Raw genomic sequence first — 71,134 nt, 5'->3', positions numbered from 1 at the left:
CACCTCCTAGCCTTCTCATCTCCTCCCCTCCCCTGAACCCCCTCTAGCTTACAGGCTTCCCTCCTGTAGCTACTCATTCTCCTTATAACCCTACTTTTTGCTGTTTCCTCTCTGTGTTCCTCTCTCTCTCTCTCTCTCTCTCTCTCTCTCTCTCTCTCTCTCTCTCTCTCTCTCTCTCTCGTGTGTGTGTGTGTGTGTGTGTGTGTGTGTGTGCATGTGCGTGTGTGTGCGTGTGTGCGTGTGCGTGTGCGCGTGTGCGTGTGCGTGTGCGTGTGTGTGCACTCTGTTCCTGCTTCTCTCTCTGTTTTCTCTATTCTCTATCCCCTGTTACTCCCCTCTCTCTCACTGACAGCCCCGGCCATGTCCAGTCTACTTTCTCTCTCTGTTCTGGACTCTTTCACACGCCTCTGGCTGCTCTCTCTCTCAGAGCTACAATAAAAAACCTTCCCCTTAACTATATACCACGGAGCAGTCATCCCCACCTCTCGGCCAAGGCCCTTTTTAGGAATTCTCACCCTTGCACCTTGAACTCAGGAGCTTTCTCTCTGGCTCTCAAAAGCAAGCTCTACTTCCCCGCATCGTGTGAGTTCTAAGTGCTTCCCTGTTGTCTTTTTGGGTGGGCCTTTCCCAGCCTCAGGCAGCGTCCGTTGACAATGCGCAAATATCCAACCCTCTCCTCTTCACGAGTATCTCTAATGTCTTTCTCCATAGCTCTCCTTTCCTCAACGACACTGCCCATAGCGTCGTCGGCTTCCCTAGACTCCCAGGCATGTCTTAGTCAGTCAAGGCTTCCTTCCCAGTGGCAAGTCAGCCCTGGGTCTCACCGCGTTTTCCTTCCTTTCTCCTGGTGATCCCTGGTCATCGTTGCCTAATCGGAATTGTCTGGCGTGCCAGTCCTTTGGTCTGTTTTGTTTTTAAGCTGTTTCAGATAGGAGTGTAAACCTAGTCTCTTACGCCACCCTGACCTTCTGGTTAATGGTCCTGACACTGACATTGGTTGAGAAGTGTCAGGGTTGACTCTGAGCTGGAGCTATGAGGATTTTTGGTTTGTGTGGTTTGGTTGGGTTTGATCCTCCTTCTCAACAGTTGAGACACTTGGCCACAAGTTCCAGAGGGATGAGCCCCACTGTGCTCTGAAGCTGTCAGGCACTGAGTGCTAACAGTAATCAGAGGAGACTAGCAGAATGGCGGCCATGGGAAGCCAGGTCTACCACATCTCATAGTGGCACTAAAAGCATGCTCTCAAGGGCTGCCCAGTTCTTCCTCCCCAGCATCAGGATGGAGTCAGCTGAGAGTTGTAACCTCACCACCTCCACTAACACGAAAAACAACTTTTTTTTAAAGCCGTAACCATTTGCCAGCCTCTGAGTTACCTGCTAAGAATTTGGAGCTAGGAGAGGTAATGAAGCTTGTCCAGCGATGGCTGTAAAGAGGGGGAACTGGGAGGAGTAGAGACACTTAACCTCCAGAGTCCTGTGGCTGGCGGCTAAGAATGAGCCCTGGGAACCTTCTCAGCTTCTACTTCTCCTCCTTTACTTCAGTCTGGAAATCAGATTTCAAATCTGGCTTGCGTTTACCTCTGGCCCTGAAACCTTACCCTGAGTCTACTAGATGTGGGGGACAGCATGGTAGGCGGGATATACATAGACTTTGTAAACAGATAGACCCAAGTTCAAATTCTGTTTTGTTGGTGGTGGTTTTCTTGTTTGTTTTTGCTTTTTTCTCTTTTGAGACAGGGTTTTTCTGTGTAGCCCTGGTTGTCCTAGAACTCGCTCTGTAGACCAGGCTGGCCTCGAACTCACAGAGATCTGCCTGCCTTTGCTTCCCAAGTGCTGGGATCAAATCCTCCTGTCTAACTGTATGGCTTGGAGCAAATCACTTAGTTCTTACTGATCTACAAAAATCAATCCCATAGATTGGAGTAGTGGCATTGCTTCGTGGGATTGATGAGTTTAAGTGAGATAATAGTTAAAGTTTTTACTTCCACATGAGTGTTCAACACTTGGTAGGAAGATCTCAAATGTCCAATTAGAAGAAGTTTGGGAGCTGGAAATGTGGCTCAAGTGATAGAATGCTGGTCTAACACACATGAAACCCCAAGTTCAGTCCCCAGTACTGTATAAACCAAGAGGGATGACACATGCCAGTAATCTAAGCTTTGGGAGCTGGAGACTGAGGGATCAGGAGTTCAAGATCATTCCTCAACTACGTATCAGTTGGAGGCCATCCAGAGCTATTTAAGACCCCATCTCAAAGGGGGAGGGAAAGAGGGGACTAGAGATGGACACAGAGAGATGGTTCAGCAGTTGAAAACACTGGCTGCTCTTCCAGAGGCCCAGTGTTTGACTTCCAGCACTCACGAGGCAGTTCATGACCATCTGTAACTCCATTTCTAGGGACCAAATGGCCTTTTCTGGCCTTCTTGGGCACCAGGCACACATGTAGTGCACAAACACACATGTAAGCAAAATCCTCACACACATAAAATAATAGAAGGAGGAGGAGGGAAGAGGAAGGAGGAGGGAGAAGGAAGGAGGAGGGAGGAGGAGGGAGGAGGAAGGAGGAGGGAGGAGGAAGGAGGAGGAAAGAGGAGGGAGGAGGAAGAAGAGGAGGAGGGAGAAGAGAGAGAGGAGCGACTGGAAAGCATTATTTTTGTTCTGAGAAGAGTGATGTTTTGGAAATATCTCAAAGAATGGGATATTTCCTGAACTCAAGAGAAACTATTTTGTCAGAATGCATCTTTAGGGATTGTGGCAGAGCCCAGTTGGCCTGGGGCAAAAGAAACATCCACCATCAGCCTCTTCTAACCTCTCCTTCAGGAGAAGGGGACAGTCAGCTTCAGCCTTCTCTCGCCTCCGCCACCATCTCACCTGAGGGAAGGAAAACCAGAAAGCACAAGGGAAGTTGAGCCAGGAGCTGAGCCTCCCCCAGGACTAAGACTCATCTGTAACAAGAACTAACACCTCCCCCTGCCCACACCTCCCCCTGCCCCACACCTTCCCCTGCCCAAACCTCCCCCTGCCCACACCTCCCTCCCCCTGCCCACACCTCCCCCTGCCCACACCTCCCCCTGCCCACACCTCCCCCTGCCCACACCTCACAGCCACACTCTCCAGACCTCTTTTATTACACCACATTCCTTTCATCAACTACACTTTACAACTTTCAACAACAGCAAATCCTCACACACACTAAAGGTCAAAGAAGTTTGGAGAAACACGGGTATTGGAACCAGAATCAGATTATGACAGAATGCTGAAGGCGTCAGACTGGGAATTTAAAACACTGTTAATTAAGAGACTCAGGGCTGTCATGGAAAAGTAGACATCATAGAAGAACAAACAGGCAATGTAAGCAGAGTGATGGAAACGCTAAGATAGAAGTTAAAGAAAGTGCAAGCCAAGCATGGTAGAACACGCCTGTAATCACAAGCACCAGGGAGGTAGAGGCAGAGGATCATGAGTTCAAGGCCAGCAAGGTCTATGTAGAGAATTCTAGGACAGCCTTTGTTATATAAGCAAGATCTTCCCTCAAAAATAAATTAAAAAATTAGACGGTGGTGGTGCACACCTTTAATCCCAGGACTCAAGAGACAGAGGCAGGAAGATCTCTGTGAGTTTGAGGCCAGCCTGGTCTACAAAGCAAGTTCCAGGACACCCAGGGCTACACAGAGAAACCCAGTCTTGAAAAACAAACAAAACAAAACAAATAATGTAATGAGAAATTTAAAAAGTACTATTTAGATACATGCCTTTGAGGAGAAGCTGCATTTTGGGGAGACGCTGCTTTGAGTAGACGTGGGAGAGTTAAAGCCCCGAGTACACTTGAGCTCCTGAGGAACAAATTGAGAGGGGAGGAGAGGAGAAGGGATTAAGATGGAGAGAAAAGGAGCATGCATCCCATCCGACCATCTGGATAGCAGTATCTCTAGAACATTCTAAAACCTTTGTAGTCTACTCTTAAGAATGGTTGAGAGCCGAAAAACAAAACCAACCAACCAAACAAACAAAACCATAAAACAAAAAAAAGCCAAAAGAATGCTTGGGGGAAGTTGGATTTGGTGGTGCACACCTTTAATCCCAGCTCTCAGGAGGCAGAGGCAGGTGGATCTCTGAGTTCAAGGCCAGCCCAGTTTACAAATATAGTTCCAGGACAGCCAAGGCTACACAGAGAGATCTTGCCTGGAAAAAACAAATGAAAAAGGGTGCTTGGGGGAGTGATATTTCTGTATGAAATCCAAGATCTAATTTCATCACATTTGGGTCATCGTGGTCCAGAACACAATGAGCATGCTCTGCTAGAGCGAGACTATGTGGGGATAAAGTTGAGCCTCTTGGGAATTGGCAGGCTTCTCTTGGGAGAAGCAGGGTCTTCTCTCATGTTAATATAAGTCACATGGTTTTGAGAGACGCCATTCCCATGAATCTGTTCGAGAAGCCTTCTCTAGAGGCATATAGTACAAACCCAAACAACTGAATGCAGCCACCTTGGACCCTGAGGCATGAAGGGAAATTTCACTTCCATCTAAAGGGACAGTGAAAGCTCCTTAATAATCCCCTCTAGCTAATATTTAGGCTTTGATATTTTTTTGTTATTGTTCTGAGACAGGGTTTCTCTGTGTAGTCCTGGCTGTCCTGGAACTCACTCTGTAGACCAGGCTGGCCTCAAACTCACAGAAATCCACCTGCCTCTGCCTCCCCAGTGCTGGGATTAAAGGCGTAGACCACTATGCCCAGTCTATTTTTATTATAATTAAAAAAAAAATTAAAGTTAAGTCTTATGTTTAAGGTTTTAAAGGCCTAGAGTTCTGCAATTCTTCAGTTCTCTGACTTTAAGAATCCAAGGGTTAGCCGGGTGTGGTGGCACACACCTTTAATCCCAGCACTCAGGAGGCAGAGGCCAGAGGATCTCTGTGAGTGTGAGGCCAGCCTGGTTTACAGAGTTCTAGTGAGTTCTAGGACAGGCAGAGCTACATAGTGAGACTCTATCACAAAAGAAAAAAAAAAAAAAGAATCCAAGAGTATACAAGACATCCAACTACTGTCATTCATTGCGTCGGCCACATCCTGGCATTGTGCCTGGCACTTTACATGTTTCAGTCTTACTTAAGCCTATGAGATGCACACTATTATCCATGTGTCAGTTCCAGAGGCAGGAATGAAGTGAGGGATCCACACGTAGCATCTTGCCCTCTAACTGTGACATTCCAAACAAGCATCCTCCTCAGGCTGAGTCCTTTAATTTTTAAAAAAATATGTGTGTGTGTGTGTGTGTGTGTGTGTGTGTGTGTGTGTGTGTGTGTGCTGGTGGAGGTCAGAGGACACATGGCAGCTGTGCTGGCTGTGTTGTTCTGTCATAGGTTGTGCTGTGTTGAATGTCTGTCTCCCTTAACTGGGAATTCTTCTAGTACATAGATAAAACTGGAGTCAACCTGTAGACCTAGCTCTCAGTCCCTGGACCCGAAAGTTAGGCAAGCTCACATGACATGTTTATTGTATGGATAATCAGTTGGCTAATGAGCTGCAGGGAGTGAGCTCTGGTGTCTTCCTAACTCATCATCCTGGGCCTGCATCAGGAGGGGTTTGGCAAAGTGGGCATGTTCCTAAAGTCACCCAAAGCAGGTAAAGTCAGCCAGAGTTTATCCTCACATGAGCCTGGAGCCAAGAGCAAGACAGACTTGAGTCCCACGTCTTGAGCAGATGGTAACTGGAATCCAAATGTGGAGCCTGAGGGGAGTTCATAAGGGAGGCTACAGAGTAAGAAAATGTACCCAAAGGCCCCAGGTGTGAGTGACTCATCTTTACAAGTAGCCATTAAAAAAAAAAAAGAAGAAGAAGAAGAAGAGAGGAGGTCAGGGGTCAGGACCTACGTGTGCAAAAGTCAGGTGTCCTCAGCCCTGTGCCTGAGAGCCTCACTTCAGTGGCCCAGCTGACACCCTTCATGAAAGCTCTTCTCCAGGCCTGGCCTTTACCCTGGTTCCCAGGTGTGGGCTGCTGGGGACAGTCCACAGACACAGCTGCATCTGCCTCTGAGTATCTTCAAGCACAAAGTCCAGGAGTTCCTGCTTGCCCAGCCACGGGCAGATACCCCAATCTTCTCAGTGGGGCAAGCTCTACGGCCCAGTCACCCACTCCAGCAACAGCTCTCTCCACAGAGACAGACCTCACACTGCTGCTGTGTCTCGCCCGTTCTCCACCCAACTTCCACATGACTGTTCTAAACCGTAAAGCTGTTTACACACACACACACACACACACACACACACACACACACACACACACACGCCGCCCAGTTCCTCCAATGGCTACCCACTGTCAGTTCCTCAGCCTGGCATGCAAGGCCTTTCACCAGCTACCCTTGCTGACTCAGCCTCCCCTCCTTCTGCACTCTTGAACCTCACCTGTGTTCCATCCACCGCAAACACCAGCTCACACCTTTGTCTTCATCTTCTCTGTCCTTCAAGTCCCTACTCATTCTTCCATGAGCCTTCCTTTGGTCACACCCTGGTTTTATAAACCCGTATACACAGCATGATGGTGGCAATAATGATGTTGTATTAGAGTTGTTTGGTCATGCTGTTTCTCTAGTGAGGACACATTGTCCTGCTAGCTGTACTCTGTGTCTGGCTCTTAGTCCCTCTTAGTCCTATGTGTCTGATGGAGGAAGGGAGGAATGAATGAAAAGCAGTCAGGGGTACCAGGTGACTAGAGGCAGGAGCGGAGTTGGGGCTTGGAGTGGGCAAGGCAGCCTGATGAAAGAAAAGAACAGACAAAGCATGAAGACAGGCGGAGCGGAGCAAGCCGGCTCCAGGAGGGAGGCGAGGAAGCTGCCCTGAGTGGCAGCCTCAGCTCTCTGCAGGGGTCCATCCTGTACCTGAGCTCTGTGCTCTAAAATCCCCGCAATCCTAGTCATTTCCTCGTGTTTGTTGTTTCTGCTACCCTGGGAGGAAGTGATCCTTGACCCGGTCCTTGGGAAGAGCCACTCAGACCTCACCCAAGACAATTGTCTTCTGGGTGGGTTGCCGATGGAAAGTGGGCTGCACAATTTGCTCCCACCCTGAGCCCCAGAACCCCAGGGTATGGGAGTCCCACAGGGAGGCTTGAGCCAGGCCAGAAGCGGGCAGGGATAAGAGGGACCAGGAAGCCTTGAGGACCTGAGGCTGGACCAGCGGGCCCTGAAGCAGATGTTTGACTCCCAGGGTGAGTTTCCTGTCCCAAGCTTCGTGTTCTTAGTCACAGTCCAGGTAACAAAGCATTCCACGCTCAGGGAAGCTGAAGGAACAGGACTGAAAGCCCTAGGGTGGGCAGAGAGAGACCTACTACCTAGTTGCACCATAGTCACGTGGCCTAAGAGAGGCCTGGCACCTGGTGGAATCCAGAAACAGCTGGAATAGAGGAAAAGCAGGCCTCATCCTAGTGAACGACATCCACAACGACAGCTGCGGGGTCTCACCCGAGAACTGTCGGCCCAGCAAATGGACGGTTTGGACCAGGGACTGGTGGTGTTTGAAGATGGCCCAGGCAGCACTGTCCTATTGACAGATCACACTCTCTGCCTAGTAGATCACGTTTAGCTGCACCCTAGCCCCCCAGCAGGGCATTCCCCCTGAGATCCAGCCCCAGTGCCTCGCTGCAGCCTTGCCCCCCACTGCCCGGTGAAGCAGCTCCTTGTTCCACAGAACGCTTTCAGACTGCCTTCCCTTTTTGTTTGTTTGTTTGATTTGTTTTCTTTTTTAAAGATTTATTTATTTTTGCCAGGCGGTGGTGGTGCACACCTTTAGTCCCAGCAGTAGGGAGGCAGAGGCAGGTGGATCTCTGTGAGTTTGAGGCCAACCTGGTCTACAGAGTGAGTTCCAGGACAGGCTCCAAAGTTACACAGAGAAAGCCTGTCTCAAAAAAAAAATTGTTTATATTTATTTTCTGTGCATTGGTGTTTTGCCTCCATGTATGTCTGTGTGAGGATGCCAGATTCCCTGGAACTGGAGTTACAGACAGTTGTGAGCTGCCATGTGGGTGCTGGGAATTGAACCCAGGTCCTCTGGAAGAGCAGCCAGTGCTCTTAACCACTGAGCCATCTCTCCAGCGCTGTTTTTATTTTCTTTTTGTTTGTTTTTTTCGAGACAGGGTTTCTCTGCATAACAGTTTTGGCAGCCCTGGAACTTGTTTTGTAGACCAGGCTGGCCTCAACTCACTGAAATCCACCTGCCTCTGCCTCCCAAGTGCTGGGATTAAAGTCGTGGGCCACCACCGCTGCCCGGCTCTGTTTTTGTTTTCTTAAGGTTTCTCTCTGTAGCCCTGGCTGTTCTGGAATTCACCCTGTAGACCAGGTTGGCCTCAAACTCAGAGATCTGCCTTCCTCTGCCTCTGAGTGCTGGGATTAAAGGTGTGCACCACCACCGCCCGGCTTCAGGTTCCCTTCTTACCAATGCATCATGTAAGTAGTCTCTCTGCCTCCTGCCCTTCCTCACCTGAGAACTTCCACAGGTTCGAGGCCCAGCTACAGCGTTGCCTTCTCAGGGCACCCTTCCCCATCATCCTACCAGGCAGAACTCATCACTGTGAGTCTCCAAGCACTTCCTGTCACCCTGATCATACAGCATCTGCCACTCTGCCTGTACTTATTTAACAACACCAGTGCCAGACAGTTGGCACAAACTGCTTTGCATACACCTCCCTAGAACACCTTGAGATGGATGATAATAGTGACGAGTGGTGATGACGGAGAGGAGGGCAGTAACTAATCACTAGGTAAAGAGTCTGCCAGACACCCTTCTCCCCCCCTGCCCCCCAACTCTCACAACATTCCTTTGATATTGGACTTTTTTATATTCATATAAGGACACTGAGACCCACAGGGATGAATTATTTGCCCTAGGTCACAAAGCAGGTAGGAAAGCCAGGATCTAACCCAGGCCACGACCCAGGCACACACTGGATTTCCATTTTTTTATAGATGGAAACACTGAAGTACATAGAGACCTTTAGCTCAAACTCAACATTTTCATTTCAGAACCTCTGATCCTGGGGCTGCACACTCCCACATGGCCCCCACTTAAACCCTTGCTAAGTTACTTTGGACCAACCCCCAATTCCTTGCCTATCCAGGCTCCCTTCCACCCTCTTCCCACAAACCCCAGGGACTTGCCGCCTCCTCCTCTTCCATGCCTGCTTCTCCTCTGACTTCACTCCCTACTACTTATCCTGCCCCACCTTGATTCCCTGGAAGCGAGGTCAGCCGGGCCTGGCGGAGGTCACTGCTTCTCAGGCGGGCAGGGATCCAGAAACACTGAAGCTTTTCCCCGAGTTCCCTAGCTTGCATTCCATCCTGAGCCCGGCCTCCCCAGGCCTCAGTTTCTCCACTGGAAAGGTGGAGAATGGCCCTGCTCTGGTACCTGCCAGGGCTGCGAGAGATCCTGATGATGACAGCTGGGAGTGGGTGGGGTGCATGCTGAGGGCCCCACTCTAACTGCCTCATTCTTGGGCAATGGCTTAGAAAGTAGGGGGTCCTGAGTCAGCCTTTATCTAACCTTGCTGGTGTCCTCCTGGACCTCGTCGAGTGAACAGGGATGCCATGCAGTTAAAGGTACTGAGCAGGATCTCCATTAACAACTAGTGTGATAAGTATCCAGGGAGGCCTTGCCTCCCTCTGTGGAACGCAGGGCCATCATGGGGCAGTTTGTCGGAGACTCTTGTCTGGTCTCCATGGTGGATTCCCGGTCCAGCCATCACGCCGTGCCCACTGAGAATGACACCAATAACTCTACTTCATCACCCAGTGGGTGACAGCAGGCTTCCGAATGTCGTTGTGCCAAAGATGCTCTTGAATCCTGAGGTGGTACAGAGCCCCTCCCCTACCTCGGCTCTGTTTTTTGTCTGTTCGGGTTTTGAGGTGGTGTGTCAAGAAGCCATGCGGGTGTTGAACTCAGTACATAGCTGAGGATGACCCTGGATTCCTGGATTCCTGCTTTCACCTCCTGAGTGCGGGCTCAGAGGCATGTGCGGGCTCAGAGGCGTGCGTGACCAGCTTCTTCACTTTCTCCCCATCAGCCCATCTACACAGAGCCAGATGAGCTTTCCTGATAAGTCTGAGTTCATCGCCGGCTCTGCTGCTCCTTCCCAGGGGAGCTCAGGCAAACCACTTCTCTTTTCCGGGTTTCACTTTGTTCAGCTGTAAAGTGGGCAGGATGCTCCCAGCCATTGAGGGGCTCCTATGAGGACCAGTGTCAGGCAGAGGAAGTACATCTCAGACGCTAAAACTCTCATCCCTTCTTCTCCAGATGAAGACACTGAGGTTCCATCTTTAGGTTTTGGTGAATTTTTTTTCATCTGCCTGTCTGTCATTTCTCTCTCTCTCTCTCTCTCTCTCTCTCTCTCTCTCTCTCTCTCTCTCTGTCTGTCTCTGTGTGTGTGTGTGTGTACATAGGTGTGCCTGTGACACACATGCGGCATTTACAGGACAATGTTCAGGAATTAGTTCCTTCTACTATGTTGGGTCTGGGGACTCAGGTCTTCAGTCTTGACTGGAAATGCCATCTAGCTGGCCTCAGTCCCATGGCTTGTTCCACAGTCAGGAAGAAGCAGGTGGAGTTCAGGAGTCCTGCTTGCACTCAGGAAGGCAGCCCCCAGGGCCTGAAGTGCTTGTCACCTTGTTTTTGTGGTGTCAGGGTTCCTCTCATACGAGGGACATCTGCCACCCAGCCCCATCTTCGGCAGAGTCCATGAGTTTCTGAGGACAAGGCTTATGCCAGGGCTCTACCTTGTATGCCTCTTGTTACACCCTCTTTAGTAATGGCCAGCCAGGCCCGGCTGCAGCCCGGGTCCTCCAGACTGGGTGAGAGGGAGCAATCACAGCAAGAGAGGTGTGGCAGGTAAGGCCACAAGCCTTGTTCTCACCGGAAAGGCCACAGACACAGGACAGGAAATCAGTGGGCTTGTCCCTATAGCTGGCACAATGAAGACAGTGACCTTAGACCCACTGCCAGCAGCTTTGCTGTTGTCACTGATCGCAGATTTCCCTGTCTGTCTCTGGGTGTCACATGCTTGGTCTTGCTGTCTCTAAGTAAAAACCGAGTACTCTTGCTTGGCAAGCCTTCTACCACAGAGCTGCATCACCAACTCACTAGCCTGTGTCTGGCTCAGAGTCACTTTGAATCTTCTCTCTTTTAAGAATAAGATTCGGGCTGGAGAGATGGCTCAGAGGTTAAGAGCACTGGCTCCTCTTTCAGAGGACCAGGGTTCAGTTCCCAGCATCCATATGGCAGTTCACAACTGTGACTCCAGTTCCAGCAGATCTGACACCTTCACTCCAGTACACATAAAATAAAGTTAAATAAATTATTTTTTTTAAAAGAAGAAGAAGATGCCATTTCTCATGGACCCATCTGTCAAAGACTTAAAACACAAAGGACCCTTAGTATTGATGAGGATTGTAAAAGAGCGATGTCCCTCTTAGGGTTTCTGTGGCTTTGATAAAACACCAAGTGTGAGGAACAGATGAAGAAGTCTTGAATGAATATGTGTTGTTGACAGGAGCTCGGCCATGACAAGGACCCCAGTGCTTCAGACTCATGGGAGTGGCAAAGCCTTCCCTAGATGAGGCTCAGAGGGATGGCAGTGCCTTCCTCTGGCCCAAGTATGAGTGCTTATGGACAGTTGACCAGTGTGTATGAAAAACATTAGCCACAGCTTCCTCCCCCGGGACAACTGCAGCCTGAGACAGTACCCTATACAGACCTCCTACCGAAACCCACCTTCTACTTAGGCTGTATAAAAGAAACCTGCCTCCTCCATTCAGAAGCATAAAATACAGGTGTCGAGTTTCTGGGCTGTTGCTGCTGGTAGTAGTGATGTGATTCTTTTTTTTTGGGTTGTTTTGGTGCCTGTCCTGGATCTTGCTCTGTAGACCAGGCTGGCCTCGAACTCACAGAGATCTGCCTGGCTCTGCCTCCCGAAGGGCTGGGATTAAAAAGCCACAACTGCCCAGCTTTTTTTTAAATTTTTTTTTTTAATTTTATGTGCATTGGTGTTTTGCCCACATGAATGTCTGTGTGTGGGTGTCAGATCTTGGAGTTACAGACAGTTGTAAGCTGCCATGTGGGTGCTGGGACTTGAAGCTGGGTCCTCTGGAAGAGCAGCCAGTGCTCTTAAGCACTGAGTCATCTCTCCAGCCCGGTGATGTGATTCTAACAGAGTACACCATCCACCCCATCCCAGATGTTCTGTCTGTGTATCTGTCTTTTCTTCACTCCCTCATCACCCCAGTCAGGTTTCCAGGACCAACCCATGCAGGACAGGATGACCATGACCAAAAGCAACTTGGGAAGAAAAGAGTTTATTTATTCTTACAACTCTCAGGTCATACTCTGTCACTGAGGGAAGTCAGGGCAGGAACTCAAGGCAGGATCTGAATGCAGGAACTGAAGCAGAGGCCAATGGAAGAACACTGCTTGCTGGCTTTGCTCCCCACGGCATGCTCAGTCTGCTTCCTTCTATATCCTAGGACCACCTGTCCAGGGTTGGTACCACTCACGGTGGGCTGGGCCTTTCCATACTAATCATTAATCAAGAAAATGCTGGAAGGTCATGGTGATCACCCCTTTAATTCCAGCACTCTGGAGAGTTTCAAGGCCAGTCTGGTCTACAGACAGAGTGAGTCCCCAGAACAACAAGGGCTACAAAGAGAGACCCTGTCTCAAAAAAAAAAAAGAAGAAGAAAGAAAGAAAGCGCTACAGACTTGCCCATAGGCCAGTCTTTATGAAGCCATTTTCTCAGTCTTCCCAGATAACCCCAGCTCATTTCAAGTTGACAAACAATAACAAGAAAACAGCACAGGCAGGTAGTAGCAAACTGAAGACATGAAACCTACTGTCTTCACTCTCAAATTCACCACACAGCAGTCAGATCTGCAGGAATGCTCATACTTCAGCAGGCGGAACAACCAGATGTAAAACAAATAATTTTTGAGACCAGGTTTCACACTGGAGCCCTGGCCTACCTCAAGCATTCCACAATCCTCTTGCCTCATCCTCTTGAGTATTATTAGTATTACAGGTATAAGCCACCACACCCTGAAAAATGTATCATTCTTAAAGCATAATATGTCAAAATCTTAAAAATTAAATTGTACCTTTTCACCTTGCAATTCCTCTCCTACAAAAATTTATACTGGGATCTTTACATTTTCATTTATAGAATTATTTATAATTGCCTCAAGATGAAAACTACCTAAAGTACTCCAATGGAGCCTCAATCCAATCAACAATAGACTGTCAGTTATTAAAACTGTATTGGACCTGATGCAGAGGCACATGGCACCTGGGAGCTAGGGGCCAGAGGGCCAGGAGTCCAAGGTCATCCTTAGCTACACAGAGTTTAGGGCCAGCCTGGGCAATATAAGAAATTGTCTTTAAAATAAGTGTGTGTGTGTGTGTGTGTGTGTGTGTGTGTGTGTGTGTGTGTACTGTTGGGAAATTTCTACCTGCAGAGACATGTTCATTACCGGTCAAGTGACAGCAATTTAAACCCAGAATGATCTACAATGATATAACTGGCCAATAAGCCAATAAGCTTGTTACATTGGGGCTTGTCTTCCTAGCACACAGCTGCCAGGCTAGAGGGAAGCCGGGCTATCCTGCAACAGACTGAGGAGGATACAACACTTGTGGAAAGATGGACCCAACCATGTGTCTCCAAACACAGCTGCATGAGTGACCTCAGCTGACGTCACATGCAATGGCTCAGTGCGTCCCAAAGACCCACACAGATCCTTGCTGTTGAAAAGCCACTAAGTTTGGAGGTGCTTCCTCTCCTGCCGTGTGGTTGAAGCACGCTGCTGTTCTCATGTCTAGTTTTCAGAGTGCATACCGACCTCCCTGAAATAGCTTCTGTGTGAGTCCCCACCCTTGTGAGCTCCAGGAGGCAGAGCTCTGAGCAACCCCAGCTGACTGAACCTACCCTGGCTGGTGATTGTACAGCTTCCACAAACACCAGCACAAACATAATAAATATTCATATATATGTAGTGTGTGTGTGTGTCTTCATTCTCCTGTGAGGAAAAAAAATTACTCAATGGCTACTCGTTCCTATTGAAAAAACAGAAAAATTATTTCAAAAGAATAAAACAAGCCGGGCAGTGGTGGCGCACGCCTTTAATCCCAGCACTCGGGAGGCAGAGCCAGGCGGATCTCCGTGAGTTCGAGGCCAGCCTGGGCTACCAAGTGAGTCCCAGGAAAGGCGCAAAGCTACACAGAGAAACCCTGTCTCGAAAAACCAAAAAAAAAAAAAAAAAAAAAAAAAAAAGAATAAAACAAAAACTATCCCTAGTTTTACTACCCATAAGTAACTTCAGTTGACATTTAGCTTGTATCTATAGAAATCTAACTATGAGACACATGAACAGCTTCACTCTGTAACCCAGGCTGGTTTCAAACTAAGGATAATCCTCCTGCCTCAGTCTCCCAAATTATGAGATTAAAGGAGAGTCACTACACCTGAATTATTTACATTTTATGTTGTTGTTTTCTCAAGACAGGGTTTTTCTGTGTAGCCCTGACTTGGAACTCACTCTGTGGAACAGGCTGGCCTGGAACTCAAAGAGATCTGCCTGCCTCTGGTTCCTGAGTGCTGGAACTAAAGGTGTGCACCACCACTGCCTGGCTTGGATTATTTACATTTGGAATCACGACAGACTTACAGTTTTGTGACCTGCTTTTCCCTCTCCAGAATATCTTGGCTTCCTTTCCATGGCAACCAATTGATACCAATTGAACATTTTAAGCCAGCACACATGTGCCTGCGTGGCATGAGTCACCAGGTCCCCACACAGAGAGGGCCTCTGTCTGCTTTGTTTATGGTTGGTACAGGGGGTTACCTGTGGCGACGACACTTTCATGCTGAAGAGTCTGAGGGACAATGACCAGCCTGAAGTCACCCAGCAAACTTGTCCCAGTGCCCAGATTCAAGCAAACCTCCCTCCTCTTGAGTCCCCAGCCACACCATTCACCCTGTCATAGGCACTAGACTGTCCTGGATCTGCAACACTCATTTCAAACTCCCATAAAGATGGGATCTCACTCTCCCTCTTATAGAGTATGAGTCAGCTCCAGCATCAGGGTGAGTCACCCAGCTCTTCCTGAGGAACATGCCTCTGACTGCCAGGAGACATCCAGGTGGGGGTCTCTGGGGACAGCCAGGAAAGATGGACACAGGTGACCTGCTCCTTGAGGGGTGAGCTGTGTGTTTCTTTTGAGTCTAAAATGGTGCATGGAAGATTCTAGAAGTGAAGAAGCCCATGTTTCACGCCTCCTGCCTCACCATTGCCTCCAGCAGCACTTAACGTCCCTACTACAGTTTCCTCAGTCTGTCTTGCCTTCTCTGTAAAGGTGGGGGGAGGGGCAGCTTTGTGGGAAGGTGTCTTGTTGGTTACATCAGCATGAAACACATGCCCAGTCCCCACCTCTGTTCTCCATGCACGCTAGCCAAGCTTGGCTGTCCGTTTTCCCATCAGTTCTGAGCTTCTCAGGGTGTCTTCCTCACTACTCCTCATTCCCAATCTTTATGGAGGGCCTACTACGTGCTAGGCCCAGGGCGAGACATAGAACCCACCTCAGAGCTTGACAACTGAAGAGTATTCAGGGCCCATTTCAGAGAGAGAAAACTATAGTCCCCAGGGAGGGAGTAACAGGCCTAGGACAACACCTCCGGCGGTAACAGACTTCCCACTCCTAGCAAGCACCCTGCCCTTCCTGGAGGCTTGAGGAACAGAGGTGTTGCGGCCACATCTAAGCCTCTCTCCAACTTCAGAGGCCCCTAGAAACAAACACATACAGAAATTGTAAGAGACAGAAGCCTGCAACCCAGGGGTAAACAGGGCTTTAAGGATGTAAAAACCTGGATATAATGGCTACCATTCTCCAAGTACTTGGATGGCTATGGACTATGTATCAGCCAACAGCCACTTCCTCACTCCGTATTCACAATCAATTCTTCCGGTGGAGATATTCTCATGACGTGTTTGGGGGACTCAGGTCAGGTCACACACCCAAGGCATAGCATGAAGCAGGTCTGTCTCTCTGAATCCTGTACTGTGTCTTCTCGACACTGTGTCACCTCCTCCATTTATGTTTGGTTCTGTCTCTCATTAAGCATTTATAGTTTATTTCCGGTGCCAACTAACTGCTGGACAGAGGGAAGCTGGGAATGATAGAGGGCTTGCCCTGGAGAGGTAGTTATCTCAAGGGAAGATAAGGTTCAAATAATTGCAATCTAGGTGATTAGAACCAGGCTAGGCTGTTGCTTGGCCAGTACTGGGTCAGGGGCCTAGCTAGACAAGTGCTGCTGGTCCAATCTTTATTTGTTTTAAAGATTTGTGTGTGAGTGTGGGAGTTACAGCAAGTAGAGGTCAAAGGGCAACTTTTCTGCAGTCCATTCTCTCCTTCTACCTTGTTTTTAAATTTTATGTCTCTTTGTGTATGTATATGTGTGAGTTTCTGTGAGTCTGTGTGTGTGTGTGTGTGTGTGTGTGTGTGTGTGTGTGTGTGTGTGTGTGTGTGGTGTGTGATGTGTGTGTGTACATAATGGATTTTGTTACTCTCTCTCCCTCTAACTTCCTTCCAGCTTGGTTTTGAGGCAAGGTCTCTCTTGTTCCCGCCACTGTTTTTGCCAATGAGAGCTCCCGTCTCTGCTGGGTTTACCTACGCAACCTCTGGCTTTTTATACACGTTCTTTTTTTTGTTTGTTGTTTTGTTTTTCGAGACAAGGTTTCTCTGTGTAGCTTTGCGCCTTTCCTGGATCTCACTCTGTAGACCTCGAACTCATAGAGATCCGCCTGCGTCTGCCTCTTGAGTGCTGGGATTAAAGGCATGCACCACCACTGCCCGGCTTTTTACTTTTTTTTTTTTTTTTCCTGAGACACGGTTTCTCTGTGTAGTTTTGGAGCCTGTCCTTGATCTCGCTCTGTAGACCAGGCTGGCCTCGAACTCACAGAGATCTGCCAGGCTCTGCCTCTCAAGTGCTGGGATTAAAGGCATGCGCCACCGCTGTCTGGCTTTTATACACATTCTAGGGTTCGAACTCAAGCAAAGGTTTGTACAGCAAGCACTTTTATCCAGTGAACCATCTCGCTGGCCCCATGTTTTTAAAATCTAAGTACTAAAAACTCATGTTTACTATCTATATGATTTGGGCAAATTACTGTGTATAGCTTTTCTTTTCTCCTTTGGAAAATGGAGAGAGAGAAAAAAACATTCATCTCATAACATTAATCATCCTGAGGAGATTAAATCAATTGGATTGTTGCATTGTTTCATTTAACAGACTTACAAAAAGTAAGAGGTAATGGTTTACTCAAAGGTTGAGGCAGGAGGATTGTGAGTTTGACACAATGCAGCTCTGTCTGAAAAACAAACTAACAAATGAAAAAGACTCAAAATAAAACAGAAATATGTTAAGAGACTCAGTGTGTAGCAGCTGTTGGTTTGGGGGCTTGGGATCCTGGAAGACACACACCATCAGGGGATATTTCGCTAGAGCCATGTAAAGATTTTAAGTAAAAACAGACAGAAGCCTGTATGCATTCTGACAAATGCAGAAATTAGAAACACACACAGCTCAATGTTTTCACAAATGGGGCACACCTGTGCAACCAGCAGCCCCATGAAGAACATTATCAACAGGGTCAGGAATCGGGTGTGGTGAGACAAGCCCTCCCCTCCCAAGTAAAGTTCAAGGCAGGGATGGGCAAGGGTGCCCCCAAACCCAGTTGTGCTGGGAATCAAATCCAGGCTTGGCTAACACTCTACCACTGAGGTGCAGTCCCAGTTCTTAATGTCATATTTTTGAGAAATCAAAACTAATATATAAAAAAAGAAAAATCCATGATGACAAAGTATCAAAATTTTCAATAAAGATGGGATTAGTTACTGCGAGATGCTGAGTCATGCGAAAGCTTGGGGCAAAGAGAAAAACACCAGGACTGCTGATTTGTTTTCCAGCTGCCTCACCCTGATTACCCAGCAGCCCCCTCACAGCGGAGCCCCTCCCTTCCAGGCAGAACTGTTCTCCAGGCTTCTGAGCTCACGAATGGTTTGCATGTTATGTGCCTGTGTGCACACACCTTTGCATATGGCCCTTCATGTGATGCCTGTGAGAATCAGCCATGTTGTCATATGCCATGGAAATATGCTTAAAGCAGGGAGTGACTTTTTTTGAGAGACAAAGGTCCATGGCAAGTGGGAAGATGCCTGAGAAATGGCTCTGATGGGGGGCGGGGGAAGGAGTGGAGAGGAAGTGAGGGAGGCCCATAGTCTTTTGGAAGGACAGAAGCCACAGAGTTGGCTGGACCAGGTAATCAGGGTGAGGAGTCTGGTGGATGTCAGGTAGCTGACTAGGGCAGTTTGGAAGTACCCGTCTTTGGGGTACTTGGAGGACAGGGGGTGCAGCAATGAGTCTAGATTTAAGCATGGTGAGCGTGCGCACCTGTGGGACACCTAGAACACTGTCCTGGAGGCAGCTAGAAAGCTGAATCTAGAGCTCAGCAGTCAGTGGAGGAGGGATAGTTCCTTCAGCACTCCCCACATCAATGAATAGAGGGGCACACAGAAAGGATAAGGAAGGGATGACCAATGAGCTGGGAGCAGGTGGTTGGAGCAGGTGTGCAAATCAGAATGAAATATTAAACACACAGAAGTGTGTCCTGCTTGGCCCAGCATGCCCTTGAAGAGCCCTATACCATGTTTACCTCCAGCACAGGAGGATTTGAGTTGCAAAACAGCCTTCAGATTAGGGAATCCCCACCCCAGGCCCTGCCTGTGCCCCTTGCATCAGCCGCCACTGATTCAGCAAAGCCTTTTCGCCCTACCAGGGACACTTGCCTTTAAAGGCAACAGAGCCTTTTCCGGGCTGTCTTACTCACTCTTACTCCGTAGCCGCTAGGACCCGCCCCACAAAGCACCGCCCCATTTCTAAGGCTCCCGGCCCACAGGCGTGCTGGCAGACACGCACCAGGCTGGCACCCGCCCGCACCGTCCTGTGCACCTGGCACCTTCCCGCCAGTCCCGGGAGCTCTTTTTCTTCCAGACTGGCTGATGCTGGAGCAGCTTGGAAGCAACCCAGAAAAGGCTGCGTTCCTTTAAGGGCTGAAGTCAGCCTCCAGGGAACAAAGCTGCTAGTGTAGACACAGACTAGAGAGTCTCACCAGGTTGGGGGTGGGGGTGGGGGAGGCGCTGCAGGACCCCACCTTCTTCTCACAGCCCCTTTAGGAGCCTCAGGGGAGGGTTTGGGGATGCCGAGATGTCAACGGGTTCTTTCTCTCTGAAACCCTCTGTGGCTCCCCACTGTCCACCCAATAATTAAAACTCTAGCCTCTACCTAGATGGCATCTAGGGGTCTTTGCAACTACCTCTTCAGCCTCTTCTCCCTGCCCACCCCACCCCCCAATTCCTAGGTGCCAATCACACTACCAGGAGCCACTTCTGACTTCTGCCCACATCCCTCCCTCTGTGGCACACTTTTCTAGCTAAGGCTTTACATCTCATGGGCTTTTTCTGGTGCTCTCTCCCTAGACGGGGTTAAATTCTGTTTCCAAGGACTCGGTCTCCAAGATAATAGTCCACCTAAGAATCTAACCTCTGATCCAGTGTCCATAGCTCCTAGTGAATTTGCCTCTCAACAGTAGCCTCCAGGGGCCATAAAACATTTACAGAGGAGGACAGAGAAGTGGAATTCCAAGCAGACAATGGGATCTGTGTCTGGGCAGGTATGGGGGAATGAGGAAAAGAAAAGCTGCTTTCCTGGCTACTCTGCTTTTCCTTGAGTGCCATGGGACCACGGGACTGGGCTGAAATGCTGACACAAACAATTAGTGCAGTTTGAGTAGGGTCTGGTAGCTCAAGCTTTTAATCCCAGTACTTGGTAGGCAAGTGGATCTCTGTGAATTTGAAGCCATTCTGGTCTCCATAGTGAGTTCCAGGACAGCCAGTGCTCTGTCTCAAAACAAAACAAAACAAACAAACAAAAAACCCCCAAAGAATTACTGCAACTGCTTTGACAGACCCTTATCCACCCCGGAGCAGACTGTTAGGCCCATTTTAGAAATGTGGGTTTTGAAGCTGAGGAAAGAGATGCACTCAGAGGTTGGCAAGTAAGTTGCAAAGCTGGGACTCCAAAGTCTGAAACTTGTGGTTCAGGGTACTGTCTAGAGACTCTCTTTCTGAAATCATTCTGTCTGCTGCCTTTGTACCTGCTCTTCCCCAAGAATGGCCTTCCCATCTAGCTACCTATTGAACTATTTATTCCACCTTCCAAACTCTGCTCTACATCACCTCCCCCTTGCCAAAGAACTACTTCCTTCCCACCCCCCAGTCTCTCTGGAGACTTCCCTGTATTCTCCCTTAGCAATGTTTTACATTGCCTTTCTCGCTGTCCCTCCAGCTTGGGGACTCTCTGAAGCTAGCAATAGGTTCTCATGCCTCTGTCCCTGGGAAATTGACTAGCACAGGACCATCGCAGAGGGAAAAAAGGTGGCTGGTTGATGAGTGTGACATGTTGTGGCTAAGAGATAGACACGTGCTTTTATGATGGGTGAGGTGGAGTTTGTGAACTGGTGCCCTAAGGAAGGGCCGGGATGACCAGGCTTGGGCCTTGCTCCAGCCCTGACATCAGATGTACTGAGGCAAAGTAACAGGGTCCAGAGTTGGAGGAAGCAAGAGCAGAGCAGGCCTTGCAGACAGCAGGGGAAGAGAGAGGGCGAGGTAGTGTGCACCGTGAGAGGAGGTAGGAGACCCCCGACTTACCAGGCCCACATGCTTTCCCTTTCAGAGACCCATGCTCAACCAGGGTGCCCCCTAGGCCAGCAACTGATACACAGCTCAGCTTTCTGTCTCTAACAGAAACTACCTTCTCCCAGATCCCTCCCTCAGCTGAACCTAGATGGGAAACTGGGACTGGAGGGCCTTCCCTCCACGGCCTCTAGAAAAGAAAATAGAGTGAACTCCGATAACCACAGTATCACCACTACAGAGACTGTGAAATGCCATACTCAGGAGTTCACCATTAATTCTGATAGCACAGGGTTTGATACGAATTCCATTTTATCCGAAAAAAAAAAATGGCTCACTGGCCTGGAGCTTGCTTGCCCAGGATCAGTTAGAGCCAGTTTATAGGTGAGCTGGTTCAATGACAGGGTGTTCTGCATCCTTAACCATTTAGGCACCCAGCCTCTCCAGTCTTCCTACTTAGGGGTCACCATAGAGTCGGATATAGAGGGAGGCAGTGATTTTATAGCCTAGAGAAGCGGCGGGCATGGTTTCTAGGAGCAAAAGAGGAGATGAGGCTTGGGAACAGAACTAGAGCGTGGAGAGGGGGACCCCTACCTCGGAGCCAGACCTCCCATGGTCTGTGTAATAAACTTAATACCACTTTACACGTAACAGACGCGACTGTAAACACGCTCCAAATATTAACTCGCTTAATCTTCCTAACAACCCAAGAGGTTGTACTATTATTATCCCCAGTTTACCAAAGTTATCCGGCAGCCGAATGAGGAAGCCGGAGTCCCAGCGATGGCAACACATCCCGGCACCAAGCGCTACCATTTTGCTAGCGGCCGCTGAGACTCAGAGAGGTGTGCGCACCAGCCCAGAGCCACACAGCGAGCGCCCCCATTCGGGTGCCCCGCGTCCAGGACCGCGGAGTTGAGCATCCAGAGCTAGGCTGCGGTCAGGGAGCCCTCCGCCCCTCCCGAAAGAACCACGCCCCCGGAGCCCCGCCCCGGACGTGCTGCTCAGGCCCCGCCCCCTCCCGGCCCACCTACTCCTCCCCCCCCCCCTGCGGCGCCGACCAATGGCGGCGTTCCTATAAAAAGGCTTGCTCCGCGCGCTCTCCGGCAAGGAGCTGAGAATCACTCGTGGAGTCCCGGTCTAGGCTACCGGGTCCCAAGGGCGCCAAGGCGTGGAGATCCGGCGGGAGACGCAGAATCAGAGCACGCCCGTTCCCCTGCTCGCAGCCGGCACAGCTAGAGCCACGATCGCCGCGCGGCCATGGAGCCCAGCAGCAAGGTACGAGTAGCGGGGCTGTGCGCCCCGGGCGGGGACGTGCCGCCGAGCGCAGGACCGGAGCCCGTCCGAGGCCCCGCTTCCTCACGCGGCCGCCGCGCGCTTCACGCGGCCGGGGCGGGGGCCGCGGATCAGGGGGCCCAGGAGCCGCACGTCGCGCACGACCTCGGCGGCTCCTCCCGCGCGGGGGAGGGGGCCGGAGCGCGGCGCCCATTGGCTAAGAGGGCCGAGCCCCCGGCCAGGCCCCGGCAGGGCGCGGAGGAGGCGGGACCCGCCCGAAGCCCGCGCCGCGCCCGGAACCCGGGCCTTGGGGGTGGCCAGGAGGAGAAGGCACTTCCTCCAGGCCTGGGTCGGGGGGACAACATGCTGCGCTGTCCTCCAGGGATGTGGGGCCTTTTCCCCAGGCTAGCCACCGTCTAGATGGGATTTCTCATCACATGTGAACAGGCTTGCCCTGCAGGGGGCCGATTTACAGAACTCCGGGGTGTGCGACATTGTTTCTTTCCTGTCGCGCCTTTGCTTTGTGTAGAGTTTGTTCTAGTCGCTTTTTAAAAATTTAAAACATTTCATTTTTCCCGTCTTAGTATAGAGAGACACAAGGATGCGCACCTTCACGCGCCCCCCCCCCCCCCATTCCCCTTTTAAAGCTAAGAACAGCGCGAACATGGGTTAAATCCCGGGCTGCCCTTTCCGTGGGCAGTGGAGATGTGTGGTGGACCCAGTAGTGTGAGACCGGGCTTCCCCATGCCTGTTGAGCTCCTGCGACTTGTTCCTTGGCCCACGGGCTTGAGCAGAGTGAGACGTAGAGGAAGCCCCAGTTAGCTCCCTATGGCCCTACTGACAGTCTCGGCAGAGCCACGATGATCGGGTGTAACTAAGTAAAAATACAAAAATACACACACAAAAGGAGAGAAAAAGAAAGAAAGAAAAGAAAAACTGAGGCCCGGAGTCTTTCAGAGGCTCCGAACTTCGGTTTCTCCACGTAGAGAGAACTTTTCTCTCCCACTTGTTCAAAAGAAAGCAGTCTTACTCCCTATATTGTCAGGCCTGGGTCGGTCTGTCCGCTTTTCTTCCTTGGATTTTGTTTTTGGAGACAGTCTTACTATGCAGCCTTGGCTATCCTAGAACTCTTTATGTAGATGAGGCTGGCCTCAAACCTAGAGAGCCGCCTGCTTTTGCCTCCCCGGTACCACCACACTAAATATTTCTTGAGTGGATAAGGTGAATATTCTGAATGCAGAAGAGTGAAGAAGAAAATCGACCGCCATTGGCTCATGGCTAAACTGCTTTTTTTCATGTCGTTCTGTTCTTCCTTCACCAGAAGCACACAGACGGGAAGTAAGTTTCCTAAAGTCGCACAGATCCTAAGGTCTGGACTGTCTTCAATGTCCGTTTTCACTAGTGTTTCTTGAATTGTGAGCAGCAGGGAGAGTTTGCTTAACTTCTAAGGCAGCCCTTGTGGTATCTGGAGCAAATGCTTTTACTCCAACGTGCCTCTCAAACTTCTCCCTACCGACTCCACCTGTAAACCTTGAAATACCTACTTCCCGTGGTTTAATATCTGTACTGATGAGAATTCAGGTACTTGAACTGTTACACCAATAGATTTTGTGCTTAAATAAAACAGTGTTGAAAGAACAAAAGAGCAGTTGTAAATACTTTGGGGTTTCGCGACAGGATCTCTACATAGCTCTGGCTGTCCTGGAACTCACTATGTAGACCAGTGGACCAGACTGGCCTTGAACTCACAGAGATGAGATCCGCCTGCCTCTCCCAGTGCTGGGATTAAAGGCGTGCATTACCACGCCCGGTTTAGGTGTTTTTAATTATCTTGTGTACATTTTGGAAAAAAGCCCTTCCCTTTGGAGACTGCTGATTTCTCAATCAGAGCTATAGCCTTTCATGCTGTATATTAAAACGGAATCCTGGAGAGCTGTTTTAAATGTCCAGCATGTCTCTGGTGTACTCGTGAAGTTCTGAGCTTCGCTGAGTAGGAAGCAGGGAGGGGCCAGCAAGAGTTCACCCCCGCCTCTCACTTCACCTTTAGTGGCCATCCTGGCTAGGCTAGCCCATAGGCTAGTCCCCGCTGCCCTTTGCTTGACTGGTCAGTCTCTTCACTCAACAGAAGACTAAAAAGTCACAGGCTTCTTCAGGATCCAGTGGTAGAAAAAAACGTAATTATCTGAGGCTCACCGTGAGGTTTTGAATCCTCATTTAACTTAGTTGCCTCAACTGCAGAATGACAGCAGTTTGAATCATTAGATGGTTAGAATTCAGTGGTGGGGGAGCCTAAAGATGGCTGAACAGGTAAAGGCACTTTACCGCCAGGCTTGACGATCTTAGTTCATCCCAGGGATTCCCATGGTAGAGGACAGAACTGATTCCTGCAAGTTGTTCTCTGACCTCCATATGCACACTGGCACGTGTCTCTTCCCACCCTACACAAATAAGTAAGTAGATGTAACTTTAAAGTTAAAAAGCCAGGCAGGCATGCAAGTGATCTCTGAGCTTGACGCTGACCTTGTCTGTATGGTGAGTTCTCTCGGCTAGTAGCTAAGGCCACAGTAAGACCCTACCCCTAAATAAATAAACAAATAAATAGAGTTTGGGGATATGTGTGCAGGTCTCTATAGATGCTCCATAAGCTGTCCTTGTTTCCTTGAATTCCCATGACATGCTGGGCCCTGAGTAACCTTCAGTAACCTTCAGCCTCAGCTGAAGCATGTGCTTTTGGGGCACTCGGATGCTGGGCTGTGTTAGTCGGGGAAGTCATTAAAGCCCTCACTATTCTGGAATCTGGGGGAGGGGGCAGAGGGCGCCGGGGGTGGGGGATTGGGGGATTGAGGGAGTAGGGGGAGGTGGTGTGTGCTAAGGGTGCCAGGCCCAGAGCTGAGCCATCTAGTGTGGCTGCCTGCCCTGCCTTGGGCTTCTGTTTCAGCTCTCTGCCAAGCGTTTGGGTAGTTAGGAAAGCACCTCTCAGTGCTGGGGGCATGCGCAGCTCAGTGGTAGAGCCTTTGCTCTACCACTGTGTGAGGCCCTGGGTTCCATCCCTGTGATGTGAAGGGAATGGACACAACTGCTTTCTTGTCCCCTTTCTCTTGAGAGCCTCACAACTGCACCATGGAGGAAATGGGAGTCCACCATGACCTTAAAGTTTCAGAGAAGAGTGACGTCAAGGTCATGTGCTGAGCCTCCCCCCCGCCCCCCCCAAAAAAAAAACCAACCAGGCTGCTAACCTTTGCAGGTAGCATGAAGATGAAGGAAACTCATCCAGAAGAGACCTTCTGGCCCTGGTTTAGCCTTCCCTTTTACAGAGGGGAAACTGAGGCCAGTAGAGTCCAAGACAAGACTGAAGATGTGAGGTGTTCTATGGGGTTGGTAGATTCCCCCTCTGATCCCTGTTCTGTGTCAGCTCCCACCCGTCCCACGTGTGCAGAAGTCCTCGGGCTTCAGACTTCACAGCCATTTCTGGGTACTGTAGGAGTCTGAGGTTGCTTTAGATATAAGTGAACATCTGGAAGCTTCTGTGAAGGAAGTCGCTTTCCTGGAGCCTCGGTTTCTTTCTCTGGTAATTGTGAGTAAGACCGTCCCCATGTCCTCGCAGGGTGGTGGCTATTATAAGTGGAAAGACCTTTTTTCTTGGCCAGCTTAGATATACAAACAATGTAAACAGCCCCAAGATGATCCTTGTCCAGTGTTGAGTCACCCTCTGGTTCCGCCTTACCTTCCCCTCGCTGGGTCAGCCCCAAATCCCCCACTAATCAGCTTGTGACTTCAGAGAGCGCAGCTTTACCCTGTGCCTCCTGGTCATAGGGTGTCAGGGCCTGGAGATCTACTCCAACACCAAGGGTACAAGGATCAAGCCCCCCCACCCCCCAACAGACTGGAAGAGCTATGAGGCCTGGAACAAAGGGGAAAGTGTGCAGCTTTGGCTTGGGGCCTGCAGCCTCACCCCTCACCCCTCTCCTGGGTACAGAGGTGACAAAGCCGTTCAGTCTAGCAGCCACTGTCCTAGCATGGCTGAGGCCAGGAAAGCTCCTGGCGGACGGACTCAAGGGCTCAGAGAGGTTGTGTCCACGCTGGCCTAGCCCAAAACAAATCTCCAATTGTTACCTCCCTCCCAGGCAGGGGTGAAGTGGAGCCCGAGGCTCTGTCTTTCAGCCATTCATTGAGCCTGGCAGTAGTTTATGCATAAACTCGAGATTTTGCAGTAGGGAGCCAGGGGCTCCTGGGTTGCACGCTTACCCCAAGCTGATGAAGGCTTGGCATTTGCTGGATAGAACATCTGTCCAAATTGCTTAATCCACAACTCATGTCCCTGTCCTGAAATTGGGAGTGTCCAGGGAAGAGTCCCTCAGAAACTGCTTTACTACCTTGTTGTATGTCCCCAGCCTTTGCTCACCTTTGTGGATCAGCTACACTGAAGTTTGTTAGATGCAGGCCACCTTGTGCAGCAGGCTTGAGGAGTGCTAGATCTCTGGTCTGTTTTCACAGCAGCGTGTGTGGGGGTGGGGGAGGCAAGCCTCTGGAAGGCCCTCTGCCGGAGGGGGTGGGGCTTCTTGGGATGGGGAGTCTAGCTAAAGGAAAGAAAGAAACAGTGCCTCTTCGCTTTCCTTGGGCGTCAAGTTGCGGCTGTCCTCCCGACCTAAGCCATGGCTTCCTGCTCAGCTCTCTTGGTATGGGGCTCTGAGTGGCCCTCCAGTATGCAAGAGTGACTCTTCAGGGTCCTAACCCATATCCATGATGCCCTAGGTTCACCTCACCTCCCTACCACAGCTTTGGGTACTGCCTCTGGTGGCCATGTCAGTCACGTGGCTGGCATGGTGTGGCGGTCCTCAGTACCAGCTCCATGGATAGTAGTGTTATCTTATGAGAGCATTTCTTTCAGTTGGACACTGGCTTAGTGGCCTGTTAGGCAACTTTGCCCTCAGTATTGTGGGCTGCATCGTTGTGCTAGCACTGTACTGTGTGGCCATAGTGACCATCTTCAACCTCACCCAGACACTTGGTCTCTGGTCTTAGGACCACCATTATCTTCTCCATAACGAGCTCCTCAAACCCTACCAGCCAGAGTATGATTCCAGGACCTCTTCACTCCAGAGCCATTAGTATGTCATTCCCACGGGCAGTTCCTCTCAGTACCAGATCTTGTGAGTTAGTTTGCTCTGTTGGCTCATCCACCTCATGTCAGTCAACTGGACCCATGTCTTGCCTGACCAGGGAGGTCACCCCACCATAATGCCACTAAACATTTACTTGTAAGAGCTGGCCTGTTCATGCAGCTGGGAGCAGTGGCTCCCAGCTATGTAAGACCCTCCTCCAGCTAGAGAGCTGCATGGGGGATTACCACTCTCCCCAGTACTTCTGAAGGCAGTGTGCTGGGCCTGCTAGGCCCTGGCTCTGGCGCCGTGTCCAGTAAAATTCCCAGATGTGACGGGAAAATGAAATTGGATTTTAAAAAGCACAGAATGGAGCAAACCAAAGAGAGCCATGAAAGTAAAAGGACAAGAGCCTCTCTTCTCCCACTTTTCACAATTACTGTTCACTCCCAGTCTCCACCACCCCTTTTGTGTGTGTGTAGATGCTCGCCCTATCACCCTTGAGTGTGATATTGGTGATGGTTCACACTTGTGTGTGGTGCAGCACATCCCAATCACCAGCCCAAGGTAAATACCTCTGCATCCTGTACCATTAAGGCACTGACTTTACATCTAGCAGCCCAAGGGACTTTGGGGTTAAGGTCTACACAGTCGATGACCTCACACAGATCATTCACTGTCTTCCTCACACAGTGTAATTGTACCTGGGGCTTTTGTTTTGGTTTTTCTTTTTCTAAGAAGCCACCCTGGGGCTCTTTTCAGACACATACAGATGTTTTGCATTCTTTCCAACAGCTGCATAATATTCCATTGCAGACATGCTTCACTGTGATTGAGAAGCACTCCCCTGCACTTTTTTATACTGCTCACCACCTGATGCATTATAAATTCCTTTCCTGCTCTGGCTGTCAAGTAAAATATCAAGTTGCATAGATAGGGATTTGCTTCAGTTTCTAACCCAATCCCATTCACTCAGGTAGCACAGGGAACTTTTTAGGGAAACCTCACAGAGAATGGCAGCTGTAGGGGAAAGGATTTTCAAAAGGTCCCCAAAGTGGAAGAGTTGGGACTTAAACTTGCTGAGAGTGACAGTGACCTTTTTCTATGCTCAGTCTTAATCAAATTAATTTTATTGGGGTTGGAGAGATGGCTAAGTGTTTAAGAGCACTGGCTGCCCTTACACTGGCAGGGTTCAATTCCTAGCACCCACATGGCAGCTCATACCTTTCTGGAACTCCAGTTCCAGGGGATCTGACACCCTCACACAGACATACATGCAGGCAAAACACCAGTGAGCATACATAAAAATAAATTACATATTACAATTAATTTTATCTCCACTGAATCGGTGCTAGCGCACCACTAAATGCACCTTAGGGGTGTCAGCTTCTTAGGGGTCCCTTTGTTCACTACAGGTTCCTTCCTGTAGCAAGTATTTGTTTGCTCCTTGTAGGAACAAAACCCTTTTCAGCTACTGAAGGAGGGGTGTGTGTGTGAATTTTGCCTGAAAGGCTTTGAAAATCCTGAACAGTTCAGGCTTTGACTCTACATCCAGCACTCAAGGACATACGTTTCAGAAAGACAAATCTATAAAGACAGGATAGTAAATATTGTTGGCTTTGTGGGCCCCAAGATCTGTCTGCCTCTGCTTGCCTCGACTACAGCAGGGCCACTGTAGCACAGAAGTCACAAATGGATACTCAAATGGGTGTGGTTCTGATAGTGGTCATGGAAATTCTGATTTAATGTAACGTCCATGTACTCCCCCTCCCTCGACCCCACCCTTTAGAAATGTGAAGCCATTCTAAGCTGATAGGTGAGATCTGGTTCCTTAACCCAGCGGTGATGTCAGCCAACCTTGGCTTAGAGTAAACTCCAGTCAAGATGGCCAAAAGGTTCCCAGACCTTGGCTTCTGGCTTCAGAATTGACGAGGCCTAGAGAGTTGCTGGAATGGAATTTGACCTACATAGAAAGCACCAGGTAGAAACCTTGCTTCCTTCAGGAACCAGTACCGGGAAGTAGAGGAGAGAACCTGACCAGGAAGGACAGAGCGTGTGGTACCAGAAGCTCCCCTGCCCACCCCCCACTGGAAACTTCAGAGAAGTTCCTGAACCCCAGGGTAGGAGCTTTTCCCTCTGAGGCTTCCATTCTTTGGTAAAGTAGGAGCAGTCTCTTCTAGAGTGGAGAGAGTAGGTTCGTGGTGGTCAAGCCAGGATGTGAGCAGCCCCTGGCAGGGTGCCTGGCACCTTACGAGTGCTGCTGGTAAGTGCCAGTCTCCCCCGTAAAGACCGAATGAGCACTGCCTACCGCCTGTCTCCAGGGCCACCAGAGTGCCTAGGAGGCAGCCATGCAAGTCTTAACATCACTAGAAGGCTTTAAGGAACTAAGAGGAAGGGGGGGGCAAGGTCACTTGAAGGTCAGCGTTCTAGGATTAGACCATCACTGTTAAGATTTGGGAGGCCTGAAGGAGGAGTCACAGTAAGACAACAGGCTAGGAGTGCAGAGAACTCAAGCCCTGCCCCTGGCCTTGGTGTTTACTAACAAACCAGGTTCCCTGTTCCAACCTCACCTTCCTTATCTGTCAAGTGAAGGTGGTGCATGGGTCTACAGTATCTCAGGGTTTTTTTTTAATACCCAGAACTTTGCTCAAATGCATTATTAGAATATATATATATATATATGTATATATATTTATATTTATATATAAAGCAAATAAGTAAAGGGGACTGAACCTCCTCCCTGCCCCATAGGGCTAAGAAGCTGAGTGGTTCATGCTCCAGCACACTGGAAGACCATGTATAGGAAGCAGCGGAGTAAAATAGAGTGACACCTAAGGACTCTCCTCCCACAAGGAACACCCTGCCTCTGCCTCCTAGTGATGATGCCACGTGCCCTCTGGCCCTCTGCCAATATTGATGGAGAGTCTGATACAAGACGAGCCAGGTTGGAAGGGCACACGGGTGGTGTTAAAAGGCCAGCGATCAAAGGCTATACACTGTGGTCTGGACTATTCGTCATCCCAGCTACTGGGAATAAAGGTCCCTGAAGCTAACACTTCACCAGTTGCTTCCTGGGATAGGGAGGAGGGGGTCGTGGAAGACCCTCTGTGTGTTGGTGCCTGAGCTCAGGTGAACTGCGAGCCCATGGAGCACCTAAAGGATTCTGCCACCTGACTCAAAGGGTCTCCTGTATCTCTGTGGGCATGCCTCAGAGAGAGGGCTTGGGGAGGGCATCAGCCATTTCCACTTCTCAGACAGAGCTCTGATGTTCCAGCATTCGATCGGGTTTGATTCTGACGAAACATGCATGGAATGGGTTTTATATAAAATAGTAAATTGAGGGGTGGGTTTTTATGAATGTTCTTTGCCCTTTCCCACCCCCTTGCATTCTGCTGCAGGGACAGCAAAGCCAGGTTTCCTTCTCAGAGTCCCCAGTTGATGGGTATGTTAAGCTAGAGGCTGGAGAGTACACACCAAGGGGAAGACCTGAAAGGATGCAGAATGTTCTAAAAGGTAGCCTCATTCTCAGGTGTGGTTTGCATCCCTTCTCTCAGACACCACCATCACAGCCTGGTACAGATAAACACATGTTGAGTGAGTGGATTACAATTTCATCTGCAAGCTCATGGGAGCAGATGGACAATGGTGGCCCAGTTGAGGGTGGCTTCCGGTTCTGACCTCATTCAGCAAACACTTGTTGATTGAGATTTCCTGGGCCCTAGAAAACCAAGGCTCAGAGGTAGGGCCTGCCTCAACTCCTAACAGGATAAAATGAAGTGGTAGACTGTATCCAAGCCTTATTCCCCTTAATTCTAAGTCAGCAGTGATCAAACAGGGTGTGGAAAGTGAGGCAGGGGGAGGGAGGGAGGGTCTGGGACAGGTGGCAGATCTCAGGGCCAGGTGCCTACCAAGAGGCAGGAGCGCCGTTCCTCCCCTTCAGCCTGTCCTGAGCCTTGTTAAACACGCGTTCTCTTAACCTGGCTATATCAGCTGTCCCTGTTTCTACCACCACACATACTGTTCTGTCTACCTGGGATGTAGCCCTGCCAATGCTTTCCCACTTGGCAGATTGGGTGCTTGCCCTTCAAGCTGATTCCAGTGTCACCTACTGGGAACTGAGTTTTGATTGCCCATGGGGAGACTTTAGAAGTGTGTCCCTCCAGGACTGCCTCAAAGCACCTCTACTGAAATCCAGATGCCTCAGGTGGTCATTGAGTCTGCCTCGCCCCACGGTGCTCACTTGCCTACTAGCCATCTCTTTGACATCAGGCATGGGCCTACTGGGTCCTGAGTCTCAGTTCTTGCACATGGCAACTGGACCTAGTCACTAAGTGTTTTAATAAGTTCTAATGAGGCAGCCTGCCTAGGTAAATATAACCCATGCTTGGTAGGCAGGTCTTCTACAAGGAGTTAGACCTTGACCTGCCAGTGGCAAAGTCCCTTAGAGGGGTATTTGTGTGTCCCCCTGTCCCACCCCCCACTGTCATAGTACCCACCTCACCTAATGTCCATTGCAGCAGCTTCTACTCATGATCTACCTGCATCATTTTTGACAAATCTATATTATTTTTCTCTTACTATTTTTTTTTTTTTTTTTTTTTTTTTTTTTTGGTTTTTCGAGACAGGGTTTCTCTGTAGCTTTGCGCCTTTCCTGGAACTCACTTGGTAGCCCAGGCTGGCCTCGAACTCACAGAGATCTGCCTGCCTCTGCCTCCCGAGTGCTGGGATTAAAGGCATGTGCCACCACTGCCCGGCTCTCTTACTATTTTTTATTAAATAATAAAAACACTTCATTATAAGTAATATGAAATCATGGGCTTATAAGTGTTCACTCACAGTGTTTAGAACTCAAGAGCCTGCACAAGGGTATAAAATGAAGTACCATTTTTACCTTGCCTCTGGCCAGCCACCCAGGACTCCCAGTGTTTATTATTATCTAGACTGAGCTGGCCTTGAACTCAGATCAGCTTGCCTCTGTTTCCCAAGTGTTGGGATTAAAGGTGTGGCCCACCATATTCAACTCCCCCACCTCCCCCCACCCCCGGAGCTGAAGACCGAACTCAGGGCCTTGTACTTGCTAGGCAAGTGCTCTACCACTGAGCTAAATCCCCAACCTCATATTCAACTTTATTATCCTTTATATACATACTTTTTAAAGTGGTTATTCATATTCCTCACTCCAATTTTTTTTCATACCAAAGGTGGCATTCAATGTGAATGCTACCGAAGCTGGCTTTTATACTTGTAATTGTAATTTGGAGAGTGTCCCAAATCAATACATCTGATATATTCTTTAATATTACATTATATTGCTATGCTGTGGATTATTAAATCATAAGTATGTTCTAATTTCATTTCTGTTCTAGCATGTGCTAGAAAAATGAATGAATATTTGCATACCCTAAGTATCACACCTGAGAACACCCCTGAGCATGTCCCTCACCAGACCGCCCAGTACATGGTGGGGCCCAGCTGTCACCACTGAGCCCTGCCACTGATGTTTATCATAGCCTCTGAAGTCCTAGTGGTCACCTCATGACCCTTGGCTTGGCTATGGCTCACCAGAAGCTTGTCATGTGCTCACTGCCCACTCAACCAGCAGCCATGGGGGCTGGAAGCTCCCTAGAGAGCTGGGAGACAGGAGATTTGAGGGACCACGCCTTTCGCTTCAGTCCACAGAGGTTGGGAATTGGAGGGAAGCCGTAAAGGATGAGTTTGCAAGGTCAGCCAAGGAGAAACGGGCAGACAGGCCATTAGAAGGCAGGCCCCCACATTCTGCGCTGCACACTGGGGCAAATACAGACCTTCCTCTTTCTCAGCCTCTGATGTGACAACTGTCGCTTTGGCAGTCCTTGTCCTGCAGGCTTCTGGAAAATGAGAAGACCTAGAAAACATGCCTGCTTAAGAGCTACGCCCAGCTCTATCTAACAATCTAGAAGTTGGCGCTGCTTCTGGGTACTGTGGGGAAACAGACCCAGAGACCCACACAAGCCAAGCCCAGTTCAGCTGGAGTCTCTCGTGACTCAGGATCCCAGGCTTCCCTCCTGGACCTGCAGCGCCCAGCTCAGCCCGGTGCAGGTGTCCTGCGCCTGCAGATGCCTGTCTGCTCTCTCTCTCTCTCTCTCTCTCTTCTCTCTCTCTCTCTCTCTCTCTCCTCTGGGTAAGCAGGCCCTTTCACCTGCCTGCCTCTTCCCTTCCTGCCGCCTCCAGCCCTTTGCCCCTCAGGAATCAGCACTTACTCACCTTGGGTTACGTCCTGTTTGAACCGCATTACTGGCTGGTGTTTCATCTGGGCACAAGTAACCCTCAAAGTTTGGGGGTGAGGGTGGGGCATTGGTGTGAGGAGCACCAAATCGTATCTCCAGGGCCCTGAGTTCCAAGCTGCTGCAGACCCCTGAGGAGATGGAGAACTTTGGGCTCTTGCTCTGAGCTTTCAGAGCTTTGTTTCCAGCCCCCGGGAATGTTGAACAATGTGATTGTTCCCATTTTGCAGATGGGCACGTAGAAGGTAGGGATGCAGTGAGGCTGGGAGACGCAGCCTGCTGGAGTCTCTATGGGCTGGACTCAGGCCACTGCCCTTTCAAATCCAGAGCCGTTCTTCTTCCCTGTCTGCACTGTCCTTTCATTTAGTTTGGCCTCCCTGGCGCAAGAGGGAAGGTTGGGTTTTGGTCCTCCCAGAGGCTAGAGCCACCTGAAGTGCAGGCATCACTCTGCCTGGGGAATGAGACCTTGAAAAATGGCCTCTCTCGAACTACATAGAGAGGACCTGTTTCCCTTATCCTCAGAGAAAAGTCTAGAAATCAACTGGGCAGGTTTGGGCACCCGAGGCCAGGAAGTAGTCAGGTTTCCTGGGAGAAGGATAGGTGTGTTGCCAGAAGTTGGGCGAGTCACCTGAACACGAGACCCTGCCAGCGTTGGCTTTGCTCTGTAGTACTCTGGGCCCAGACCTGCTGGTAACCCTGTGATTTCTTCCTCTGCAGAAGGTGACTGGCCGCCTCATGCTGGCCGTTGGAGGGGCAGTGCTCGGATCCCTGCAGTTTGGCTATAACACTGGCGTCATCAATGCCCCCCAGAAGGTAAGTGCTATGCCATCCCACCCATACATACCACCACCCCACCCCACCCACATACTCTTGGTACCTCCTGGGTGTCTATCCTTGACATCAACTGGAATTCTAGAATTGCAGGGCCACTGGATGCTGGGATCTTGGTAGGCCATCTTGACTAGTTTCCCAGCCAATACAGCCATTTACAATGATCAGTTTAGCCGAGTTTTGTTTACATGGTATTTGGGGCTCCTGAGGGTGCCACACCTGTGGGCAGGCAGGCAGGCGGAGCCAGTAGTCAGAGTTGAGTAACCGTCCCCAGTGCCACTGAGGTAGTCAGCTGGCGTCCAGAGCAGTTTTATGCTCTCACACCCCATCCACACACAGCACAGTCCAGTTCCAGATTGAAACTGCTTCCTCTCCCTGGAGTTTCCATGTCAATTTACACACGCATGGCATCTTGCCCAGAGGCACCGCAGGAGTTAGAAGGCTGACTTCCTTCTCATTGCACATCCCAAATCTGCCCGCACTTGGCTCTCTGGGTGTCTAGACTGGAAAAGGACTCCGACAATCACCTACTTGTTCTGGAGAAGAGGAGGAGAAGGGGTTAGGAACAGAAATGGAGGTTGTCACAGTCCCTCCTCTACACTAGGTGTTTTACATGTGTTTATAAGGTTGGGTGGTGGTTTCTATTTTATAGACCCGGAAAATGAGGCCCGGGCCTCATTAAATGACCCATGGGCCCAAGGTCATATACTAGTGAATGGTGGCATCAGAAGCCAAGCTCTTTGTTTCCATAGCCTCGAGCCACCTTCCTAACTCACGCTTGCCTGTTGTTTAACAGTTCGAACTTTGACAGGGATCATGAAATGAAAGTAGACAGCGCTCCTGTCAGGACCATTCTCGCTAGCCGGGCTGATGAGGCTAGACAATGAGTGTGAGTGGTTCCCAGGACCAGGAGCCCAGCTGGAGCACCAGACTGTAGGAATTAGAGCTGGGCTTCTTCCAAGGAGGTGGAACTTAGCTATAGGGCCCACGCCTGATGCTGGGGAGCAGGTCACTAGGAAGGCTTGGCTGCTGAGTCATGCTGAGCTGCAGCAGCACTGATGGGATTTTTCCCGGATCTGACATGGCGACTGAGCCCATGCTTAGAACAAAGCCAAACCCTGTTTTTACTAAGTGCACAGAACAGCTCCCACCGAGGTGTGTGCTTTGGGAGCGGGCTCTTTTTCTGGGAATCTGTGCAGATGGAAAGCCTGTGAGACAAGATAGGAGGAAGTAGGGAGATAAGTTTGCACATTGAGGTTCCCTATACACCCCCAGATTCTGAAGTAATTGGTCTGTGATGCTGAGGAAGCTCCGTAACTGTTTCTGATGGGTAGCCGAAGTTGAGAAGTACTGTGTTAAGCAATGTCTTAACTGTGGTCACAGTGAGTTGGTGACCTAACTAGGACTCTAAAGGCAGGACAGAGGAGGAGGTTTTTTTCCGACAGACAGGGTGGAGTAAGCAAGGGAGGCAGTAAGATGGATGCCCAGAGAGCTACTTCTTCTGTGAAGGGTGAATATTTTGGCATGTCAAGAAGGTGGGCTGAGGGAAGAAGCCAGAACTGGACCACTATCGTCCTTGCATGAATGACTTGGACCTGCAGCATAGTCGGTCCCCAGCTTGGCATGGCCCGGCCAGGTGGAGGGTACGTATCATGAGGACCTTGAAGCCTGTGGAGGAGGACAGGCCTGATCCGATCTGCATCTTTGGAAATATTCAGGCACCTGGAGTGGTGGGATAGATTTGAGAGCTAGCTGGAGTCAGAGACACTTCATGGATTAGTGGTCTGAGAACAAATGCTGAGTGCTGGAGAGAGGGTCAGAGTAAAAGGTGCCTGCCACCAAGCCTGAGTTCCTACAAGTTGTCCTCTGGTCGCCGTGTGTCAGAGTACACACGTACCCTGCCCCCCACAAATAAGTACGATTTTTTTTTTTTTATATATCTAGGAAGGAGAGATAAGATTTTGTCAATCAATTCAGTCTGAGGATACAAGGAAGAGGGGTTCAAAAATGGCTTTTATATTTCTGGTTCAGGGCAGGAGCTAGTAGGTATGAGGTGGCAGGAATCAGTTTGTCGTCGGCCTTTGGAGATGGGTAGAGGTGCTCACGCATCTGAGTTGACTTCTTGGACACAAGGCTGGAGAGTGACTGACTGATCGTCACTGCTATCCGGATAGGAATGGGAGAGGATCTGTGAAGTACAGAGAGCAAAGGGTTAGCTCTTGAGGACATTCCCAGTGACAGATGGAGAAGAGCTGACATCTAAAGCCAGGCGGGCATGCAGGGCATGGTGGTGCACACCTAGAATCCAATCAGGCTCAAGAGACTTGAGAAGACTTGGTAGAAAAGAGAGAAAAAGTCGGAGTGGCCGGAGGACTCACTTGAGATTGGTGTTTGTGTTGGGATTTTGTTTTTATTCCAGATTTCCTTTATAGACATGGTGTAAGGCATCAGTAGAGGAGAGGGAAAAGCTGAGGAGGTAAGTGCAGGGAGACTGCTCTTGGCAAGGAGGGACACGATACTTCTGAAGATGTGAGCAAAGCTAGATTGAGTTTGTCTGCCTTGGAGGCCTAGCTAGTAAGAAACAGTGGAAGGCTGGCTAGTGCAGGGATGGAGGTGACCATGGTGTCAGAGGACAGGTAAGCCACACAGAGGGCCCAGCCAGTGAACTGCATTTATGAGAGTAGCCAGCAGCCAGCCACCAGGGACACCTGTCCAAATGGCACTTCTCAGGAGCCAGACGTGAGAACAACCATAGTGGAGTGAAATTCTGAGCCAGACACGGTGGTACTAGTCTGTCCATTTCTGCGCTTTGCAGACACTTCTCTCGAGCTTGGCTGGAGTTTTTCCAAGTAGGTAATTTATCATATGAAAAGAGGATCGAAGTATGTAAGAGTAGAACACTAAAGTGTGGCTCAGCCGGCGTGTAGCACACAGAGTGGCCCACCATACTCGGATGAGATTGACTCCATTGCCCGAGGAAGGCACAGTGATTGGATTCTGCCAGCACTGGCATTCAACAAGGACTCACCCAGAATCCACTCTGCCAGACCCTGCACTCTGCGAGGAGATATGGCCATGACACCGTAGAACACATTCTGGTTTCTAAAACCACCCCATCTAGAGGGGTGGGGGAAAGCTCTTAGGAAAAGGAGAATGTGGGAATCTGTGAGGGGTAGGTTCCGGGACCCTCCCATCCCCCATGTATACTGAAATCCTGGACACTCAGGACCCCATACAGAGTAGCACAGTACTGCCTAAATCTGTACATCGTTTCTCTCGCACACTCATCGCTGGATTACCTGCATCTGAGACCATATAAATGTTGTCGTCAGTATTTATCTACTATACTCGCCGTATTGTTTAGGGATTAATGACAAAGGTCTGTCCATGGCCAGCTCAGATGCAGTTTTTCCTACAAATATTTATGTTCCCCAGCTGGTTGAACCCACAGATTGCAGAAGAGGAGAGGTTAGGGGAGGGCAGCAGCAGAAGGACTTTATGAAGGGTTTGGCACTCACACCTGGAAGGGGAGGTTGGGCCCACAGCAAGGAGGGCCACGCGCTCAGTCAAAAAGTGTGCAAGGACTTGGTCAGGAAAGGGCTCCCCTCCTGTGGAATCTGTCATCTGCACTGGCACTCAACTTCCCGGTCTGGTCAAGTACTTCCTTTAGGGTGGCCGTGCTCTTAAGGCTTTGCCCACAGTGAGTAGACGTCCCTCCATTCATTACCAGGGGTTTGTTCTTTGCCATAAAACAGGCCTGAAAGGCTTCTACCCGGAAGTGGTAATTAATCATGATGTTATCTTAAGTGTTTATATAGCACTTGCCCTCAAATTACCTCCTCTCCCTGCACCTTGTAAGCCTGGCAGGCAAGACTGCCTTCCTTTTTGTGGATGAGGAAACCGAGGCTGGGAAAGAGCATCTGGAGAGTGAATGGCTGAGCTGGGGTGGAATGGGACAAGGGGAGGGGTCAGCGTGTTGGACTCTGGACCAATCACTCTAAGATGAGGTAGAAAAGGTGAGCCTGGCCACGGAGGGACCCAGTAACTGCACAGCGACACCCTGAATACTACCCTGGGCTGACCTACACAGTGTCTCTTTGTTTGAGGGGCAAGACCCAGCACATCTGAGAAAATGGCACCCATGCAACCCAGAGAGGCTGTTGGGAGGGGCCTAATATCAGCTCAGCCGCTCTTGTTTGACAAGGGAGGATCCCGGTCTACACAGTAAATGAGGCCTTGCCTGAAGTGACCTGGCTTAGCCAGTGAAAGAACCGACCTGAGCTAGACCTGCTTCCCAGCCTCAGCCCAGTGCCCCTGAGGCTGAGCCGACTCCTCTCCTCAATGGGGATACAAACAGCCTTAGTGTGGCCCTTCTCACCTCTCACCACGGACCCTTACAGCTTACTTAGTCGCCTGTATGTATTCTAAGTGCTTTAGAAATGGCCACTCAGTTGTCATCATAACCTCATCAAGTAGGCACCATAATCTCCATTTTCTAAGAAGGGAGTGCAGAGATGTGAAGAAACTATACCAAGGACACACCACTAGCACAGAGCCGAGCTGGAGTTTGAATCCAGAGAGTCTGGCTCTGTTGTGTGCTCAACCTCTGTGAGAGACAGGCACTGAGGAAGGGTGGCATCTAAACATAATTCTCTCTCTTCCCCCTCTCTCTCCTTCCCTCCCTCCCCACCAGGCTGGCCTTGAACTCACACAGATCCTCTGCCTCTGGACGCTTGCCCACACTTGTCACACTGCTAGCCCACTGCTCTGAGCTCAGAGCTGAGTCAAGTCTAGTCCTGTACATATAACTCAAGAACTTCCCACACAGCTGTTGTACAAACCCTCATGCTGTCACAGCCCGCCCCGTCATCGCAGACCCCCTTTGTCCCCCATGGCCAGCACCAGTGGATCAGATCATGTTAGGGTTTGTTCTAGATCACATCACCTTCTCGTTCGTCAGCTGTCCGAGGACGGTGATAGAAACGTGGACGGGCAGAGGAACAGAGGGGGCGTTGACTCTGTTTTCTCGCCCGTAGCACCATGGGTACTCTGCACTGAGGAAGGAGGAGTGCTCGTCAGGGGGACTTCCCAGAAGGTCGTTGCATTTTCTGAAAGGTGATTGGGTGGAAAGAAAGGAGCAGTCTGAGATGTGGGGTCACGGTCTGCCCAGAAAGGATGTGAGTCATAGTACTGCTGAGGAGACGCTTCATCCTGAGGGCTGAGGTGGCTCTGCCTGCTGCGGCTGCCACAGTGAGGTGAAGGTCTGTGTCTCCGTGGGAAGCTCCTGCAGGCCGTGGAGCAGGGGAAGGGATCACTTGCCAGCAGGCTGAGAGAGGCCTATCCTTGGCAAGGAGGAAGGCCAGTTCTGCATCTTCTGAAGCAGCCTGGGTGGTCTGACTCTGCTTCCAGCTTTAACCTGAGCCTCCTCTTCCCTGGCTTCAGAGAGGGTCCCTGGGGACACAGTGGGTGGGGCTGTTTGTCCAGACCCACCTGGAACATCTGGGTTCAGAGTTGACCCTAGGGTGTAGCTGCATTGATTGTTACAGAGAGATGCAGGGGCCTGCAGCCTTCTGGGAAAGATGAGAGGCTGGGAGTGGGGGTCAAGTCCAGGCCAAGGTACTGAGCTGGACAGTCTGACCCCTTTCTCCTTGTAAGAGGAGTGAGAAGGCTGTGACCATACCCTCTTCATCCACACAGAACATGGAGGAAAGAGAGCTGAGGGAATCATTGGGATGTGGGAGAAGATTCAGGCCTGAAAGTAGACTATCCAAAGGATGAGTACTGAGAGCAGCCAGAGGTTCCCAAAGACACTTCTGCAGCAGATCAGAACTCTAGGTCACGTCAGCAGCATGGCCGAGCTAGCCAGCACCCCATGTGTATGTAGCCTGTGAGCCAAAATAGGTTTCACACTGTGAAAGGGTTAAAAGAAAGGCAAGTGACAGGCTGTATGTGGCTTCAGACTTACCTTTAGCAAGCTCCCCACAACAGGCAACTCCCACTCCTGAGGTGGGGAGCCTCTTTCTCAGAAACCTAGGAACCTGGGGCTTCTGTCCTGGGGTCCCTGAGTCAGGCCTCTGAATTTCTTTGGGTTCTTCCTGCCCTGTGTAGTCCATATGGTAGTCACCTGTGCCTAGCAACGTAAGCTGTGAACCCTGCCTCAAATGCTCCTTTGTAGTTTGTGTTTGTTTGAGGTTTTTTGGATTCTCGTTTTTTGTTGGATTTGCTTGTTTTTGTTATTCTGGGGCTTGAACCTTAGGGCCGGGTGTATGCTAAATAAGCACTCTGTAGCCTAGGCATCCCCTAGTCCCCTTCTGGCTTCTGTCCTTGGGCGCAACAGTGACATCATCAACGGTTTATTCTGTGCATAGGCTACATGTTCTGCCTCACATCCCTCTACAGACACCACCCTGCCACCACAGAGCGGAAGTGAGAACTTCTCTGTAGAGAGCAGACACGCTCACCCACAGTTGCCTGGGCCTGGTAGAGTGTGGCCCTGGGATTTCCAAGATGTCCTTGGACATGTACAGCTCCCTCCCCTGACCTCAGGGGAGCTGCCTGGTGAGGACTAGCTTTTTCCTGCCAACTGTCCAAGCCCCAGGACCTCAGCTGCACAGAGCCAGTGTGCTTCCTTCCCATACCAACCTGGGTGCTCTCTGCACTAACCAAGAGCATCACTGGGACCTCAGCTCTTGTGACAGGCCAGTTCCATGACAATTCTCTCAACTGGCCAGGACCTCCCTGTCTCCTCAACATGAACCCATGAAGAAATGGCTTCACATTTATTTTGTTTGATTTTAATTTTACCTGTGTGTCTGCACCACGTGCTCACAGAGGCTAGAAAAGAGCAGCAGACCCCCTAGAGCTGGCATTGCAGGTGGTTGTGAGCTGGCATGTGGGTGCTGGGAACAGAACCTGGCTCTTCTGCAGGAGCAGCAAGTGTTGAGCCGTCTCTCCAGCCCCCTGGCTTTACACTTTAAAAGGGTTATTTGAAAAGCGAGTAAGAGCCGTGTATGGCCTTAGGCCCTTCTGAATAGGCCTACTTAACCTCAACTATTGCCTGTTTCTGCTCTAGGCCAGTTTGCTTCAATTGTTCCCAAGACAGGCGTGGCTTTGGGGGTGATAGACAGGAGCAGAACACAGGTTAGACCTAGGACAGATGTTGCGCCACATTCAGCAGACCTGGGATGGCTGGGGCAGGGCAGTGGCAGCATCAGGGACAGTTCTTGGGCTTGTGATTGGCAGAAGGGGTAGGAACCTTCAGGACAGGAGGCAGCTGCTGCTCCTCACCTCAAACATAAGCCAGGGCTGAGGAGGCTGCTCCATGGGGTTCTGTGAGGAGTAGTGAGCAGGCACTCTGTCTCTGGGGACAGCTTTTCTCTCCCAGGAGGATGCTGAGGGCGGTGGCTGGATGGGGAAGGTGAGCCTAGAATTATTCCCCATATAGGATTAGGATTCTCTGCGACCACTCTTTCCTGAGCCAAGTGTCAGCTTGGAGCCCCATATGAACCTGCAAAAGGAGAGTCTCTAACGGCAAAGGACTGGAAAACTCACGACACAATATTCCTGATTCTGAGTGGAAACCCACCGCTCAGACTCCGCTGTCCCTGAGTGTGGGGCCAGTGGTGCTGAAGTCTAGGAAGCCCACAGTTCTTAGTGCTCAGCAGAGGGGCTGAGCAGCATAGAGAGCCGGGAGAGTGTGAGCTTCGGCTCATGTCTGACCATCCAGGCCCGAGACTTACCTGGATGTGGGAGAGCTTGGAAGCACCTCATCACTCTGCCGCTCTCCCTGCACTGTGAGGAGTGCTAAAGACCTGAGCTGTGAAGAGAAGCTCAGTGCCCATCCTTAGGTTCGTCTAGGCAGCTTAAGTTTTAAGTGACACTCTCAGCACAAATCCACTGGCTGCACACAGTTCAGATAAGCTCCATTATTTTCTAGTCAGTTGTGATGTTGTGATGTCAAATGCCTTTAATCCCAATACTCTGGAGGCAGAGGCAGGCAGAACTCTGAGTTCAAGGACAGCCTGGTGTCTACATAGAGAATTCCAGGACAGCCAGGGCTATATAGAGACCCTGCCTCAAAAAAATTGATGATTTGTTTGTTTATTTGTTTTAAATATTTGAGTGTTTTGCCTGCAAGGACCTCAATAGCTTTCAGTTCTTCTTGTGGGTCTGCTTGGTCACCCTGAGTGACCAAAGGGGAACAGTCCCAATTCCCAGTTGTGGGCCCTGGAGAAAAGCTCGTCATTTATCTCTACGGCTCCCTTATTCAGAACGGCTTGTTCTCTGCAGAGCCTGATAAACGGGGCCTTGCCATTCCTGCAGTTCTCTGGGGTGTGTTATCCCTGGAAGAACACAAGCACTTTGTTTTGTTTGATGGAGTCAGCCTGGTCTCTGCACCCTGTAGGCCCAAGGGTCTCGAGGAAGAGAGCCCAAGAGCCTTTGTTGACTCAAGGTACCCCTACCACTGGCTCTGACCCCTGACCTCCAGGAGGACAAACTCCTGGGAGTCTGGAAATCTCTGGGCTAGATCTCAGAGGCAGGAGTGACAGACAGCAGGATGGGGAGGTAACGGAGATGATGGCAATCGGAATGGCGGCTGGGTTAACAGGCATGACTCGTAATGTTAAATTGTGGCAGGAAAGTGTAGTCAGACTTAGTCACTGCTTCCACTGCACTGGGGCCAGTAGTGTTGCGGTGGGTGCCGTAAGTATGTTTCCTGAATTTCTCCTGGCATTGTAAAGGAGGCAATCAGGTGCCACCAAAGACCTTTCAATGACAGACTGTGTGTTCAGAGTGGCTGTCCTAATATAACAGCTGAAAGTAGCTCAGTGGTAGAGCACTTGACCAGCATGTACAAGGCCCTGAGTTTATCCCAGCATCACAAAACAAAGACATGTAGCAAATACTCCTGTGGTCTAGAAACATTGGCATACCAGCATTGCTCTTAAGTCTGTAAACATACCCACTATGCTATCAGCCATAAAAGTTTAGCACAGGACTATGGATATATCTCAGTGTTTAGCACACGTGGTCATGTACAAAGAGCAATACTACATATAGGGATGTCCGTGGGGCTGGAGAGATGCCTCAGTGGTACAGAGGACGATTCCTTTTGTGGAGAACCCAGATTTAGTTCTCAGCACCCATACTAGGTGGCTGACAACTTCCTGTAACTCCATCTCCAGGGGGTCTGACACCCTCTTCTGGCCCACATAAGCACCTGTAGTCATGTACACATAGCCATATAGAGATACAAACATACATGCATATAATTTAAAATACATTTTTAAAAAATTATAAAATGACAATAGAGGTAGCTGTTCTTAGTTTATCTAGTATTTTTTTTTATCATAATTTCAGTGAGTTCCTTCTGCATACTAGAACAGCCTGCCCTGAAACAGCCTGCTGGGTGCACAGACGCGTCCTGGCGTAGCTCGTGTTTGCCGTCTCTTAATTGCATCAAGAGCCCCTGATTGACCCACACCGTTTAGGTTTATTCTAAATGCACTCTGATGTTCGCACAGTGGACTCACGTATTAACACATTTCTTAGACTGTGCCCCTGTTAAATGATGCGCAACCACGGTGCATTGGAGAAGAGGCAGTCGGAGCTCAGAGCTGTCCTGACTTGTCCACTGTCACCCTGGAGCAAAGGAGTAGGCCTGGGCTCAGAACTTGATTGTGTTTCCATTCGGTACCAGGTTCTGACCCCTGCACTGTCTGGCTTCCCTTTATACAGCAGCCAAGTATGTGCTTAGGTTACCTTTTCCATCAGTCTGTCCTTAACCCCTGGAGCCTGGCTCTGTCAAACCATGAGAGCAGAGCAAGCCCAGGCCCCACCACACACACACACACACACCCTTTTCCTTTGGCAAGAGCAGCCATTCACCCCTTCCTTTCTTCAGTATTTGGAATCAGAAGGACTCAAGCAGTGGCTATGGAGGAGGTGTGTGCTGCTCCGTGTGCACCTGGGAGGGACTGGCTTGTGTCAGTGTGGAATTGTGTAAGAGCTGCAGTGATATAAAGGAGGAGGGGTTGTGACTGGCCAAAACTGAGAGCCTTATGAGTACCATATGACCATGGTCACTCATATCCATGATCTTAACATTCAAGAGGCTGAGGCGGGAGGATTACTGTTTCAAAGAGAAAGAAAGTGAAGTGGAATGGAAGTCCAGTATGTGTCATGCATGCCAGGGCGTGCACACCGAAAGTTGTTTCTCTATGTGCACTTGGGCCTGTCCATGGCTGTGTGTTCTGGGTGGGTCTGGCTAAGTCTGTGGCACTGGGTGTTGTCCATGTTGCCTGACAGTGTGGTGAGTGTGTCAGAACCAGCACCACCTGCTTACGGCCACATCCTTGGCACCAGGTTAGGCCCTCCCTGGTGTGGGGGCAGGGCTAGTGAGCAGGCCCACACCAGGACAAATGTCTCCAGTTCCTGGAACCACTTCCTTGCCCAGGGCCTTTCCCCGAACCTCCCATCTGAGCACTTAGAAAGGGAAGGAGGCCATGGTTCCTTTAAGGTGGCATTTCCAGCCAGCCACAGGGGAGCTGGCCTAGGAGACAGAAAGTGACAGTGTGCCTTAGAGCGTGTCCTTAAGTCCTCCAGGCTCAAAATGCAAAGTCAGTGAGTGTGCACTTCCCACAGGCCCTCAGAATGGCAGAACCTGTCTGTCCAGCTGTGCTTCTTCCCCAACAGGAGCTTGGGAGAGGGCCCGGGCCTACAGCTGTGGCCTAGTGGCCTAGAGTGTACATGGAGCCATCTGAAAAGGGGGCAAATGGGCAGAAGCATTTTTTCTCCTATGCCTTCCTGCTCTGTGCCCAAACTGGCTCTGTCATCCTTGGCCATCTTCCTGAGCAAGTCTTGAGCACCTTGGAAGTGGGGAGAGCCCAGTCCCCCTCTCACCCAAGGAAACTGAACCTACATAAAGGAAGAAGCAGGTGAAGAACACAGTGTGTTCGCAGAAGAGCCAAGCCCTGGCATCTTGTGGTGAAGTAGCTGCTCTGTCTGGAGGGGCCACTCACCCAGGATCTTCTCCCGCAGGTAATTGAGGAGTTCTACAACCAGACATGGGCCCACCGATATGGAGAACCCATCCAGCCCACCACACTCACCACACTCTGGTCCCTCTCAGTGGCCATCTTCTCCGTCGGGGGCATGATTGGTTCCTTCTCTGTGGGCCTTTTTGTTAATCGCTTTGGCAGGTAAGCAGGAAAGGCCCCAGCTCAGCCTTGGGGATGCTATCTTAAAGAGTTCTGGGGGGAAGTTGGGGAGTCCAGGGGTCCTGGGAGCTGGCTGACCTGTGATCTGCCCCCAGGCGGAACTCCATGCTGATGATGAACCTTTTGGCCTTTGTGTCTGCCGTGCTCATGGGCTTCTCCAAACTGGGCAAGTCTTTTGAGATGCTGATCCTGGGCCGCTTCATCATTGGAGTGTACTGTGGCCTGACCACTGGCTTTGTACCCATGTATGTGGGAGAGGTGTCACCCACAGCTCTTCGTGGAGCCCTAGGCACGCTGCACCAGCTCGGCATCGTCGTTGGCATCCTCATTGCCCAGGTAAGCCAGTTCTGGGTCTTCCTGCCCAGTACTGCCTCTGCCCACAGCTCTGGCCCTCACTCAGGTCACAGTCCAGCAGAGCAGAGCTTCTCTACCCAGCCTTACCTAGGGCAGTCTCCCGGTAGACAGGGCACACATAACCCCCACCCTACACCAGCCTAAGAGCAAGAGCCCCTGGCCTTCTCCTCTCCTTTCATCACAGGGGCCCCACTTCAACGTGCTGGGCTCCTGGGCCTCCAGGCCTGTAAGCCTCATGCATACTGTACCTTCTCGAGGCTCCTCCATTCCCATCCTTTCATCCTCCTGGAGCTGAGTAACAATCTCTACAAGCTGTGCTTGACACATTTATATGTGGCCTTGTCCCTTGTCCTTATAATTTGAGCTGGTTTTACAGATGAGCAACAGGCTCAACAAAGTGTTCCCGTCTCCTAGCAGCTGGTGGGCTAGGAGAGTGGAATGGGTACTTGAGTAGGGCCAGGGCAGGGGTACTCACAGTCCCTGCTTTCTTTGTCCAGGTGTTCGGCTTGGACTCCATCATGGGCAATGCAAAATTGTGGCCTCTACTGCTCAGTGTCATCTTCATCCCAGCCCTGCTACAGTGCATCCTGTTGCCCTTCTGCCCCGAGAGCCCCCGCTTCCTGCTCATCAATCGGAACGAGGAGAACCGGGCCAAGAGTGGTACGGGCTGGGCCCTGCCCTCCTCCCTGCCCCCCTGAGCTCAGGCCTTTTTCCCACTCTGAGCCACCTCACCTTCCCTCCGGTCCCACCAGTGCTGAAGAAGCTTCGAGGGACAGCCGATGTGACCCGAGACCTGCAGGAGATGAAAGAAGAGGGTCGGCAGATGATGAGGGAGAAGAAGGTCACTATCCTGGAGTTGTTCCGCTCTCCCGCCTACCGCCAGCCCATCCTCATTGCTGTGGTGCTGCAGCTGTCCCAGCAGCTGTCGGGCATCAATGCTGTGAGTACCCCACCTACCCCTTCCTGTGGCCCCGGCCAAGTCCAGGCTCAAGTGTGCACCGTGCGTGAATCCCAAACAAACTATAAGCAAGTTCTGCCAAAGTAATATACCTGTGGATCCAAAACCTGTGGCGGAGTCCACCTGCCTGAGAAGTATTCATCTCCCCGCCACCCCCACCCCACTTGTTCACCTTGGGTGTCACGCCCACTAGTAACCAGTACAAAGGCAGGAGAAGGCTGTAAGCACGGCAGATTGCCAACTGTCTCCCTTTCTGGCAGGTGTTCTATTACTCAACGAGCATCTTCGAGAAGGCAGGTGTGCAGCAGCCTGTGTATGCCACCATCGGCTCCGGTATCGTCAACACAGCCTTCACTGTGGTGTCGGTGAGTCTTCGCTTGCTTTCGGGCAGCAGCCAGGGTCCAGCTCAGGGCCTCATGACAGAATGACAGCCTATCCTGGGAACCAAGCTTGTGTCAATAAATTTGTGAGGCTCATTGCTCACACTGCAACTGACACAGACGCCCAGGGAGGTGAGAAGGCAAGTGCTCTCCCAAGGTCACAGCCAGGATGCTTTTGCTGTCTGATCCCCAGGGCCACCTCTCACCCTGTTACTATTGGACTCAGTTATGAGGCCCCCAAGCTACAGCCTGGTGGGGAAAGGTGTTTCCCCCACTAGTGTGTAGAGTGCCTATTTGTATTTGGCTATTGAGGTGAGCCTCTGCGCAGGTAGGCTCCAGGAGGCATCGGACAGGCAAGGGGAACTTAACTTTTTCTTTGTCTACAGCTGTTTGTGGTAGAGCGAGCTGGACGGCGGACCCTGCACCTCATTGGCCTGGCTGGCATGGCAGGCTGTGCTGTACTCATGACCATCGCACTGGCCCTACTGGTGAGTGGACACGCCCTGGAAGACCCAGGCGCCCATGACGGTAGATTCCACCTGGATTTGGATCCCCAAATGCCCATGTTGCACCCAACCTAGGCTGCCCAGTGTGGGTGTGTGCCTCTGGACTGGGGCCTGACCTTGTGCTACTCAAGTTGTCTCCTCCCATCTTGAGTTTTTTCTCCCCTCCCTGGTTGGGGATTTCCTGACCCAGCCTGTCTAACTGGAGAACCCAAGCTCTCATCTCCGTATGAAACTGCCTTGCCCAACACTGAACCTTGCAGAGCCTTTTCCTGTAGCCTCAATTCATCTCCACAGCAACCTGAGCCGTATAATGTCCCCTCCATGCCACAGAGGTACACAGACACACTTGTCTCCATTCTCCAGACAGGAGTTGTGCAGTTAGATGTTGTAGATTGAGCATCCCTTTCCCGAAGTGCTCAGACCAGATATGCCTTGGGTTTTAGATATGGGGATGCCTGCATATTGGGTTCCAGATAAGGGAATGCCTGCATATACACCTTGGGTTCCAGATAAGGGATTGCCTGCATATACACCTTGGGTTCCAGATAAGGGATTGCCTGCATATTGGGTTCCAGATAAGGGATTGCCTGCATATACACCTTGGGTTCCAGATAAGGGATTGCCTGCATATACACCTTGGGTTCCAGATAAGGGATTGCCTGCATATACACAATAAGTTACTGTCAGACTAGGACTGAAGTCTAAACGTAAAATTCATTATGTTTCACATGTGCCTTCCACACATAGGCTGGTGGCAAATTTAAATGGCTTTTTTTTTTTGTTATCATGACTGACATCATGCATGGTCAGGTGTGGAATTTTCCACTTCTGGTGTCAGTTACCAGCGCTCACCAAGCTTCAGATTTTGAAGCATTTTGCATTTCTGACTTCAGATTAAAAATGTGTTCAGCCTTTTTACTGAAACTAAAAGTAAAGCCCCATGTTGGATAAGGAAGGAAGCTAAGAATTGACCTTAGGTTGACTGGTCCCCAGCCTGTCACTAATCACTATGACAACCTGTACCATTCAGGTGTACACACACACACACACACACACACACACACACACACACTGACTCACTCCTACACACTCCTGTGTCCAACCCAAGCGAGGAAAAGCACTAGGGACAGTCCCAAGAGCACTAGAGGATAGGCAGAGTAGATTCTTGTGAGACTGAGACCAAGGTGTCTCAGTTCCTTTTTTTATTGCTGGATGAGACACCATGCAAGGCAACTTATAGAAGAGAGCATTATGTTTGGGGGCTAGCCTATGACCATCATGGCAGGGAGCAAAGTAGCAGGTAGGCAGACATGGTACTAGAGCAGTTACTGAGAGCTTACTTACATCCTTACCCACAAGCGTGAGGCAGAGAGAACTCCGATTTGAAACCTGAAACCCCACTCCCAGTGACACACCTCTTCCAATGAGGCCACACCCCCTATCCTTCCCAAACAGTTCCACCAACTGGGGACCAGGCATGAGCCTCTGGGGGCCATTCTCATTCAAACCACCACATTGGGTTGTGTAACAATCAGGGTGACCTCAAGCCCAGTGTGGAGACTTGTGCAGCTTCTCTTCCTTCTGAGAAGCCGTCATCTCCCAGTCTAACCTCTCACCCCATCTCTGTCCACAGGAACAACTGCCCTGGATGTCCTATCTGAGCATTGTGGCCATCTTTGGCTTTGTGGCCTTCTTTGAAGTAGGCCCTGGTCCCATCCCATGGTTCATTGTGGCCGAGCTGTTCAGCCAGGGGCCCCGTCCTGCTGCTATTGCTGTGGCTGGCTTCTCCAACTGGACCTCAAATTTCATCGTGGGCATGTGCTTCCAGTATGTGGAGGTGAGAAAACATCTTCTCTGTCCAGTTATCTGAAGTGCTCACCCTTGTTATTCAAGAGTCATGTTGACAAGCAGTTGGGCTCAGAAGCCCATGTCACCTGGCCAAACACTGCCCAGCCCAGGCTCTTCCCTTAGTTTTCATGCCAGTTCTGGAGCCTGTCACAAGTCAGATGTGAGCAGTCTCATTTAGTTTTTATAGCACGCCTGGGTGGCTGGTAGCAGTTATTCCCTCCTTCAGATCAAAGGCTCAGGGGTAGAGTCCTTTTAGCCAGGACAGATGGTGATGGTGTGTCTGTTTTCCAGCAACTGTGTGGTCCCTATGTCTTCATCATCTTCACGGTGCTCCTGGTGCTCTTCTTCATCTTCACCTACTTCAAAGTTCCCGAGACCAAAGGCCGGACCTTCGATGAGATCGCGTCTGGCTTCCGGCAGGGGGGTGCAAACCAAAGTGACAAGACACCTGAGGAGCTCTTCCACCCTCTGGGGGCCGACTCCCAAGTGTGAGGAGCCCCACACCCAGCCCGGCCTGCTCCCAGCAGCCCCAAGGATCTCTGGAGCACAGGCAGCTAGATGAGACCTCTTCCAAACGGACAGATCTCAGGCGAGCCGGGCTCGGGCGCCTTTCTTCAGCCAGCAAAGATGTCCAGAAGAATATTCAGGACTTGGATGGCTCCAGAATTTTAACGAAAGCAAGACTGTTGCTCAAATCTGTTCAGATAAGCAACAGGTTTTATAATTTTTTTTATTACTGATTTTGTTATTTTTTTTTTATCAGCCACTCTCCTATCTTCACACCCTAGTCTTCACCTTGAATGGCTCAGCGCCTGAGGGTGGGGACCGAGACTGTCCAGACACATGCCTTCTTCGCCAAGCTAATCTGTAGGGCTGGACCTATGACCAAGGACACACTAATCGAACTATGAACTATGAGGCTTTACCCCAGGAGGTGGTTGCTGCCGCCCCCTTCCGCAGGCCTGGATCTCCCCACCATAGGGGTCGGGCTCCATTTTTAGGATTCGCCCATTCCTATCTCTTCCTTCCCAACCACTCAATTAATCTTTCCTTGCCTGAGACCAGTTGGAAGCACTGGAGAGCAGGGAGGAGAGGGGAAGGGTCAGACTGGGCTGCCAGATTCCAGTCTCCTGTGCACTGAGGGCCAGACATCATGAGAAGGCCTCGGAGGCTGAGAACTCACTGCTGAAGACAGACACGGACACTCCTGCCCTGCTGTGTATAGATGGAAGATATTTATATATTTTTTGGTTGTCAATATTAAATACAGACACTAAGTTATAGTATATCTGGACAAACCCACTTGTAAATACACCAACATACTCCTGTAACTTTACCTAAGCAGATATAAATGGCTGGTTTTTAGAAATGTGGTTTCAAAATGCTTGTGGATTGGGGCCAGCCAGGTTTGGATGGAAGTGAGAGGGAGGCAAAGCATAGTTATAACCATGCAGTGGCTTTGGACTTTTTGGCGCAGGATCCTGTCAGTTCTAAGCACCTGTTCAACGTCCTTTAATTGCTCAAAAATCTGTATGACCTCTGACCCAGAAGAAAACCCAAGTTCTCTGTCCTGGCAGTCAGCATTTTCATCATGTTATTTTCAGACTGATAACTCCTAGTCCTGATACTCAAGCTTGAACATCTTGAAAGTGAAGATAGGTGTCTTACCTGACAGGCTTCAAGAAGTTTAAAATGGATGCAATCTCAACCACCCCACCCCACCCTAGCCACGCTTTTAGCGTATTTTACAACTCTTTCCTGTCTCCTTTTCCCCCAAACAAAATGAGCTGTTTACACTGCCACCGTGAGTTGTTATGGTGCTTTGTATCCAAGGCAGCTTTCTTATTTACAGAAATCGGGCCACCTGAGGGGGTGTCCAGGGTGTCTGGGCAGCACTGAACAGGCAGGTCCTTCCCAGAGACCCCCTTCAATTCAGACGCACTTGAAGGGACATCTAGGTTTAACTGGATTTTCAGCATCATCCAATCCAGGGCTAGGCACTCAAGAATAGCTGTAGTAGAGCGCCATGAGTATCCTGTCTCTAAAGGTTACAAAACCTAGAGGGAATTTCTCTTCCTGACTACGCAGACAACTATAGAATTTCAACATGACAAGGGGGTTAAGGAGAGGAAACTTAACTACAGAGAAAATGTAAGGTCTTACTCCAGCCCCTTCCCAACTGAACAAAGCTGAGAAGGGCGGAGCCTGAGCTGTTGAGGCCGGGTAAGGGGGAGTATGGGCGGTCAGTAAGCCTTTTGCCATTTGCAAGGCCTGGGAACCCACCTCTGCAAAGAGAGTAGGGACAGGTGGGGACTGCTTCAGCAGCGGTTGGGGGCATGGCAAGGTGGGTGGCCTAAGGCCCAAAGACTTCCAGGTTCGGGAGGAGCTGGTTGGGGTCCAGGGCTGAAAAAAGCCGGACTCTGCAGCCCTCCCCAGCCCAGAGCCTACCCTGTCCCCAAACGGGACCACGCGCATGCGCAGAGAAGGGGCCGAGTTGGCTCCATCCTCCCAGCCACGCAGCAAGGACGCAGTCAGCCCACTGACGCGCAGGGGAGGCGGGGTTAGGTGACGTATTCACCAGTCAGAGCGAGGGGGCGGGCTCCGAGCCAGGGAGGAGCTCACCTGTTCGACATCAGGTGAAGCCTTCAGGTTCTGATGGGCAGCCAGCAGGTACCCGAGCTGCTCCCTGGCGCCCTTCTCACCAGCGCCTAGACAGGTTGGTACTTTATCTGCAATCCTGCCTCAGTCTCCCTGGAAACAGTCGGAACTCGGCGGCAGCCTGTATTTTCCTCATTCTAGTGCTGTCCACCCACTGCAGGAGTCGACGGTCCTTCCTCCAGAGCACAGAGGGGCAAGGCCGCCGAACCATTCCAGGATCTCAGGTTCCACCAGAGAATCTGTCTGGTCAAGACTTCAAATGAGAGCACAAGAACTCAGTCCCGGCTTCCCAGCCGAACTCCTCCAGTGCAGTTTCAGGCAGGAGTGCCGATTCAGAAAGTACATGCATTCATAGGGAAAGAATGTCTATTGTCTTTTAACAAAACTGCGTATTCGTGGCCCTCCCCCCATTCTGATTGTCTCTCCAGTCCCCTGCCAACTCAGCTGCTGGCAGTACCGGCCCCTTGCCCTCTCCCCAGCCACGCAGCAGCCTCCTCAACTCCTCTCCTTTCAGTCTTGGGTCTCCTCATGGTAGTGATGCTTCTAAAATTTAGTTGTGTCTCTTTTTATAAGCGTTCCCTGGGTCCCCCTCAGGATAATGCCCATCTTTCTTTTTTATTGCATTATTACCCATAATGGGTTTCATTATGGCATTTTATGCATCGATGTCATGTATTTTGATCATATCCACCTACCTCCATTACATCGTTATCTTTCTCTCTTGCTGAGCCCTTGCCTCTACTCAGCAAGCCCTCCCCCACTTCATTTTTTTAATTTTAAGAATTTCATTATATTATTGGCATCAATGGTGATGGGGGTGCATACATGTGTATGTGACCGTCAGGGGGCAACTTGTGGGAACTGGGTTTCTCCTTTGGGTTCCAGGCATCAAACTCAGGTTGTGGGGCTTTAGTGGCAAGCACTTCTTTCTGCTGAGCCATCTTGCTGGTCTTTCCTCCTCCTCCTCCTCCTTCTCTTCATCCTCTCCTTTCCTTCCTCCTCCTCACCCATGAGTTTCACTAGAGTTGCTCGCAGACACAAAGGTGAGAGCTTGCTAACAGGAGCATGGGCACCTTGCCAGTGACTACACCTTGAAGAAAATATCATCAACCATTAACAGCCTCTCGATCCTCAGACATAGGTGGGGTCCCGCCTCCCTCCATGAGAGGATGTTAACGGCCCAATCTTGTGCGGACAATCAAAGCTGCTGTGCATTCAAGAGCGACACAGCCAGTATCGTGTCCAGAACTCTCCACCCCATCTTTCTGTTCCCGCACCCTTTCTGCCCTCTCTTCCTCGGTGACCCTGAGCCTTGGACGGAGCAGTTTTGAGTCTGCAGGGACTGCTGTCCACTGCACGGCACTAACCGACAGAAACTGGCAGTGGCACTAATCTATGAGATAGACAGAATTGTCAGAAGGCAAACTGATGGGCGTGCCGTGGCCACTCAACAGAACAGCAGCTAGAGCTTCCCACTAGGGCCTGTGACCGTTCCAGCCAAGGGCTTTGAGAGGGTTTACAGAACCAGGCAAGAATTCTCTTCCCGTAGAACAGGCCTCAGTTTCGATCAGAAAGTGGTTGATTTTATATCAGATTGGATTCAGTTGTGTCAGTGGGCACATCTTGATATCTATCTTTCTTAGAAGGCTCTTCGTGATGCCCCCCTCACCACAGCCCTCCACTCCCTCTATCCGTATCCTCCAGGGGCCACGCCCTCCGTCTTTGGCTACCATGTCCCCTTTCCCGTCTGGGTCTCTGGGATCACTTCACACAGATGCTTTCCCCACTCTGCCTGATTCCCATTCACCAAGTGGCCATTCTTGGGAGGAATGGTCCAGGCCTGGCCTATCCATTCGTGGGCACACTGCTGCCTACTAGTGGCTGATTTTAACTTCTGCCTCTCTTGTTCAGAGAATAAATGGCTTTGGAGGGGACAGGTCCATTTGGTCACCCTGATCCATCCACTCAGAATGATTTCACTAAAGCACCATGTGTCTTATTATCACACGGATTAATACTCCACACTATTGCATGATACAGCTCAAAACTTTTAACCAAATACTGTGGGTTTTTTTGTTGTTGTTGTTTTGGTTTGGTTTTGGTTTTGGTTTGTTTTTCGAGACAGTGTTTCTCTGTGTAGTTTTGGTGCCTGTCCTGGATCTCGCTCTCTGAAGACCAGGCTGGCCTCGAACTCACAGAGATCTGCCTGGCCCTACCCCCCGAGTGCTGGGATTAAAGGCATTCTTAAAGACCACACAGCCTATGCTCCAGGCAGGCTGACAACTCAGTATTCCCTAGAAAGCTCCTGCCGGGAACTGTCTTACTCTAACACATTTGGTCAAGACTTTTCTCTCCTGGTCTGCCTTTGTTCTGTTGTTACCTGAAGTTTTCCTGGGGAGACATGAACAGCTATGCACCCCAGATAGGGGACCAATGAAAGAACAAAGGTGCACCCCAGGCCAAGCTCAGAGAACCAGTGAGTTTATTGGCCTTATTTTCAGGTACATAGGTGACCCCTACCCAGCCACACCACTGAGGATTCACCCGGCAGCATGGGTTATGAGTTACCCACAGCTTCACAGATGGGGTTCCCACTTCAATGAACCTTTCACCTTCTACAAACTCGAGAGTCTTCTCAAGACCATGTGTAGCTGGGGCAAAGTTATATACAGCTTAGGGGGAGGTTCAAGAAAGAGTGGCTGAAACCTCAAGTGAGGGTCTGAAGACTCGTCCCACCTGTCCTTCCATGAGGGAACTCGAACAGGTCCAAACCCCAGGGCTGCATGTGAGTCATCCCAGCTGCTCTGAATGAGATAGTGAGGGCTAAGCCAGGTGCTGTGGTACGTGCCTGTAGCCTGGGTGGTAATGGCTGCTCTCCTGCGAGGACAGCATTCCACATCTGTCCGTAAGGTGATGTGGTCACAGGAGACCAAATCAGCTGTCACTTTCTCATTCCTTTAGCTCTTTCGTAACCAAGCACACATTCTCCTGTGCTCTGCACTGTCTTAGAAATGAGTCAGAGGCAGCCGACTTTAGACTGTCTGCCACTTAGCTAAGTCATGGTGGGCAAATCTCTTCGCTCTTCTGATCCCCAGTGTCCTCATCTGTTGTCATAGTCAAGTGGAAAAAGGATGCTGGTGGCGGTGGTGGCGCACGCCTTTAATCCCAGCACTCGGGAGGCAGAGCCAGGTGGATCTCTGTGAGTTCGAGGTCAGCCTGGGCTGCAGAGTGAGATCCAGGACAACCAGAGCTGTTACACAGAGAAACCCTGTCTGGAAAAAAACAAACAAAAACAACAACAACAAAAAAAATGGGATAAGTGTATGTAATGCAGGCGTCAGCTGGGGTCATACCATTCTCTGTCTCTTTCACTTTTCAGAAAGTATACTTCCCTCAAAGATTTTTTTTAAAGAGGTGAGGCTTTCATACACGCATAAACTGTGTTTTGATCAAATTTTCCAGCACCTGCATCCTCTCCCCTCCTGTTTTCTTCCCGTCTTCATGTGCTCTCACTGGTTTCTCTCCTTTTGTTTTGCTTTTTTTTGAGACAGGATCTCACTATGTGGCCTTGGCCTGGAACAGGCTGGCCTTGAACTCACAGAGGTCTGCCTGCTTCTGCTTCTTTAGTGCTGGGATTAAAGACATGTACCACTATACCCAGCTCATTCTGTTTTGAAATTTAAACTAGCCAGGCATGATGGCCTTTAAATCTAACACTCAGGAGGCAGAGGCAGGAGGATCTCTGTGAGTTCAAGGCCAGCTGATCTACATAATGAGTTCCAGGACAGCCAAGGCTACACAGAGAAACACTGTCTGGAAAATAAGTAAAAAAAAAATAATAATAAATTTAAACTGTTTTAAAATGTTATGTATATGAACATTTTGCCTGCATGTGTGACTATGCAACATGTGTGTACCTGGTGCCTGTGGAAGCCAGAAGAGGGCATTGAATCCTGTCACAGACAGTTGTGAGCTGTCGTGTGTGTGCTCGGAATCTTACTGCAAGAGCAGCCCAGAGTTCTTAACTGCTGAACCTTCTCTTTAGCATGACCCTGCCCCCACTTCTTCTTTTTTTAACCTACTCCATTTAGTGCTACCTGTACGTGCATGGATGTGGGGCCATGTACTAGAACACGGGAAGCCCATTCAGGGGCTGCATCCCTCCCTGAAGAAAATCAGCTCTCCCTGCCACAGCCGCCATCAGTTGCCAATAGTTCTGTAGACAGAGGTGGAGCTTCGTGAGCTCCTCACTATCTGTGCTGAGATTTGGGATCTTGTGCACGCAGTCATTGCTGCCAGTTTTGAGTGGGACCCAGAGCTAGAAAAGGTCTAAGACAGGTTCGGCCTTCAGGCACGTTGTTCCGCCATGTGGGCCACTTGAGCCGACAGACTGATGATGGCGTTCAATGTGTCAGTGGCAGGGAAGGGTGCTGCTGTGAGAGTCCTTGGCAGGGACCAATAGTTAGTTGCAGTGTAGCCCTTAGGATTTTGAGCAAGGTCCTGCCATCATCCACAGATGACTACTCTCCTTTGGAGGGACAGCTTTGGCTGCTATTGTCTCTCCATAGAAACTGAAAGCTTGACCGTGGGCCACGAAGTTACTCTGTGACCCACACTGCTTATCATTGTGCGGGTGTTATGGTTATCTGTCCTATGAAGCTGTAAAGTTAGGTGTGCACACACTCCGTTATCAGAGGGAAATATGTGACTAGGAGAGACAGGCCCTGCAGACACAGGCAAGTTAGATGAAATGGCCCAATGACCAAGGCCCCTCACTCCTGCTCACTCACATTACATTCACTCTCATGGGGGATTTTCCTACGATCATTTCACAGAGGAAGAGAAGATATAGTCTTGGTTTAAAGATGATTCTGTGTGCTATGCAGGCACCTCCTGAAAGCAGACCGCTGCAGCCCTATCTATCTGTGATATTATCAAGGGCAGTTATTCGGGGAAATCTTGGGGAACTTAGGGCCCGCAGTTATGTACTTGGTTTGGAAGGAGAACTAGCCAGAAATGCAGTAATACAAGCACCCGGGTTCTCCGTTAGAAGCCATCGGTTTGTCTGAGTGGTCAGGAACTAGCAAGGAACATGACCGGAAATATGGTGAAAAAGAACTTGAGCTAGGTGTGGCGGCACTTACCTTTAATCCTGGCGAGAGGAAAAACCAGGAGGATCTCTGCACTCTTCAGGGATGAAGATTTGGGTCCCATACCACTTCCTACCCCTGGTTAAGAACCCTGGTCAGCTGGGGCTCCTGCTGAACGTAAAGTGAATATAGATGGGTAGTGGAAGCAGATGGTTCTGAAATATCAGCTGCCATCATGTGATCGCTTACAGAAATGAGTCCTCCAATTGTCACCAATGTTTCCTCCTGATTTGTCAACCTGGTTGTGTGTCTGTCTACAACATTCAGCAAGTATCTTTGTTTTCTTTCTTCTTTTCAGTTGGCATGTAATATGGGATGTGCTGACTTCAGAGCGGCATGGAGTATTGTCAATTTTACTTCACAGTATTAATCTGTGAGATATCTCGAGGAAACTTCACGTCATTCATGGACTTCATGTCCTCTTAGGAAAGGGTGAGTAGTTTGCTCACACACAGATCGCAGTACCGTCCAGGACCATCCAGGACCTCCTTGTTGTCTTTATTTGGAGATGAAATATGGTTTAAGGAACACACCCGTGCCAGAATAACAGGGTGTGTGTGGGCTTGTGCCCACTTGCCTGGCTTAAGGGATACCCAGTGTTACAGTGTGGATGTGAAATATTCCCCACAGGCTCATGTACTTGAACACTGGGTTCTCAGCTGGTGACATTGTTTTGGGAGAACATCAGACCTTTGGATTCACAGCCTAACTAGTATGCATAGGGGCAGGGCTCTTGAGGGTTCTAGCCAGACCCATTTCTGGTCCTGCTCTGCTTTCTGGTCTGCCAAGACGTGAGGCATTTCCACCTCACACTCCCACCAGTGTGGACACAACCACCCTAGTCACTATGCCTTCTCTGCCGTATACCCTGTAGCTTCTGAAGGATCTATACACCATATACACCAGGAGCCAGGAGCATTGTCTTCCCTTGGCCTGGGAGATTATTTCAGAATTAGAGCCATAGTCTAATCAGATTGATGAGAGGCAAGGAGTGTTTGTTGCTCGAATCTTAAATGGTCTTTTAATAAAAAAAAAAAAAAAAAACCTGGAGCCAGATATTGGGGTAAATGTTAAAAGATCAGAGAGACAAAGGAACAAGCCACTGCCATGTCTCACCTCACCAACTCTATGAATCCTCTGACTGAAATCCTCTGAGTCCTCACTTGAAAGGCCCCAGCCCAAAAAAAGCCTTTAGCTGAAAGGGACCCTTCTGCTGAAAAGCCTTTAGTTCCTGTCTCCTCATGCTTTATTTACCTTTCTCTACTCAGCCATCACTTCCTGGGATTAAAGGCGTGTGTGCTTCCCAGTACTAGGATTAAAGGTGTGTGCCACCACTGGCTCTGTTTTCTCTCCTAGACTGAGTCACTCTCATGTAGTCCAGGGTGGCTTTGAACTCACAGAGATCCAGATGGATCTCTGCCTCCCGATTGCTAGGATTAAAGGTTTGGGCCACCACTGCCTGGCATCTATGTTTAATCTAGTGGCTTGTTCTGTTCTCTGATCTTCAGGTAAATTTTATTAGGGTACACAATATATCACCACATTTCCTCTTTTTTGTCTAAAATAATAAAAGGTTATAATTAATATAAGAAAAACTATATACAATAAGTACAATAAGTATATACAATATATAAGTCAAGAGTTACATTAGCAATGTCCAGTCTATAAACATTTGACAAATTCAAGAAAATACTCCATTATTTATCCTATTTTTGTGAGTCCAAAATGTTGTACCTAATTCACTTTCTATCCTAACTTGTATTACCAACCGAATACTATATTTTGATGTCTTTCAAACTTACACATTTTACACCTCTTTAGTGAGTTTTTTTTCTGAATTTGTTAACAAGGAAAACTAACTATAACTATCTAGTCTTCAACTCCCTCAGAGACCCAAGAAGGAAATAATATTACCTAAGTAAGCAGAAAGTGCAAGCAAGCAACTTCCAAAAAATGTGAGAAATGACAGAGACATCTGACTGCCCAAGGTTCCTCTGCAATGTTGAGGCATCCATCTTTAGCCTACAGGCCTAGCATATCTGACAGATTCATCTGTGAAGCAGGATTTTCTGAAGGGCCTTCCTAAATTGTCTTGGCAAGGTTTGGCAGTCCTTTCTTTTGTGTCCTGCTTGTCCATTTGGACAGCATTCTGTCAGCAGTTGAGGCAAGAGCACTTTCTTATCTAGTAGCTAACTTCTGCCATAAAGAAAGTAAACTCCATATGGAGTTTCTTTGATGCCCATCATCTTCTCTGAAGTAGATTGGTGCTGCCAGGAGCAGACATGTCTCATAGTCATTAAAAAAAAAAGATAAAACCTCTTTTTTTTTTGGTTTTTTGAGACAGGGTTTCTCTGTGTAGCTTTGCACCTTTTCCTGGAACTCACTTGGTAGCCCAGGCTGGCCTCGAACTCACAGAAATCCACCTGGCTCTGCTTCCCGAGTGCTGGGATTAAAGGCGTGCGCCACCACTGCCCAGCTAAGATAAAACATCTTAAATGCCATATTCTGTATATCCATCTTAAATGCCATATTCTGTAGATCTCTGAAGTGTTTGAAGATGATCTATTTATCTAAATACATCTGTTTGACCTTGAAATCATACCTAATATGACTCCAAGTTTGATTGCAGTGACTATTAACTTGTATTTCTTATATCCTAACTAGTTGGTAATAATAACTTTTAATTTTAAGGACCAGCAATTTGCATTACATTGTTAAATGAATTGTATAGGTACAATACCTTAAACAAGATTATAAATATATGTACAGTATTTTCTAACAAAATTAATCTCAAATTTGTATCAATATATACAATTTGTATACAATATACAAAAATCTAATCCAATGTAAAATATTTAAAAGAAGTAGTTGCTTTTTAAAAGTAGATTCAATAATCTACACTTTTATCTTATCATATCCATATCCTTCCTTTTTTCTTTTCAGAGTAGATTTAATAACCTACTCTTTATCCTATGATTTCTATATCTTTTTTTCAGAGTAGATTCAATAATCTATTTTTTTATCCTATCATTTCTATATAATACATTTTTTTTTCTTTTTTCTTTTTTTTTTTTTTTTGGTTTTTTCGAGACAGGGTTTCTCTGTGTAGCTTTGCACCTTTCCTGCAACTCGCTTTGGAGACCAGACTGGCCTCAAACTCACAGAGATCCGCCTGCCTCTGCCTCCGAGTGCTGGGATTAAAGGCGTGCGCCACTACCACCCGGCTATAATACATTTCTATATCATATCCCCCTTTCTCCTTTTAGAAAGAGATTGACTATGATCAATAACATTTTTAACCAACCTTTAAACAAAGACAGACATCCATAATCTATTTTTTTAGGAATGTGGGTATAGTTTTCTAGGCTACTTCCTGCTGGTAGTCTTACAGGGACACAAAGAAAATTTAAGATTATGGTCAAGTCCTGACTGGAGTAGTCTGTGAGGCTGTATCATCTCAGCTAGCCATCTTGATATTGTCCTGAGCAGTTTGTAGTCCAAAACTGATCTTTAGATGGTGAATGTCAGCTTAATGGCATTATCATTGTCCTGATGGAATCGTTGTTGTGGGATCCCATCATCTTTTTGAAGACTTCAAAGTCACTGTTAGGCGTGGTCATGGGTCACTGCAGAAAATCTTTTTCTTGGGGCAAGTTTTCTGGATGATTTGTCCTTTTTCTTCAGATGTCTCAGTTGTCCAGTGTTCTTCAGATTCCTTAGGCTTCATTCTGCTGAAAGACAGAAACAAAACTCTTCCCCAACCCTAACTTTGGGGAGGGTCCAAATCTAATCTCTATCAATTTTGATTTATGGTTTCTCCTGGTTTTTTTTTTTTCCTATAGCTGTTCTATCATCCCAAGCAGTATGGTTTTTTACAATAGGCATTGGGTTCTTTAATTGCTCTGGTAAGGAGTTTCTTCCATGATGACAGGAAATGACTGAACTGAATTTGACATGGGGGCCTGTGAGAGGCCCCGCAGGGCATTTCCCTGACAAAGGCAAATTTTATTTTATTTCATTTTATTTTTCACAAAATTTTATGTGCATTGGTGTTTGGCCTGCATGTATGTCTGTGTGAGGGTATTGGGTCCCCTGGTACTAGAGTTACAGACAGTTGTGAACTGCCATATGGGTGCTGGGAATTGAACTCTCGTCCTCTGGAAGAGCAGTCAGTGCTCTTAACTGCTGAGCCATCTCTCCAGCCCTTGGCAAATTTTATTAGGGTACATGATATATCACCACAATTGTTCTGTGGGAAAGTGGCAGTCACATTTTCTTTTCAGCTATACCTGAACCCAGAGGGACATCTCCAACCTTTACACAGGTGGAAAGAAGGCCTTTCTGATTGGAGTTAGCCCAAACAGATGGACAGGCAGAGGGTGGGTGGCCTTGAGTCTTTAGTCACCAAGCCTAAAGCCAGCCTTTCACTACAGAGCCAAGAAACCATCTTTCCCAAGGCTGAAATTAATTGTTTAGCTCCAGAGCCAAGCATGATGCACGTAAGCAGACCTTGGTAAGTTGTCTCCAGGTCACCTGACAGTAGCTACATCCTCAGTGGCTGGGGACAGGCTTTCGAGCTAGCCAGGCATGCCGCTGACTCTCATTCTTTTAAGCTTTCTAAGCTTTAATTTCTTCACTTCCTAAATGCAAATGATGCAGTAGCTTTTCTTTCTTTCTTTTTTACATTTCTTTTAGATTTCTTTTATGTGTCTGAGTGTTTTGTCTGCATATATGTGCATGTACCATGTGTGTGCATGATGCCTGTGGAGGTCAAAAGAGGGCGTTGGATCCCCCAGAGCTGGAGTTAGCAAATGGTTGTGAGCCACCATGTGTGTGCTGGGAGCAGAACCTGTGTGTTCTGATCTTAACTGCTGAGTTAACTCTCCATCCCTGATGCAGCTGTCTCAAGGTGGCTACGTGGGCAGTGCTCACAGAGTTCCTGCAGTCCCAGCACTCAGGAAGAAGACGCAGGAGGATCCTTAGTTGGAGGCCAATCAGGGCTCCATAGTGAGTTCCAGGTCAAAGTGATTTTCTCTTTCATGTGTGAAGGCAGATTTTGTGAGCACAAAACTATTTATAGGACCTTAAGTTAAAAACGAACGTTAAATTTACTCATCCAAACTCAACATTGGTTTTACTTAGACCTCCAAGGGTCATTTAATAAACATATGCTTAATCACAGTCTCTCTCCTCTGTGGATCCTAGACTTTCCATACACACATAAAAACCATCTACGTACATAGGACACTAAAGTAAGAGCAGGGCTGTCTAGGAGAATGGTTAGTGATACTATGAGGGGCACATGGGGAAATTGGCCAGTGTGCATTATACAAATGTTTCCATAAAACCCATTGTTAGAGCTGAAGAGATGGCTCAGTGGTTAAGGGCAGTGGTTGCTTTTCTAGAGAACCCAGGTTCAGTTCTCAGCCCCCACATGGTGGCTCTCAACCAGCTGAGACTCCAGTTTCAGGGGATCTGATGCCTCTTCCAACTCCCCGGGGTATTACATGTACATGCTACACAGACATACATGCAGGCAAAACACTCATACATATAAAATACATACATACATACATATTTTTTAAAAAACCACCCATTACGTACAATGAATGTACACTAGTGAGAAAAAGAATTACACAATTAGGTCTGGTAGCTCTCACGTACAATCCCAGCACTTGGGAGGCTGAGGCAGGAGAACTGTCATTGGTTCAAAGCCACCTTGAGCTACACAGAGAGTCCTGGGCCATCCTGGACTAAAGAGAAGGCCTTGTATAGAAAAACATAAACATAAATAAAGGTCCCAGCCATCCACGGTGGCACACACTGGTAATCACAACACTTAAAGGCTGAAGCAGAAGGGGTCTCCACAAGTTTGAGGCTAGGCTGAGCTACATAGCAAGACCCTGACTAATAAAATAAAAAGAACAGCAATAAAGAACAAAACCACCCCCCAAATGTATATGGTTATAGCTATAAATATATTAACATCAAATAATTCCTAGGCTTAAGGAGAATTTTTATTATTGTTCAAGTAACTCAGAGGGAGCTAAACTTTGTTAAGTAGCCTCACTTCTAAACTTACACATTTGATTCCATTTCATATTTTGAACTGAATTTGTAAGCTTCCTGTTCCCTATTTGCTTATGCTTTTGTATTCCTGGCCAATCCAATTTCCATCCTTAGTAAAAAGTCCTGCCCAAGTACTTTGCAAAAAATTTATAAATGTAAGACACATAAACTCAGCAGGTCTAGTTGTCAAAAATTAAAATAATGTTTATGAACTTAACAAAATTTTCTTATAGCTCATGAGTCTTGATCCACTCATGTTGACCTATCAGATTCTGTAGTATACCATATTATTTTTTAAATCTCCCTTGAAGTATGAAACAAATACACACAATATTACTTGAAACACAAATTATTAACATAAGATGCTTAATTTATTTATCAGCTCTATATTTAATTCTCCCATCGAGGTACTAACCAGGCCTGCTCACTTTTCAAAATCTGGTGCATTTGTGTGGTACAGCCACACTCTGAATTTAATCCTAAACCTTGGGTTTGAAAAGCCACTAGTCACCAAGGAAGAAGTTTTAGCGTCTCCAGAAGTTCAGATGACTAGGTCAACAATTCACACCCATGACAGAGTTACATTCTCAGCGGCCAAGCTCAGCAGATCCTGGCTGTGCTATCGCTTCCTACTCAGGAAGGCTAAGGTTGACATCCTACGTTGAGGCTGGTGAGTAGATAATTTATTAGCACAACTGTCATTAGCAGTCAGAAATTTGACACCTGGGACAGGACCTGAGCTTTGCAGACTTCCAGGATGTTTCTATCTGAGTCATGGCAGATACAATGAGCCATTTTTAAAGTCTCTAGGACTTCTATCCCATATCTTCCTCCTGGATTCAAATGACACCCTTCTGCAATCAGCTGGCAAGTTTGCAAGCCCATCTAACTTGTAAAAGCAAAAAGAGAAATGTGTATTACAATTAGTGGATGCTTGCTTTTTTGTTTTGTTTTGTTTTTATTTGATTTTCGAGACAGAGTTTCTCTGTGTAGCTTTGGCGCCTTTCCTGGAACTCACTCTGTAGACCAGGCTGGCCTCGAACTCACAGAGATCCACCTGCCTCTGCCTCCCGAGTACTGGGATTAAAGGCGTGAGTCACCACCGCCAGGCTAGTTTTGTGTTTTAATTTTCTATGTATTTATTGAGTGTGTATGCGAGGGCATGTGATGTGCACACCATAGCATGTGTGTGAAAGTCAGAGGACAACTTGGCAGGAGTCGCTTCTCTTTTTTCACCACGTGGATCCCGGTGTTGAACTCAGGTTGTCAGCCTTGACCGTAGGTGCCCTAACCAACAAGCAATCTCTCCTGCTTCTTGGTTTTGATTTGTAACGAGGTCTCACTCCATAGCTAGCCCAGGCTGCCCTGGAACTTGCTATGTAGCTCAGGCAACCCTCCTGCTTCAGCCTCCGAAGTGCTGGGGTTACAAGACTGAGCCTACAGGTCCAGCTTCTGGGTGTCTTCCTCCCTCCCTCCCTTCCTTTCTTCCTTCCTTCCCTCCCCCCTTTCTTTCTTCAACATAATATTTTTTGCTGATTATTTGGGGCTTTGGGTGCATTCCTGAACCTCTTAAGATAGTTGACGGCTCGGTGATTAAAGGTGCTTGCTGCAGCCTGACCACCTGAACTTGACCCCTGGGACCCTCATGGGGAAAGGAGGGAACTAAATTCTACAAGCCGTCCTCCGACCTCCACATATGCAGAGTGGCACAGGCACCGCCCATAAAGGAATGAAAGCATTTTAAATGTAATAAAAACTCATTTTAAAGAAGATAGTTTGGCCGGGCGGTGGTGGCGCACGCCTTTAATCCCAGCACTCGGGAGGCAGAGCCAGGCGGATCTCTGTGAGTTCGAGGCCAGCCTGGGCTACCAAGCGAGTCCCAGGAAAGGCGCAAAGCTACAAGAGAAACCCTGTCTCGAAAAACCAAAAAAAAAAAAAAAAAAAAAAAAAAAGAAGATAGTTTGGGCTAGAGAGACGGCTCAGCAGTTAAGAGCACTGGCTGCTCTTCCAGAGGACCTGGGTTCAATTCCCAGCACCCACATGGCAGCTCACAACTGTCTGTAACTCAGGAGATCTGATGCCTTGACACCAATGCACATAAAATAAATTTTAAAAAAGTTTTAGCGAAGAAGAAAAGAAGAAGAAGAAGAAGAAGAAGAAGAAGAAGAAGAAGAAGAAGAAGAAGAATACAATAGTTTGTGCAGTTGTCCCTTAAAAAAAAAAAAAAAACTACTGGGGCCTTTTCATCCATATTCCAAGGTTCTTGTGCTAACTTATTCCAAACTCTAGCAAGTTGTACACTCAAGTACGTAGCGTTCATCGTATGTCAGTTATACCTCAGTAAAGCTGTCAAGAGCCATCATGGGTTTCCTTCTTGTTTGTGTTCCATGTTCATCATCAGTTGACTAGGACTGTTATTGTCACCCTCACTCTGGGCCTGGGGTGGTTGGAGAAGGCCCTGGTCAGAGCAGTCCTGACTGCCAGCCTAGGAAGGGAGAGTATGTGGGAAAGACAGATTCTCAGAGCTCCTGCAGATGTCACAGGGCCATGTCCAGCTTTGGAGACTTTATTAGTGGGCCTAGAGGAAGGGCTCAGCAGTTAAGAGTACTTGTGGCTCTTCCAGAACACCCACATTCAATTCCCACATCCACATGGTGGCTCACAGCCACCTGTGAGTCCAGCTCCAAAGGATCCAATACCCTTTTCTGGCCTCCTCTGGCACCCACACACATATAGACACACACATATACATAAAAATACATTTAAAAGGGCTTTATTAGATGCAACCATTTTAGAATTATATATTTCTGACGGCCTTAAATTAATTATGTAGCCCTTTTGAAAAGATTTATGTTGCTCAAAATCCTAAATGGTCTTTTAATAAAAAATCCCGGAGCCAGATATTGGGGTAAATGCTGAAAGATCAGATAGACAAAGTAACAAACCACTGCCACGGCTTACCTCTAGACTCCTCAGCCTGAAAAGACTTCAGTTCCTGTCTCCTCACACCTTATATACCTTTCTCTGCCCAACCATATCACTTCCTTCCTAGTGCTGGGATTAATGGTATGTGTGCTTCCCAAATACTGGGATTAAAGGTGTGAGATCTCAAGTGCTGGGATTAAAGGCATGTGACTCCCAAGTATTGAGATTAAAGGTGTGTGCCACCACTGCCTGGCTCTGTTCCTCTCCTAGACTGAGTCAATCTCACATAGTCCAGGGTGGCTTTGAACTCACAGAGATCCAAATGGATCTCTGCTTCCCGAGTGCTAGAATTAAAGGTGTGTGCCACCACTGCCTGACTTCTATGTTTAATCTAGTGGCTTGTTCTGTTCTCTGATCTTAAGGCAAATTTTATTAGGGTACACAATATATTGCCACAGATTTATCTTTTTTATTTTTATGTGTACTTGTACAAGTACCTATGGAGGCCAGAATAAGGTGTCAAATGCCCTGGAGCAGAAGTTACTGTGAGCTGTCCACATGGATGCTGGGAACCCACCTAGTGTCCACCCCAAGAGCCCCAAGGTCTCTTGGTGACAGCCATCTCTCCAGCCCTTCCATGGCCCTCTGTATCTAGCACTGCCTTTTCCTTTAGTGTCCTTTTTCTGATCTTAACAAAGCTGTGCACTAGACTCCTTTTGCTTGGTGATGAGTGGGCATATCTTTGTAAATCCTTTCAGTTTCAACCTCTCTATATGCAGCTTGAATCCGCCCCCCCCCCCCATAAGGTTTCTCTGTGTATCCCTGAGTATCCTGGAATTCTCTTTGTAGACCAGGCTGGCCTCGAACTCAGAAATCCACCTCCCTCTGCCTCCCCAGTGCTGGTATTAAAGGCTGTGCCACTTCATCTTGACAGTTCTCAGAAGTCCAAATGTTCAAGCTTAGTCCCCAAGGTGGCGACAAGGTGGAGCCCTTGAAAGTTGAGGGGTCGGCCTAGTAAGGAGGGGATCTATGTTCTACCCCCAGGCCTCTTCCTTTTGACCCTTGGTTCATAATGCAAGGAATGTGTGTGCCCCTGCATGCTGCCCTTCACAAACCCAAGCGAAGGGTCCGACTGATCAATTATGGGCTGGAGCCTCCAAACCCAGCCAACCATGCAAATCTTTTCTCTTTATTTAGCTAATTATCCTGATGTGTTTTAACAGTGGCAGCTGTGTCCTTACATTTCAGGTATACCTCTTGTAAACAAGCTATATCTGGGCATATACTTCCTTAGCTGACCTGAAAAATATTTGTCTTCTAATTGCATTTTTATTTTCATTTGGAAAACCATTTTTGTTTGTCCTACTTTTCTTTGGGACCAATCAGCCTTTAAGTTGTATTTTCCTGTTTTGGTAACTGGAATTGGGGGTGGCGGTGCATGCTCTGGCCTGTGTGGAGGTCAGGGGACAGCCTTGGTGGTCAGTCTTCAGCTCCCACCATTTGAACAGGGTCTCTTTGTCGTTAGCCTCTGCACACATCAGACTGGCGGACCCTAGAGGCCCCACCTCCACTCCCGACCCACCTCATCAAAGGGGCACTGAGATGCAGATCCACACCATCACACCCTGCTTTATGTGGGCTCTGGACATTCAGACTGAAGTGCTCACCTTGTGCAGAAACTCTTGGCTCACTGAGCCGTCTCCCTAGCCCTGGAATGGAATTTTTATTGCTTTTGTGGCTACTTTTAATATTAACATTTAACCTTACCCTTAAAAGTAAAATTACTGGGGGCTGGAGAGATGGCTCAGCAGTTAAGAGCACTGACTGCTCTTCCAGAGGACCTGGCTTCAATTTCCAGCATCCACATGGCAGTTAACAACTGTCTGTAATTCCAAAATCTGACACCCTCACACATACATGCAGGCAAAACACCAACGCAAATAAAAATAAATTTTAAAAAATTTTTTAAAAAGTAAAATTACAGGGGCTGGAGAGATGGCTCAGAGATTAAGAGCACTGGCTGTTCTTCCAGAGGTCCTCAGTTCAATTCCCAGCAACCACATGGTGACTCATAACCATCTGTAATGAGATCTGGTGCCCTCTACTGGCCTGCAGGGACACACGCAGGCAGAACACTGTATACATAATAAATAATTTTTTTTTTAAAAAGGTAAAATTACTTCCTTCACATGAACAAACTTAAAATGCTTTACTGCAAACATTCTCTTGTAAAGATTTTCTGTATCTACTTTACTGTGTGTGTTTGAGAGAGAGAATATGGGAGCATGTGTGGAGGTCAGAGGACAACTGCCACAAGTCAGTTCTCTCCTTCCACCTCGTGGGTTCTGGGGATTAACTCATGACCTCGGGCTTGCATAGTAAGTACTTTACCCAAGGAGTCAGTTTGTCGGCCCCAAACATTTCAAACTTAGATACAGAGTCCCCAGATAACAATATTAAATAGAAACCCATGGGAACAGGAGACTGTTCTAAAGTTCACTTTCTCGGTAAGGATGCAGCATATTGAGGTAAGATTGTAACTGAAGTATCAGTTACAAATCTCCACCCAACATAAACCCAGCTCCTCAGCCTCTTCTTGTGTTACTGTATTATTATTAAAACCGTGTCCCTAGCAGGAGATCAGGAGTTCAAGGCCAGGTCTCTTGGCTGCATGAGACCCTGTCTCAAAAAGACAAACCCAAACCAAAACCATGTCTCCAGGTCACTAGATCAATAAATGCACTCGGGATACCCAAAGTTGTCAGTGGGGCATCTGTCACATGTCTTCCTACCTTTTCTGGGCTGGCCTCTAGAGATTTCCTGTATTTAATTCATCAGTTTTTAAACGGAGCTGGAGAGATACCTCAGTGGTTAAGTGCACTCGCTGCTCTTCCAGAAGACTGGTGTTCTGTTCCCAGCACTTTGGATGGTTGTCCAAAATGTGCAATATCTGTGTTAAATTCTTTCTTTCATCACTTTTGTAACTTTTCTCATGTTGATCCTGTACCACACATTGCTATATTTTTCACCTATTTCCATTTTTAGGGATGCTAATGTAAATGGTATGGTCTTAGTCACTGTTCTGTTGCTGTGAAGAGACACCATGACCAAGGCAACTCACAAAAGAAAGCATTTAGTTGGGGGCTTGCTTACGATTTCAGAGGTTTAATACATTATCATCATGGTGGGGGACGTGATGGCACATAGGCAGACACGGAGCTAAAGAAGTAGCAGAGAGTTCTACATCCTGATCCATAGGCAGAGAAAGAGACTTGGCCTGGCATGGTCTTTTGAAACGTCAAAGCCCACTCCCAATGACACACTACTTCCAACAAGGCCACTCCTCCCAATCCTTCTAATCCTTTCAAATAGTGCCACTTCCTGGTGACTAAACATTCAGACAGGTGAGCCTATGGGGCCCCTTCTTATTCAAACCACCACAGGCATTACATTTTTATATTTGTTTGGGGGGGGGTGCACACAAACCACAGCATGGGGAGGTCAGAGGATAACTTGTGGAGTCAGTTCTCTTCTTCCACCACACGGCTTCCAGGGATAGAACTCAGGTCACCAGGGGTGGTGGCAAGCTCCTTTACCCACGAAGCCGTCTTGCTGGCCTAAATGGTACTATATATTTGATCTCAAAATTCTAATTCAATGCTGGTATTTAGGAAAGTGACCAACTTCTATGTTAATTTTGTATCTTGCTATGATTTCTTAGTTGCTGGAGGCATCCTGGCTTCCTTTTTTTTCTCTCTCTTTCGATTTTCAAATTCTACTTTTTTATTTTTATGTGCACAAGTGTTTTTGCCTGAATGCAAGTCTATGCATCATGTTTGTGTCTGTGCCCTCAGAGCCCAGAAGGTGGCACTACTAAGAATCAACCCCCAGTTCTCTAGAAGTACAGTTAACCACTGAGACAACTTGGCAGCCACATCTTCCTTTCTTTCTCTCTTTCTTTCCTTCCTTTCTTTCTTTCTGACTTTCTATAAACAGAATACTGTCACCTGCAAATACAGGGTTTTATTTCTTCCCTCCTAATAAGTAAATATTTGATATATATAGTCCAGGCTGGCCTTGAACTCATAGAGATCAGCTTGCCTCTGCCTCCCGAGTGCTGGGATTACCTGGGAAGTTCTGGTATACTTAAAAAGGGTCCCTTTCCCCTCCTCCTATCAAAAGGACACTATCCCCCAATATTTATTGTAACAACCTAGTCAAATCCCCAGAGGTGAAACTCACAGCTGTGTGGAGCCTTCTACCGCATGAACTCTCCCAGCAGCTTCTGGCTGTCAGATTATCCACACTTACAGCTCAGGTTTTCCTACCCTGGCACCAGTTCCCACGGTATATGCTCCTGCACAGTTCTCTATGCAGCCATCTGCCTCCATTCTAGAGGTGATGATGTGGCCTCTGATACTAGTTCTCTATGGGTTTAAGGAGAACTGTTGGTTGTTCATTTGTTCAGGCTTTACTTGTCAGGAGAGAATGGAGACTTCTAAGAGCTTTCCATGCAGTTTTCCTCTGAGTCAGGGTCTTGCTATGTAGCAGAGGCTAGTCTGGAACTCATGAGTGGTCTTTCTGCCTGCCTCCTGAGTGCTAGAATTACAGGCATTTTATATATATTATAATTCTACACAGGACTTGGGTTGGTAGGGTGTTTAACTGACATGCAGAGCCCTGGGTTTGATCTCCAGCACCACATAAACCAGACAGAGTGGCATATGCCAGTAATCCCAGCACTCAGGAGGTAGAGGCAAGGGGCTCAGAAATGGAAGGTCATCTTCAGCTACATAGTGAGTTTGAGGCCAGCCTGGGCTACATG

The 71,134-nt window shown here is 48.8% G+C and overlaps 1 protein-coding gene across 1 annotated transcript; it reads left to right on the top strand.

Annotated features, from left to right (window-relative positions):
* The first annotated feature begins 21,851 nt into the window (after nt 1–21,851).
* Nucleotides 21,852–51,309, top strand: Slc2a1 (solute carrier family 2 member 1). Its single transcript, XM_052716706.1, has 10 exons — nt 21,852–22,052; nt 34,129–34,224; nt 45,283–45,443; nt 45,557–45,797; nt 46,313–46,475; nt 46,568–46,755; nt 47,034–47,138; nt 47,540–47,641; nt 49,293–49,496; nt 49,799–51,309. Exons 1-10 carry the CDS (start codon nt 22,035–22,037, stop codon nt 49,997–49,999), a joined length of 1,479 nt encoding a protein of 492 aa, XP_052572666.1. The 5' UTR covers nt 21,852–22,034; the 3' UTR covers nt 50,000–51,309.
* Nucleotides 51,310–71,134: the final 19,825 nt, after the last annotated feature.

The sequence above is a fragment of the Peromyscus californicus genome, unplaced genomic scaffold, assembly GCF_007827085.1.
Source record: "Peromyscus californicus insignis strain IS unplaced genomic scaffold, ASM782708v3 Scaffold_5__1_contigs__length_169319896, whole genome shotgun sequence".
Classification (NCBI taxonomy): Eukaryota; Metazoa; Chordata; class Mammalia; order Rodentia; family Cricetidae; genus Peromyscus; species Peromyscus californicus.
This window is presented reverse-complemented; position numbering and strand designations above follow the sequence as displayed.

Coding starts and splice junctions, on each gene's coding strand:
- Slc2a1 (XM_052716706.1), top strand. Junction 34,225..45,282: donor TCATCAATGCCCCCCAGAAG/GTAAGTGCTATG, acceptor CTTCTCCCGCAG/GTAATTGAGGAGTTCTACAA. Junction 45,444..45,556: donor TTTGTTAATCGCTTTGGCAG/GTAAGCAGGAAA, acceptor ATCTGCCCCCAG/GCGGAACTCCATGCTGATGA.